Here is a 64,607-nt window from a genome sequence, read left to right on the forward strand (position 1 = left end):
ACTTCAGAAGATGTTAACTTGTGCTTCCAGCACTGAGAGAAAAAAACTGCATACTATACATACTGAGGGAAGTTCTCTGTTCTTCTCTCAAATGGAGAGAAAAGAGGGATTTCACGTCTGCCACTGTGCTGATGTGTTTGTCCTGCTGTGTGAAAACAAGTCCCTGTGAAACCACTTAGAGTGAGATGGGCTTTGTCTGATGTGCCGCTGAGAGGCAGTGTCTAACCTGGACACAAGCAGGTAGTGAGATTAACACAGTACAATCCCTACCTGACAATGCCTCCTCAACAGTGGTTGGATTAGGCCCATTGTACTGATGGGTCTATCCATTCATGCAGGTGGATGAAGATATTAATCTGGAACATGTATAGAATTTGAGGCTTTACGTGAGGGATTAGAGAATATGTTTGCGGAGATGAAGTCTCTTGTGTCATTTGACTGTAGACACACTGGAGAGGGACGTGAATTAATTTGTACCTCACGGGTATTGCACAACATATACATGAATCTGGCAGAGAGACTTACAGTATATGCTTGATATTATATTCTCTCTGTATCCCCAGGTTACTTGCATTGTGATGAAGACGTCCGGCTTCCACTGAATAAATATTCCATGTGAGTTACATCTCACGGCGAGAGTGGAGGTTTCACACACAACGAATATGTCACATCCAGTCTCCTCTCACTCCTCCACTTCCACACCACTGCACAAACAAACATGTTGACCTTGAAGAATTGTGTTCTGAACTTCATCAGGAGTCATCACTCTTCCTCCGTCTTGACAATGTCCTGTCAACGTGCGTGCCACCTTCTCCACCCAAGTACTTCTTCTTTCTTGACTTTTCCATTACCAAGGCTGCCAAGCAGAACCTCTGTAACTAGAAGACATACAGTATACTTCAAGAGAGAGGGAATGTCAGTGCATCTTCTTCTTTAATCTCTTCAATCAACAGCTTTAGTGATGGTTTCAGAATAGACTACTACTGTGCTTCGAGTATTTATTGTGCAACATGCTCTCCCTTGTCCAATGCTCTAGTTTTTAACATATAAATGGGGTTTCTTCCACACAGCAGTAAATATCCGTGCACCACTGTATTTTGTATTTTCATCGGTGTCTTCCAGCTTTGGAGATGTGGCATAGGTTAATTGACTAATCTCTGAAGAGTTTTTTTTTGTTTTTTTTTATCTCACTGAAGGAATATCTATTTGATATACAGTGCCATATGGCATGTGTGACATATGATATGTGAGAAAATGCATTGTAATGGGTCAGTGTGTTCAGTGAAGGATGCTTCAGATGAGATCTAAGAAGTGTATATTGACTGTACGTGTGTGATGTAATCTGTGTGCGTGTGTGTCAGCTAGCGAGCTGTGTGCTATTAAATCACCTCACCTGGTCATCAGATGAGTCTCGCTCCAGGTCTCGCACCAGACCCAGGTGAGAACCAGGTCCTGGAAGTTCCAGTCAGATGCTCAAAGGGCAGTAGTCTTGCTGCACCACTCGTGTTGCATGCTCTGTTTGTCTGTCTGTCTGTCTGTCTGTCTGTCTGTACCCAGCGTGGTGAACTTGATGTCCCACTCCTTACATTTTAATATAGGCCTAGTTCTTGTCATAGGCTGAAGATATCTGACAGTTAGTCAGGGTTCCTATAGTAGAGTAATTCAATCAGAAACATGGGGGATTTATTATTCCCTTTGAATTGGTGTCGTTGTTGTTGTTGTGACTCTCAGTTGAGAAGATCCATGCATCCGATCCCCATCATAGTAGCTCATCATGATGAGTAACATGGAATTGGAGTAGATACGAGTGGGAACATTTTATATTTTGTACAGTTGGGATACAACTGATTCAAACAGAAAATTATTTTCCTTTATTTCCTTAAAGGTCCTGGTCAGATCGGCGCTCTGGCTCGATGTCTCCATCCAGATCCAGGTCCAGGTCGCGTTCCTCCTGGAGATCCTGCTCCCGGTGAGAACTGCACTCTGCAGCTTGGAGGCCGTGGTCAGGTGGTTTCAGTGGGCCACTGGGTAATGTACCACAGGGCAGTGGTAAGGGCTGCTGGGAATTGTGGTGCAGTTACCATGTTTAAGTGCATTAGTTGCTGATTGCAGAGCAGAGGGAAAGAGTGTGTATGTGCATGCGTGCATGTTGAACCAATAGTGAGGGCCAGGGAACTGTGTCTCTCTCCCAATACCCCCAGGTCCCCTTCTCGCCACAGCTCCTGTTGGCACAATTCACACTCTCGCTCCAGTTCCCACAGCCGCTCCCACAACTAGAGCCACCACAGCGGGGAGATCAACAAGAAGGTAAACACACACATCCCCAAATAGCTGGGACACGGACAGAAGGCCAGTATGTGTGAGTTCTGTCGCCATTTGTCCCATTAGCATTATATTTATGCACTGATGGTGTGTGTGTGTGTGTGTGTGTGTGTGTGTGTGTGTGTGTGTGTGTGTGTGTGTGTGTGTGTGTGTGTGTGTGCAGGCTGCTGAGTCAGACAGACGGGGTAGCAGAGGGGACTCCTCCATCACTGAACCACCAAACACAGACCGCCCTGGGACCAGTCAGCCACCACCGGTGTGAGAGCTGCTTATCCGTGGGTTCAGTCATTCATCAAGAATGCAAATGAACACGCAGTAATATGTACACACGTGTATGTTCCTTTAAACTTTACTGTGTGGTCCTACAGCTTTCCTACAGATGCTCCATGGGAAAAGACGTTTGTCTAGAGCCCTAACAAACATGCATACACACACACACACATACATGCATACACATACAAACATACACACACATACATGCATACACATACAAACATACACACACATACATACATACACACACACACACATACATGCATACACATACAAACATACACACACATACATGCATACACATACAAACATACACACACATACATACATACACACACACACACATACATGCATACACATACAAACATACACACACACAAGCTTAATCCCACGTGTTGTGAATCAGAGCTCAGGGTCATTTCCCTAATCCCAAATCAACCCCCCTAGAAACTTGTAAGCTTCCATGTCTTAGAAAATTTGACCTACCATATCAGAGGGTAAAATGGAGTGGACCACCATATTGCTTATTATCATACCTATCCTTACTGTTGGTTTGTTATCATACCTATCCTTACTGTTGGTTTTGTTATCATACCTATCCTTACTGTTGGTTTTATTATCATACCTATCCTTACTGTTGGTTTTGTTATCATACCTATCCTTTCTGTTGGTTTGTTATCATACCTATCCTTACTGTTGGTTTGTTATCATACCTATCCTTTCTGTTGGTTTGTTATCATACCTATCCTTACTGTTGGTTTTTATTACCATACCTATCCTTACTGTTGGTTTATATTATCATACTTATCCTTACTGTTGGTTTTCACACAAGTAGGTGGGGAAGTGGGGGCTAGGGTTAGATTTGGGTGAACCCTGACCTTTCCCCTCCTGTGTCTTTAACAGGCTCTGCCATACCAACAGAACACTGGAACACTATGTAATGAGCGCACCTTCCACCGAGCCCAGAGGTGAGTCATGACAACCGGGATCCCCTTTGGACCTTTAGTGATGACACCTTAGTGTCTGTATCTGATCGTCCATTCACCCAGTTGTTGCTGATCTACCCAGTTTTTATAGGGCATACAGTATGTGGATTCTTTAATGACTGTATGCAGCCTCAAAGGTCCACTTTCAAAATGCTTACTTAGAAAAAACAACATTATTTGCCTGGAGTAACTTCCTGAGATCTATGGGTCGCTAGACCTACTCTTGCATCAAGGTCATGTTGCTGCTTTGCTGGAGGATGAAACTGGCTGCTTGACACAATTACATGTTTAGCTTGAGTTGCAGAAAGTTGCTGAATTAATTGAGTATGCTCTTAAGTTCTCTGGATGAATCGACAACAGCCTGGGCAAGTGGAAAGCCGTACATTATTTTGAGTGATAATACCTTTTAATAATCAAATCGTTTGATTGTCTCTTACTGTCATATTTATCCACACAGACCTCTACTGAACCTAACATGCACAAAGAAACCCACAGCGACACCCGAAGTTAGCAAAACAAACCCGGAAGCTGCCCAAAAACACAAAAAAATGACCTGGTCCAACGTCACAATGAAGCAAAATGAACCAGGAAACCATTGAAGGAAGCTGCTTCAACGTCCGAATCAGGAACAAGAAACCCGAGTAAAGAACCCGATCCCAATGTGACTGTGGAAAGGATGAAGGAAACGACAGCAGTGGACTTCCTCCCCCAATGGACGCCGTGAAGTCCAGATGTCCCATCACTTGTTTATGTCAAGTTGTAAATGCTGTGTCTGGAGCTGTAAATACAGATATTTGTGATCTCCATATGGATATCTGATTATACAGTATCTCATTTATTTTTCCATGTTTCTCAAGGTTGTCTCTGTCTAGTTTTTGATGTATTTGTTTCCTGGCCGTACGTGATCACCCTCTCTGTTGTGTTATTCACCCACCTTGTGTTCCTTTTTTGTCCCTCACATATTAATCTTTGACTAAATAAAGGCTGGTCTGTTAAGCAGATATAATCATAATCATAATAATAATAATGATATGCCATTTAGCAGCTGCTTTTATCCAAAGCGATTTATAGTACAGCAAGTGGAAACATTTTTTTTATATACAGTGTGAACCCAGTGGGAATCTGATTGCAGCTTCCACAACAGCCGTTTAGTGATGACTCAAATAAATTAGTCTTTTGGGGAAAGTGACTCAATACCCTTGTGCACTGCCCCCGTTTGAATTTAAAATAATACTTTTAGTCAAAGCATTCAAACTTTTGATGGAGCTCTATAAAGACCCATAGTACAGCTTTAGCCTCCTAACTTTTTCTAACAAACAAAGCCTTTGTTGTTTACAGAGCTCTACTCAATAACCAAGACAGTTCCTGTGTTGCTCTGAGAAAACATAACTCTGCCTACTCGTTCTCACTGAAAAATTCATAGAACTTCATCTTCTCCAAACAATACAAGTTTTTTGCTGTTAAATGTGTGAATCCTTATGCCTTGTTTAGATTCTCTCTGAGGTTGGGTGCTCATTTTGTATTATAAACTTCTGACGAACAGATTCCTTGCAGGCTTCCTCTCTCTCTCTCTCTCTCTTCTGAATACCAATGTACAGTACTGCAACAACTCAAACCGCAGAGGAATTCAAACAGGCAGTGTTGCAGCACGACGGCTCATCTAATGAATGTATACGCTGGTAATTTCACTTGGCTTATTTCACCGTCTCTGTTTACCCTCATTACCATTCATAGGCCGGTTTGAAGGTAATGATATTCCTACAGTCTCCTGGGGGGCAGAAGGGCTGGCAGAGGTGCAGTCAGCACTAACAGCTTCCCATGCTGACTCAAGCGCCAGGGCTAAACTCTTATAGGGTCCCTCTAAGAGCTTTCAAGGCTGTGACTCCTAGCACGTCAGCTGAAATGTGTAACACAAGACCTGGATGCCCCCTGAATACCAACAGCTCTGTCTTGGTCTCTCGGTCTGTCTGTCTGTCTGTCTGTCTGTCTGTCTGTCTGTCTCTCTCGTTCTCTCTCACCGCATCCTCATGAAAGCATAACACAACCTAGGACGTTCAGAAACTCACTCCCCCTCATCTGCTTTTGCTTTCACTTTGGTGCATGTCACTCAGTCTCGTCGAGTCAGAGTACGAGCCGAAGGTAACATCCAGTCGGGGTTAGCGATGGAGCTGATCTTCTCTGGCAGGATTGCTGGAGTGGGACAGATCGATGACAAAGGCTGTCAGAGCTGCTCAGTGTTCCTCACTGGTAGATTAGGTTTGAAAGACTCTTGTGTCATGTGGTTAATGAATGAAAGAAGGGCGCAGACCAGTCTGATCAGTTATCCTGACAGCCATCAATGTATCCATTGCAATGAATACTTTTTTGAGATTGTGAAGGGTGGGCAATGAAAAACACTTTTGTTCCATCCTCGGAACAGGTCCACTGCTCACCAAGACATGGCTGATGTCACCAGAGATTATGGGCTTTAGAGCCTTCCTATTTACATGTCTAAATGAAAAGCACAGACTGGCTTCATGTGCTGTTAGAATACCTAGGCTGGTGGAGGTAGAAATCGGAGGACAGGATCATTGTACGGAATGAAATATTGCTATTCCATGCATTACAATGAGCCCGTCCTCCAATTTCTACCTCCACCAGCCTCCACTGAGCTACAGTGTGTCTCAGTGTGTGAACACAATACCAGGTGCTCTGTACACTCTCAACGGGGGAGAGAATCAATCATTTTCATGTTTTCAAACCGCGTCTTTTTACAGGTGCAAATTTGGAACCTTAAGTAAGAGTGATCGTTTTTGCTGAAATAGCGCCCCTGAAGTGCCTTCAGCACAGGATGTGGAAAAAGTGGGTTGTGCAGTAACGCGATTATCTCTCCAGCTACCAACCACAGGTTCATCTTTAGCTTGGATGGCATCAGAAATATGTTGTTTGTACACAAAGGTAACACATTGCACAACTGTTGATCGAATTGCAGGCGCAATTAATTTCCCACCGCACCACAGGGAGTGTGCTGAAAAAGGGTAATGATAATTTGGGCTGCTGTACAGTACATTTCCCCTCCTCATTAAATTGAATGTTTATACAGTAGCGGAAAATGGATTTGATAAGCACTAGTAGTATTATCACACGTAAGGAAAATTCCATGGGACTCCCCACCGCTGTTGTAAGTTTGCTGCCTTGCTGCGAGGCAACACTGTGTTGAATTGAAAAATAATGAAAACACAGGGGAATACATTTGTGTGTGTGTGTGTGTGTGTGTGTGTGTGTGTGTGTGTGTGTGTGTGTGTGTGTGTGTGTGTGCGTGTGTATCTATCTTATTGCCGTACTTGTTTTCCCTGTCTCACTCACTGTACCTGATCCATGCCTCTTCCTCATCCACGTTACCCCTTACCCTTTCCATCTCAGTCTCTCACCTGCACCCCCGCACACCCTTGGTAGTTTGATATGCTAATGTGACTGCATCTCCTACTGTACTTCATTGATCAGTTATTCTGTTTATTCACTATTCTGTTATTGAATGGCTCAGCTTGTGTTTTGTCTGTGTAAGGCAGGTGGCTGGTGGAGGTCGCAATCGGAGGACGGGCTCATTGTAATCTATGTAACGGAATGAGGAATTCCATGCATTACAATAAGCCTGTCCTCCGATTTCTACCGCCACCGGCCTCCATCATTATAATGGTTTCTACCTCTATCATTGTAATGCATGGAATGGAATGAGTAATGATATCAAACAAAGGTGTAAGGATAATGAAAAGAATCGCTACAGTATTACTCTGTCCCGATGGTCATACCTGTTGTATCCTTTGTTCTCTTTAACCTACCAGGGAAGCCTTGCATTGGCTAGAACAATAGCAGGGAAATTAATTTCCATGCCTCGTAATCACTGCTCTAGACTCATCATTCTACCTGCGAGGAATTCTTAGTAGTTCACAAAAGATCTACACGACACGCATACCATCTTTAAGAACATGACTGCCTTGCAGACACCCATTGAGACCAGGGGGGGGGATTCATCTTGCCCACTCACAATTCTTCACTTGTCCAGCTGGAAGGTGTGCAACCATTCAACCCACTCATGAATCCATGTCACATGCTGTACTCTTGTCAGTCCTGGGCTTTTCTCCGGCTTTCTCAAGGATGAACCCTGAAGATAAATGGTGAGCGGAGGGTATCATCATTCAGGGCTAAGTCTCTGTCTGTACCACAATGAAACTCTCATAGGGTGCTACATCAACCTTGATCCTCTCCTAAGAAGCACAACATACGTTATTTGGTTCCTATTTCTAATAATGCACATGTTAGCCATTTAGTCAACTGAGCTATTGTGCTTCAATTCTATTCTGGGTCTTAAAATAAAAATGTCTGTAAGATGATCCTTTTTAAATCTCTGTTGTGATAACTATGACAACTGTAGCCCTTTCTGCGTGGTATCCATGTTGTAAACATGGGCCTTCTTGGTTCTAGCTAGGTCAGTCACTCAGGGCCATGGGGAAATACAGTATGTACTGTACTGTACTGTAGTCAATGCTCATTCAACTACAATTAAATGAATCCAGTCACTCTGGGGTTTCCTGCCTTTATCTCTGTGTTCACAGTAGAATCCCCCTGTGGTTCATTGTGGAGGGGAGGAACATTTCGCTGCAGGCTTTTTCTCATAGAAAATTACTCATCAATAATTAACACCAACCATGATGATTCATTATACCAAACGTGTTCCACTGTGAGATGCTGAAAGACACTTACCATAACGTCATAATCCAGAATAATTATTCTTCACAGAAGCGTGAAATGGATTCGATTGATTTCTCCCCACATGATATTTAATCTCTGTTCCTCTGAGAGTTTTGATACAATCAAATTAAGGAGAGCAGGCACCAGTGTACAGTATTGCATTAACTGAAATTACTAAGTAATTCCTTCAATTATTATTTGGGTGAAAGGAGCATTCTATAGGTACAGCTCAGTGGAGGCTGGTGGAGGTAGAAATTGCAAGACGGGCTCATTGTAATGCAACTGTAAGGAACTGAATATGGAATGGCATGCTCCCCTGGTACAGCTCTTTGGAGAGTAGCACTACAGTGTAGTGCTTACCATCATCCTATTTAGTCTCACAGGTGACTTATTGTCTGCAGGAACTGGCGCCACCTTGTGGAAAAAACATTCTTTTTGAATATAAAATGGAATTTCGAAGTGTCCCTGTCTTAAAAATGATTTACGTCACTGACAGACTTATGACCATTCCCCACCCAGCCTGTCAGTCACTGTAATGGCCTCTGAGTTTTGTTATTGATGAAATGGTTAACCTGAAGCTGGCTGTCGTCAGTCTGTCCATCTCCTCCCCTCTGTCGGCGTACAGTCAATGTGAAATATGATTTCATGTCCTACAGTACACCCCCAAGGCACACCAACTGTCATTTTGTGAGCAGAGACCAGTTGGACACTGAGCAAGCAGCAAATGTACCATAAGGAGGCCCCTACTGTCATCATCTGGTGGAAACGGTTCTTCGTCTGTTAAACAAGAGAACCCATCAGAAACCTGCAATTAGGGCATATTTCCATGGGCTTCCACAAGAACATGGTAGCGTTCAAGTAGTCATTAGTGCGCTGCTCAGCGTGGTACCTGCTGTTAAACCTGTCAGCAGGAGCGGCAGCCCCACACCTCAGGGCTAGTGTGCAGCACGACTGGAGACTGTACGTCTCCCATGGCTGTAAGTTTAAGCAAATTGATACCTATGAGACCGGCCAGCTTCATTCAGTCATCGTATATACGTCTACCATGGCTTAGAGGCAGGGTTGTTATTTAACAGTTTGTGATATATGGTGTCGACAGTACTCCATGTCCCCTTGTTCACTGGACTTTTAGCAGGGTTGTATCTCTACAGTCCAGTGTTAAAAAAAAAGGCAGAGGACATTCCCTCAAAATCTAAGATTCTGCTGTATTTACTGCCCTTTGTCAGTACTGCATGTGTTGGTGAATATAACAATCTTTATATGGCTCAGTTTCAGTCATCTGAAAGCAGATATCTCAAATGAGATTATGCCTCTTATTTTGACTGTTTGGATACGCCTAAAATGACCTTACCTCAGCATAAGTCCACTTGTCAGTGGATTTAAAGTAAAGCAGATGAAAAATCTTTTATCTCTAAAATGTTACACTTATTCCAGTCAAGAATTATTCTTTTACTGTTTCATGTATTATTTTTACTTCACAGTGTTGATTTATATTTTCAGAAGAACCCGCCTGGCTTGTTTCAAAACTTTTTTTATTTGGAAGGGTTTTTTGAGGTTTACAGTTACAGAAAAGCTATGAAAACAACATTAAATACTCTCAAGAGGGAATACTGTATGTTCACAAAACAAAGCAAAATGGACAATGTACAACACTGGAAAATTGACAGACACAAATTGATAGACACAAATTTCAGATTAAACCATCTTCAAATATGATACTACCCCTTAAACTATAACACATGTCTACACAGAGGATCTCTTCTACAGACATAGTGTTTAATGCACATTTCATATCGTATTCTATGGGACCATAAAACCTACAGGGACTTGTTGTGTTCCCCACACACAGAGAACAGACAGTAAATGGTACACCTTCAGGCATTTTAACTGAGCGAATCAGATTCACTATCGCAGGTATGGATCTTCTTCTAGATCAGATCCCCAGAGACCATGGGAGCTATTTTGGACTGAGGGAGGATGCTGTGTGTGTGTGTGTGTGTGTGTGTGTGTGTGTGTGTGTGTGTGTGTGTGTGTGTGTGTGTGTGTGTGTGTGTGTGTGTGTGTGTGTGTGTGTGTGTGTACAACACATTTACTTGTTACCCTTTCCTCCAATCATGTAGTTGATATTGTGTGATGTTAGGAGTGTTTACTTCTTGTACTGGCCCATGTATCCCCTGAGGAAGTCTTCGAATTGTGGGACGGGGGCGGCGGCCGCCTGTTCAGGCACCTCCTCCTTGGCCGGCTCATCGGCCGCCTTCTCCTCTGCAGCGGGGGCGGCGTCAGCGCGACGTAGCCGGCAGTTGTAGTCGTATTCGGGGTCACAATGGGGGTCGGGCAGGATCACTCCGTTGTTGGAGGGCTTGGGAGCCGCGGGGGCAGCGAACTTGCCACAGTTGGGGTCAAAGGGGTGGCAGAAGGGCACGGCGGCGACGGCGGCGGCATGGCTGGCCTCCACAGGGGTGCACCCCTCGTCGTAGTGCACGTAGCAGTCATACCCGTCCTTCGTTTTGCCTGGGACGCCCAGGCGTGGGCGGACCTGGAACTGGGGCAGGAGTGGGGCGGGCTTCCTGAGGGCAGCGGCCACTCTCAGCAGGCAGAAGGGGTCGTAGCGTGGGTCGCAGTGGGCCATTGGGCCTGGGGCTGCTGGGGCGGGGGCTGGTGCAGCTGGCTCGTCCTTGGGGGTGTACTGTAGGACAGGCTTGGTGAGGCTGGACAGCTTGGTGGCGCTGAGGGGGTTGCAGCCCTCGTCGAAGAGGGGGTTGCAGTTCTGCTCCTTGGGGGGCCCCTCTGGGCCATTGGCCTGGGCAGCAGGGGCAACTACGCTACTCACGCACAGGGGGTCAGTGGCAGGGTTGCAGCTGGGGTACAGGTGGAAGTATCCGGAGGGGGCCTTCTTCACCATTTGGGGCTTGCAGTAGGGGTCTTTGGTTGGGTCGCAGCCCAGGGCGGTGTACGAAGGGACATGGCCGAGGGTGGGCATGTAGCCATAGGCAGCGCGGAGGTGGTACTGCAGACACTCGGTGTCAGTGGGGTTGCAAATACGCAGCAGCTCAGCCTTCTGCTCGTCACTCAGGAAGGGCTCCAGGACTGGGGCATAGTAGTAGAAGCCTGTGGGGGACTTCATCATGGGCATGGGGAGGATGGGGGTCAGGATGGGGGCTGGGGCCTTGACTGGGGCTGGGGCTGGGGCTGGCTTGGCAGCCTTGGGGAGAACGGGGAAGAGGCAGTAGGGGTCATAGTAAGGGTTGCACATCCTCACAGTGGCAGCCTTGACAGAGGCAGGCATCACTACCTTGGCCTTGGGCTTGCTGGTGGACTCTGCAATGCACTCTGGGTCGTCAGAGTTGGCGCAGTTCTTGTAGATCTCGCTCAGGTGGGTGAGGTAGTGGCTGAAGGTGGGCCCCTCTTCGGATCTGTGTTTGTTCTGCAGGTAGGCCAGGTACATACGGTCCAGATCCTCAATCTGGGGGAGGGAGACAGAAACACATTATTATCAACAAACTGAAGTGAAGGATATCGGTAACAATACATGGAAATGATTATCCATGGCTGAAAACATGTTAACAACCCTCATTGGATGAGGATTGGGTTCCACTCACTCCCTCCTGGTTGCCAGAGTCCATGAAGAATTTGTACCATCCCCAGAAGTCAGGGAGACGCCTGAACTGGGGAAGATTCCTCCTGTTGCGAACCAGCGTAGCATCAGCATCACTGGATACTGCGGATTCTGAAAGAAATAAGAGAGAGAATAAAATATATTGTCGTGTGTGTGTGTGTGTGTGTGTGTGTGTGTGTGTGTGTGTGTGTGTGTGTGTGTGTGTGTGTGTGTGTGTGTGTGTGCACTGTACAGTATGTATGTATGTATGTATGTACAATATGTATGTATGCATCAATGTGCATATTTTATGTTTAAGACAAATGCTGTCCCAGTAAGTAAATTTGCTCTCATGTATACAAAGGTTTTGCCATAACAAACGAGTAGATATGTTCCCATTCCATGTTCCCCTAGTTGTCCCGACACCCACTCACCCTCCTCCTTCTCATGGTGCCCCACGGGACCGGCCCCCAGAAACTCTGTAAAAATAGAAGCAGGAACATGAATGGACAAGAACCAGATGTTGTGCTCCCCAAATGAGGGAAAATGCTGACCTGCTAATAAGCCCCTGGGAGTACATGGCAGGCGCTGGCCTCGGTTGTAATAACCCAGGTAGCATCCTGCAGATTAGCCCCTAAACCCCACTTTGTTGCTGCCCTTTGAACAGAATTGTGTGGGTGGGGGGGGGGTGGGGGCTGTATATTTGCTACTGGGGGCCCACTGAAAGAAGAGAACCCGTAAAACTACAAAGAGCATGGGCAGCGTGCCCAAAGCGCCCCTATAACCCCCCCCCCCCCCCCCCCCCTCCAACACACCCTACAGGAGGCATTGTAAAATAAAATGGAGGGGGGGACATGTTGTGTGTACATCGCCTCTCCATAAGTACCGTATCACCAGGGGTCTCCTTCAGAAGTTTATGGCTCAAAGGAAAACGCACAGTCAGCTGGTTATGGTGAGACCAGACGCCAAGACAGAGCAAAGGTGCCTCACCTCTGCCAATAAGTAAATGTGAGGCGTCTCGGTGACTGACATGAATATGGTGTTTTTTTATGGCCTCGTTGTGGAAAGGTTATGACATACTATGAGCCCCTCCAGCTGACAGGTAAATATAATGGGTTTTATGTAATAGCCTATCATTTTAGTGACGTTGTGATCTTCTAACTAGTATCATCCATTTATATGTCGTGTCATCCATAAATTGTGTTCTATGAAAATTGAGCAAAACATTACAGTATGATGAATAGCTGCTGTACAGCTACTGTATAATGATATGTTATGGTTTGTAGTCTGCCAAGCAGAAGAGTGGGAGAGTCTTACCTGGTAATAACACAACTGCTAGCATGATTCCAGTGTAGATCAAGGAAAACGTTAGTCTCCCTGCCCGTGCCATTTTCACTTTTGTCTTTTTCCTGAAAATAAAGTTAAAGTATTTAATCTTTGTAGGATCAAAAAAGATCCTAGCGAGATACTGAGGGAGTTAAATTGACCTTGTAAAAATAACACTGGTGCTTTCCTTTCAGCACCCGGCTAATTAGCAAGTCTCTGTTCTTGAGATCTCTGCTTCCCAAGTCAGTTTATAAACTTTGCAGTAAAAGACATATATACAAGGCCAAGTCGTAGCAAGACAAGATACTTCAAATGAATATATAAACTTGGTTAAAGAAATTGCAGAAATGCAGTATGCTGTATAGTTTGAGATTAAAGGGGTAGATTCTCCCTCTCCCTTTGATTGAGGGATAGATTCAGTTGATTTTCCAGCAATTTTAGATATTGGAAGTTGAATTCTCCATGTAGTTATTGACTTGGGATTAGAATAAATCTGTCTTTCTCAATAATTCAATTTTAGCCATTATAAGGTGAATTTCATTACTTACCAGTCGACGTAATGAAGTTCTGACCTCCACAAGAGTGTAGGGACACCTTACAGAGCCAGTGGCTCTCTGCCTTTAGTTCTGGGGGGGGTTAGGGTTGTAGTTGCCTGAGCTGCGTTCACCCTGCCTTTCTGCTCTCCTGTATGGGACAGAGGTGCATGGCAACATTTTTAAAGAGCCCCTTGATCATTAAAAACAAAAGGCATGTCATACGGCTGGAGCGTGCTGTTTCACGCACCGGGATTGGCTCCTGTACTGCCGGCTGACCGACCAATAGGGGTCCTGTAGAACTGAACGGCAAGACTGCTGGGTATAATAACATTAACAGGGTGCCATTTATCTGTGTACCTTATGTTCAACACATATTTGGAATTTAGGATCAGGAAGTGAGGTTGCAATGGCATTGCTCCCAATATCGAACCTACACTATCTACTGATGATAGAATCGATAGGCCATGATGGATTTTGGAACTCCAACAAAGCAGCAAGCCCCTCTCTCTCACACAAGAATGCATTCAGTAGCTGTGTGTAAATATAGCTTTTAACTGTGTGTTGTTCCTCATAGAACAGCCAGAGTCAAACTATATCATGTAAACAGCTAGAGCCCTCAGCCACACTGTAAAGGACATGTCTACATTGTTATATCTTGGACTGTAGTTGCTCAAGCATTTTATCAAGCAGTTTATAGAGACAGCCACAGTCTTTAGGAAGTGGTGGTTCTCTTGTGTGAGCTCACTAATGAAGAGCGCTGCTACTGTTGCTGTCCAAGCTGAGGATATTACAACCAGACTGCCAACTCACTAACCTCCCTTGTTCTGACACCGGGAAATATGCCACGTATATCTGGCTCAGATCCACAGTAAATGGATTATGTTTGATTCTGTTTACTGATGAATATTACCTCAGTAAGTGGCAGTATATCAATCCATTGAGGTGAATTGAGTGCATCTTCGTTTTGGCTTCAAATCAACAAATTGCCCATGTGAAAAGAGAAACCATTATTTGGTTCCAAATCTTCCTCATTGGGGCGTTCTCTATGGTAAATGAATCCTGTTGTCAGTATGGCTAGTCACGCTCCCTTAAATCAAGGTATATGTCCCATGATTGCTCCTGCAGTCCATATTATTTCAGATTCACTGGGGGTGTCAAAAATGAACCCTAACCCATTTTTACAGAATATCTCATTGGCCCAAAGTAATAACTTAATAATGGCCATCAAATGTGTCTCACTCCTTTAGGCTCATGGAAAAACCATGGCAAGTGAAGTGTTTGTGCCCATAAAGCTGTTTTATACTTGTGCAAAAACGCTCATTAAAAAAACCAGACCCCTGTTGTAAACATGATGATACCCCACAACTGCCTCCATGTAAGCAGTTTTTCTGTTGTGTTCTCTTGCATGTTCTTATGATCCACTCAGGGGACGCTGGTGGAGGCAGAAATCGGAGGACAGGCTCATTGTAATGCATGGAATCCTCTTTGCTACCATTCCTCATTCCATTCGATGCATTACAATTAGTATTGCCTTCGATTTTTTTTCTTTCTACACAAAACCAACAGGAGCAAAATTGTCAGAATACATGTACTAGTGTAGCCATGAAAACGTATAAAACTCCCTGATTGTAGAGGAAAAGTATCAACTGTAAAGGTCACGAGAGAGATGATGGATTGGATTTATGACTAAAACTGTGGTCTCCTGGTTCCAACAGCAACAGTGAATTGTGTCGTGAGCAATGCACCATAGTGGGTGTTCATGGTCATAACACTAACTGCATCATATTCTGTCCTAAATTCTAAAAAGGCATCAAATGCATTGACAATCCTCTAATCTAAAATCAATACAGATGTATCAAACCACGTTGTGTTTCAGACATTTATTTGTCATTACAGTACAAATTATTTGAAAAAGTATTTACATCATTTGTGATCCATGTTTAGGGGTGTGATTCCCTTTACAACATACTGTGTCCTGTTCTGATCTCTAGAATTAACCAAATCCAAGGACAAGTTTTTCAATATACATACAAATAAATATATAATAATAAATATATATTAAAAATCTATAATAATATTTAATGTTTAAGCAACCAGGAGACCCTATGTCATGGGATATAAATCTACTAATATGTGCATCATGGACGGATGTATCACACTATGTACTGTGAAGTCTGTGCACATCAGACTTTTATTTGTGTCATTACAAATGATTATTTGCAGACCGCCATTCATCATTCACCAGCTGTAGGACGCTTAGGGGCGACTGCCTAAGAGGCTTTGGGATCATACATGTAATTATGTTCCAACCGCCCTGCGAACAGGTGTTCTCTACCGCAATGAAACCTACAATCCAGTTTGGAAGCAGTTAAAGACATGAACATGATAGAAACTCATAATCTTAGCATACGATATATGGCGGAATTCTTGGGATTTGAAGAATTTCGCAAACATCTGGAGACAGTGGCGTCTTTTTATGATTTTTTTTTTTAAAACCTAGAACTAGCACTCCTATGAATGGAAATTGTATGTCATTAGTCCTTAAATGGCTAGTTTGCTATCGTCCAAAATAGGAAGGAAAGAAAATGGTGATGACATGTTGTTTTGTGAATTCATTCATCATCTTATTTACAAACAAGGAGGTGCTAATCTGTCTCACTGGATATCACCATCATCAAAAAGATTTCTTCCATTCCAATCCTTTTGAAGCAAATTATAAGTTATAAAACACAGAATGACATACATATGGTCGTATTTCAAATATTTGCAAGTCAGGCATTTTCCCATAAAATATTCAGTGAGTGCACTGAGTCAGAGAGGTGCTCAGAGGTAAAACCTAGAGGATTTAGAAATGCACTTTTCTGTGTCTGTGTGCTCTTCTTGTGTGTCTGTGGACAGTTGTGAGGTCAGAGGTCAGAAATCAAAATCACCATTGAGGCCCCCCCATCTGCTGAAGGCGGTCATGTTGTGTCCAATAAGATCCCAGTCCATCTACGGTATGCAGACTGCATGGACATGTCTGTTCCGAGTCTTTGTGCTTTACACATCTATTTCTGTGCAAGTAAACACCTTTAAAAAACGTACTTATGAGACAGAAAAAGACAAACAAACACTGCAAGACAGAAAACAATACTTTAGGCAAAATGAAAGCCTTTACCGAGCATAACACTTATGCATTACTTATTATCACACTTTAAGAAAGGCACTTAAAAGTGACAAAATTGCCTCTGTCATGTGGTTCACGTTTACTGGGAGGCAAACTTTCAGGACATATTTTTTTTCTTTTAGGAGCCAGATTTTAAACGCCATGTGTCTTTATTTTCATGCGTCTCCTTTGATCTCTATTGAGAAAGCTGTATCCACTTATGTAAATTCTGCAATCCAGTAGCCTATCTATTTTCTGTTGATGGATTTGTGAATGTATGTACAACTTATCATAATAAAGGTATGGCAAATTAAAAGAACGGGGTGAATAATCCTATTTTTCAAAACTTGTACAGCAATTTAATTAGCTATTTGTCTTGCTGCTCAATAAAATGTTCCACATTCAGTATTGTGAAGCCGTTCAATGAGATACAGTAATGTAGGGTAGTAACTATCCCAATAAAGAGAAAAAAATACCCTGTCTCCTAAAAGGGGCCTTATGCATAACAAACCGAGGTGCTCCTGCAGAGGAGGTCTGCATTGAATCTGTGTGGCATATGGTGAAAAGTCATGGCTGTTTGATGTTGCTTCGCCTCAGGACAATCACACTACATTATAAAACTCACTTTGTAAAAAAAAAAAAAAAAAAAGAAAGAAAAGAAGGAAAGGTCTAGGCCTGTAAATACACTTCCTGCTGCTCCGGGAGCAACAGAGTTCTGAGGCACAAGCGGTAGAAGGCATGCACTAATAGATTCAATCTGCCGCTACTGTACAACTTTACTCCACATTTAAGTAGACAGAATGGGGGTCAACTCTGTTCCAGGTTCACCTCAATCCACTCAAGTCAATTAAAATGACCCACAAAAAAAATGGTCCTTGAATTGCAATTTGACTTACTATATTTTCAAATGTACCATTATAGACCGTTGTCAATCTAAACAACTAGACCAATCTCAAACTATATACCATGCTGTCTCTTTAGTACCTTTTACATAAACAGTAGCCTACCGGTATGTGTAGACAAGATTACAAATTATGAGCAAATATAGCGCAATGAAAGGAAAAATCTCTGCTAGTGTCAAGTGATCTATTGTTTTGGGAACATTCTGTTCAGAGTGTATGGAGAAAGGGGACACAGAGTACAGGCAGCTGTCATTAGTGCTTTGAACGAACACCCCCATTGCCTATCTCATATATGCCTCAATATTGTACACGGTGAGTGGTCACAGTGAGGTTAAAAGAATTCTCGTTGAACCATCAGTAGTCCTGTGCTTCCCCCCGCCTGTCAGAAGATAAAGTGCAACAGAAAGTGAACAGTAGGCTACTAGGGGGCTGACTCAAGAACAACAGCCCCTCAGCTAGCTCCCTTCTTTGCTGTGTGTAAATGCCTTCAACTGAGCACATTCAAATACGATTGTACCACTTGAGGGTATTTAGCTTAAAATATGATATAGCTTGCTAACTATTCTGGAGGATCGATTGCATTTAGCAAACCTCATCAAGATCTACGTAAGGCCCAGCTCCTTTAGGAAACCTCTCATCAACTGCTGGCTTCATGGCGGTTGAATTCAATTGATCTTTAAGTGGCATATGTTATTAAAAGGTATATTTCAGCGCTTTGACTTTCGGCTTGCTAGCTAAATACCTTCGCCAATGTAGTGTCTCACAAAAATAATTCCGATTAGAAACCTGGCAAGTGTAGACAGCCCAGAGTTCCGATGCAGAGAGGAGTTGACCATATTTTCAACTCGCAATGAAATAGGCTTTTGAATAAGTATTTTCTGACAATTAAATAGGCTATTGTTCATCATTGTCCACAGAATAACAATTTCAGGATCAGAATTGTGAACATAGAGATAAAAACAGAATCTAAACCTAATCATATTCTTTATTGGATCTTAACTGAACCCTTGAAATGTGGTGTTTGTACGAGTTTACGTTATAATTATGCTTCACTGGACCTGTATTGGCATATGTTTATTGTTATGCTAAACGTTATCCAATTGGTGAATTATCTCGTTTATGTTTGCAATATCAATAAATTGAACACTGAAATATAGCCCATAGCCAATGTTTTCTAGAGACCACATGGTGGCAGTAGACACTGATCTATAAACAGCATCAGTCACAGAAGGAAGCTTGACATCCATCCTAAACTCATGATATCTCTCTGTGTGAAGTCACATGAAGTTTCAAGATCAATCAAGCTCACATGATATTGATTTCCGTCCATCATGTCATCATTGTAGTTTATTGACTCTAATGAGGAGCCTTATGTTTTCAGTTTGTGGCATAAACATTTGAATTAGGTCATAACAATTAAATACAGTAATATTATTACAAATATTAAACTGTAACTGGAAAACACTGTTATGACTAAAAAAGAAAAAAACAATGACAAAATATTACTGTACAGTATTTTCTTCATAAGATATTCCTCATAATAATTATCTGAATATCATTGAAGCACTTGTTTGTCTTGTTATCTGAATTAAAGCAAATATTCCCTGTCAACAGCCTAATACGTCATCTTGTTCTCCATGTCTTGTACAGAAATGTCCTCAAAGGGTCTTGTCACAGCCTTGCTGTCTGCTTGCAATCATCCTGGTGACGTCAATGTTGTTGTTGGTGAAGATCTCTCTGGCTTTGTCGATTGTGGCTGCTGGCAGCGTTCGTGTGCGGCCCAGGATCCAGGCAAATTCCACATGGAACAGCCTCAGGACGTCAGTACATGAGTATACCAACGCAGAGTTCTCATAGTCAGTGGCCACGATCCAGTATGGTGAGTAAGGCAGGACTGTTTCACACACACAAACACACACACACACACACACACACACACACACACACACACACACACACACACAAAGACAAGACGCACACAAACACATAAAACAAAACACAGATCACATGAAGTTTATTCCACAGATTATAACTTAATTCCTGCCGTGACTGTTTCAAACTGCAGAAAATGTAATTACGAGTTTAAAATAAACTAAAATAAACAAAGTTGCACTGAGATGGTCTTTGATTATTCACTGCATGTAGGTCAACAGGTATTTCTCATGGGATCTCCAGACTCCCACCCACACACACACACACACACACACACACACACACACACACACACACACACACACACACACACAACAGATCAACAGATCCTCAATACTCACCGTAAGAGTAGCTGATTCCCAGCTTGGCTGGATTCTTCAGATCCTCTGTGACTCCAGTCCCCTCGATGGTTCTCACCTCCCCTTTTCTTTTGTAGTCCAAAGGGAAACATTTATTATCAATGTCAAAGGATTCCTTTCAGAAATGACCTGCAAATACTCCATGATAATAGCATATGACAGATGGATTAAAGTACAGTACGTGTAATCAAGTGATGGAACTCACAGTATCTCAGAGCTGACCACCCGAATGGTCAAATCAGCCTTCATGGAGAAATTGGTTTCAATGCATCTTCCCTTCTCAAACTCAGCTGGCAGTTTGGCAATTTCAAACCATCTTCCCATGAACTAGGATAACATACAGAGAGAAACAGGAGATCAAATTAGTATACAGTGGGTATCAGTGGAGGCTGGTGGAGGTAGAATTCGGAGGACAGGCTCATTGTAATACATGGAACTGAACGAGCAAAGGTATCAGACACACATGTCTGATACCATTCCTCATTCCCTTCCATGCATTGGAATGAGCCCATCCTCCGATTTCTACCTCCACTGCTGGGTATCACATACTACATACTATGCCTATCATATAGGGTACAAACTAAATGGACAAAGTTGATGTTTCAAAGGCTCTGACTGTCTGGCCATCCATGATTGACAGGTACAGTGAGTGCAGTATTCTCTGTGTTCAGCCAGGCAGTTGTGTAGTACCATCTTCATGACAAAGGCAGGCTGGACCGCTGGTTCCGGGCACGGGCCCCAGTGGGGCACCTGGGCACTGATGAGGGGTAGGAGTAGGGGCAGAACTAGGGCAAGAGATGACGTCATGGTCACAGGGCCTGATGTCACCTGAGAATGATTAGAACAGGATATTAGGTTTAATTACTAACCGTCATAAAGACTTTCTCTTAAAGAAGCTCTTTACTGAAGAGAAAGGACATATTATAGGGAAATTAACTGACAGGACAACGGGTGCATAGTAATGATAGTATGATAGTTAGTCATAGTTTGGCCTATTTCATAGTCGTTCCAAAAAAACTGATATGGTGGATATTAAAAGACAAATAAAAATCCTTAGTTCATCAAATGCAAGCAGTGTCTCCGATACAATATCTTATCTCACAAGAAAATGTCTTAAAATGTCTGAAAATCAATCTTAAAATTCCAAACAAAAATCGTAACTCACGCCATCCCTCGGTCACATAAAAAATTATTCTTCAATAAAAAGAATGTTCCTCTAAAAAAGTAATCAATACTATTGTGTTTCAGCGATACACACAAACGAACAGGTGTCCTAAAATAAACCCTTTGGTCTTTTTGATAAGATGCTATTTATAACTGCATACATTTATGTAATGATCATGACCTTTGTTAAACTCTCGTTGCTGACATCTGCCCCTTACACGACGAAGATCATATACCCAACATCAACAAATATATATTCTTGCTATCACACTAAACCATATTGAACAGTATATCTGAAACCACCAAACGACCTGAAGTTGTGGAGTTGTTCGATTGTTCTACTTTCAACAAATGACGACAAATGATAGTGTTTTACACATAAACATATTTATATTCATATCCAAACATATCCTACTGTTTCAGCAAAAAGCGTCTCTTACCTCCGTGTGCTGCTGGTATAGATATGACCAACCCCTGGACACTGTGTGTTTATAAGAGACGTTATCTCTCCCAGGTCACCACACACTGGAGCCCTGTCTCATCAATGAGCGTCTTTGTTGGGCCCAGGGCTTATTTCTGACAGAAAGCAAACGATTAGCAAATTAGAGTCATGGGGGACATACCAGGATAAATGTTATAAAACAATCTGGCCATCCCCCACACTCAGATGGACAGCCCTCTCTGGGATGTTTTCCCTGGGATGTGTGGGGACTTCCAGGCCTTCTAAGGACCTGAAGATGCCCTTATTTCTTATCTCCTGAAGATACACCGATGTTGTGATAACTGTCTGAAGTCTTTTGTTGTGGTGGGGTTATGGCCTACTACTATCATTATTTCAGGGTCACATTTCTGATAAAACACTCTTTGCAGCTCAGCTATACAGTATTCAGGTGTGAGTCAGAATTATATACATATTATATCTATTTCAAACAAACACACAGGTCTTGGTATGCATAATAACAAAGTTATTGAGTTAACTATCTAACTAACTAACATGTCTGCAGATTTAAAAAAAAAAAAATATATAAATAAATAAATAAATAGGGCAATTAGTCATACAGTTATCAATTATCATCTCCACCAATTATAACTCAACATGTATTACTGAAAAACACCCCAAATGCAGTTTGATGCCCCTACCTGTGATGGCTCAGCTCACCCTGGTTAGAGAGTGCAAGACGTACACTATACATTAACATATATCAGAGAAACACATGTACAGATCTTTAATGACCATATACAATATCTTTGCCGACAAGAATCAGAAATAAACTTCACTGGTCCTGACCTCAACTGACGCTGCTTCCCATGTCATAACTAACAGAGCACTTTACATTGTCACTATAAGGTAGTTTGGTCTTAAGTATCAGCTGAACGTCAACCTATCAACCTGCAGAGCCATCTGTAGATTTGTAAACAAGACCTGCCGATAATAGAAGTGACTGTCTGATTAGTGGCATTAGTAGTGACTATCTCACTGGTGGAATTGATAGTGACATAGGTACCAGTAGTAGTAGAGTAGAGTAGAGAAGTGTGCCCTATACAGTTGTCCATTCTTGAATACAGTGGACAGTTGTCCATTCTAGAATACAGTGGACAGTTGTCCATTCTGTCCTCTGTACATTATGATGGCATGCTGTGCTCTTAAAGGCTTTGTACACATTTCCTCCCAATACCTAATATGGAACACATGTCTTGTAGACGTTGTCATGGGTCACCGATTCAGGAGACATTGCATTATGGGAGAATAGGTAGGTTGTGGAAACAAGGTTACCTTTAGTTTCCGTTTGTGAATATGACAAGGGCTAAATCCAAATAGCATTAGAAGGCGAAGGGGCCCTGGGTTTAGCATGTCTGCCAAGTTTAACTCCCTGATTCTATTACGGTGGGCTCTGGAGCTGCAGATAAAGGAACATTAGCCCCAGCAGCGTGACAGACCATCTCAGACAGGCAAAAACCTCAATGGAAAACCTGTAAATACTATTGAGTTAAGTGAATGCAGAATGCCGCCCCAGAATTAATACTTCACATCTGTCAGTTAATCCTCTGGTTGATTCATACACCTAACCCATTCCTGGAGCTCCCTATGTTTATTTGGGGAATTTTTTACCAAAAGCCTGCTGTTCCAATGGATTTGTGAAAGGTATAGAATGACTACAATACTTCAAGGTGTGCTCTTTATACACATTGTAAGTTTAATATCCAAAAAGATAAACAACTACTGCCACTGCAAGAGATGTGCTGACAAAGTAGAATAGGTGAGTGTTCTTTTTCCTTCCTGTCAGCATCACTACAACTCACAGAGTCTCATAGATGACAGAAATCACAATAAAATCAATGCAATGACATTTAATTGTGAAAGCTGTTGGGTTGGAGAAGGATGCACTATTTTAGTCCTGGGCCAGAGATGGGTTTTGCAGTTGAATCGGTGTGTGAGATGAGTTGTGATAGGTGGGTGAGTTTTGTGTGTATGTGTTTACATTATAGCTAGGTGAGGGGGGTTTCGGATATATGTTATATTATGTATTATAGATGTGTGAGGCATGGTTTCTGGGTTGCGTATGTGTGAGGTGGGTGGGTGTGGGTTTGGTAACAAGAAGGACTGCAGCTTTGTCTACAGGAACTAGAGCTGTGCATCCCAGGAAGAAAACTGTTCACAGGGTCTTGCTCAAGAAGCGTTTGAATGGGTTCCTTGGGCATTTGAACATTGCTGAGAAGACCCTAACAAATAGGTTCTTTGGTTTCTCATCAGGCTGAGAGATAGGGGCCTCTTCAAGAGACTGGAGACATGCACGCTGCTTAAAATGATGCTCCTGATGATAGGGAATGTAATGTCAGGCACCCCATCCAGAATGGGACTTCCACGGAGTGTTCCAGACATGTCCTCCAATTCCCATTTTGACCTAACCCTAACTCTAGCAGAAGTACTTCCCTACTCTGTCAATATACTTGGAAAGGAGCAACACGTTCCTCTGAAATTATATTAATAGTAATACACTGTATGCACAAGTCAAATACTATATACATAAGCTACATAGTCCCATGAACAGCTGACAGTTGTTTTAACATTGGGTCATAGAGATAATATCATGTAAAAAAGAAGTACAGTGCATGTATGTGACACAGGTGTCTGCGGTTACATGGATGTTTAGTTGGGAAAGCTTACACAATTATGATTGACAGCATTGCACAACAGCCTAACATACACATGCCACTACGTAAGGGGCCACATCCTAGAGGGCAGCACCTGTGCACACACACTGGGGGTCTGTTGTATAAACACTTTTTTTGACCTCAGTGACCCCAACCCCACCTACATGTCATATTCACCACTATTTACCATACACTATGTTTAATTAATTCGCCCCATTAGTGTAATGAAAGTTATTGTAATTTCATCAAAGTTAATTTATTAATGTTAAAATGCTGTCCATCGTGACTGTTGAAAACGCTAGTAAAAGACTCCAAACCTTGAATAATGAAGACGTTTGGCAGTACATTTCATAAAGTCATTATGTACAGTGCTCTTTATTTTGGAGGTCTAATCAATTTAAGACCAATGTCCAATAAGTAGCTGTAATGATAACAATGACACCTGGTACACAGTATGCTGTCGGGTGCTTCATTTATTAAAATCTCAAAGTTATACAATTCAAGCTGTATGATAACATATCTGTCATAAGGTGGGTCAGCCAATATTCTGTTTACCCACTTGAACAGGTGACAATCTCTCCCCCATTCTCTCACCCATTCTCCCTTATACAATAATGCTTGTATCTCTGAGATAGTCTTAAATGTAAACATGGAGGAGGGGTTTCGTTGCGTACCTGAAGAGGAATAGCTCATTGGATCTATAAATACTCACCTAAAACTCTGAACTTCACTAACACCAGGTTACTCTCCTGATTAAGTACAGGTAAGGGGGTTTATGCAACCTTTTCTTTCTCTCTGTGTGATGCTCTGTGTATTATGACTTTAATGATGCTGTGAATACGTTTGTGGTTCAGTAGTTAGGCCTATTGGATAGCCTTCTTCAAATGTAAAACTCAGTTGCTTATACTGTAGTCTTATATGTTCATGTGTTCGTGTGTTTCTCTTCCTCTTACCCTAAAGGTGAGAAAATGCAGGTCCTACAGGTGCTTTCACTGACCCTGCTGTCTGTTTTGGCAGCCAGTGCTCAGACCTTTGTCCCAGGAAGATGCCCCAATCCTCCCGTCCAGGCCAACTTTGACCTCGCCAGGGTGACTGCCGCCATCTTATAAAGCTGCTACTCCTATCGCTGGGACAATGCTAATGTATGTGAGGTTTTCACCAGGCCATAACGTTGTCATAGTAACCTCTATGTTGTCTTCACAGTATTTGGGCAGGTGGTACGAGATCGAGAAGATCCCCTCCTTCTTTCAGAAGGGCGAGTGCAGCCAGGCCACCTACACCCTAAGGAGCGCTGGAGTCGTCAATGTTCTGAACGCTGAGCTGCTGTACGTACAACAGCACCTCAACTTGTTGTTTGAATGCCTCCAAAAGCTTCATTTGTTAAAGGTGCTACAGTATCTAATACCTACTGTATCTGTATTCCTTCCCTTCATCTAGTGATGATGGGACTATAAACTCCATCACTGGCACTGCCAGGATCGTGGACCCCTCCGAGCCTGCCAAGCTGGAAGTGAGCTTCTTCGAGGGTAAGGTCCTAAAGTATATGAATGATAATCATAACGCGTTACATTTGCCATAACATGCTTGTGAGGTAGACCTAAAGGATTTATTTGGTTGTCTACAGTACTACCTTCGTCTCTTTGTTTATTACAAGACTTAGAAGGGAACATCCATCAAGATTGCAACCTACCCGTGCTCAGAGAGAAGGCATCAGGGGCCTTTACTCAACTGTGTCCTCCTCTCTTCCAGGTACTCGTCCTGGTCCTTACTGGGTGCTGTCCACCGACTATGACAACCATGTTCTGGTCTACGGCTGCACCAACTACCTGGGTCTGTTCCACACAGACCTGGCCTGGATCATGAGCAGGGAGCGTACTCTGGCCAAAGACACCGTGGAAGAGCTGCGCGGCATCCTCACCTCCCATGGCGTCCAGGTGGACAGACTGGCCGTCACCGACCAGAGCATCTGCATCTCCATGCCAGGCTAACTCCATCATGGTTGATGTATGATCTTGTGCGCTTGTGCTGTTCATGTTATACTTCTGTATTGATCATGTCAAGGCAATAAAGCTGTAGAAAATAAACTCTTTTGGTAAGATTATACTTTCTTCGATGCATTGTATGGTATAATGTTCCAAGTTTCAGTTGTTTTGTTTTTTTCAGTAATTGAGCACAGTTACAAATTATTAATTCGGAATGACATGAAATGTGATTTCAAAGCTTTTCAAAACAGCAGCTCCAGCCTGTCTAAGGCAATGCTCCATATCCACATCCACACCTATATCAATTAATGTACAGTATATTTTCACAGCCTTCTGAAAGCTAAGTGCACCCTTTCAACCACTAGAGGGCTCTCCCTCTGCTACACTATGAACAATAGACCCAGCTCTTCAACCTCCATGGATGATGGTTTAGGTCCACTATTGTCAAAGTGGGATACGCGTACCCCCGGGGGTACATGGATCGATCTAGGGGGTACGCGAAATAAATCTGTGATTTACCTTCCCAAACAGTCCTGTTGAATAGCCGACTGCAGTCTCAGTACCAAAAATAAATGAATGCATCCTATCCAACAGAATAATATTATCACAATGTCTAATATGTAAGGGATAATGTTCATAGAATATCAATTAGGCTACAAAATAACCGACAGGGGGTACATGACTGATAAAAGTTTGGGAACCACTGGTTTAGGTAAACTAAAAGCTATAGATACTATACTTCAAGTCAACATTTTCTGGCGGTTTTGCAATATTTCTGACTATTGCCCAATCAACTGATATTAGTAGTCTATCATTGATATCATGATGAATTGTCAGTAAGTTGCACAAATAAGTCTAGTGTTTTATTATCATTTTGCGCATATGAGAGATATTACGCACCCATGAGGATTGAGAATTATAATTGAGCCCTGTTTTATCTAACACAACAAACACTGCTAATTTCATTCTGTGTGTTTAATCTTCTTAGGAGCCATCTGTTGGGGGAACTAGTGAGAATATCATGGATTTTTACATTATCGGAAGTTCTGTCAAAGCCACATGAATACATACACAACCACAGGATTAGGCTTGGTTTAACACAAGTGCACAAGCTGTTCGTTTTTTTATCAACAATCTGTATGAAGATCAGTAGTTTTTATACTGTTGTGAAAGAAACATTCGTAATGCTGTTTAAATTGATTCTGTTCTGTTTACCTTTGGTGTATTAGGCAAGTACATTGCCATAATTGGACAGTTACATTAGGCCCCGTCCTGCTGCTGTGTCTCAGTGTGATTAGCCTTCACAACTACCCACGGAATCTATAGCTAGAGGAGTTTTTAAGGTTAAACCAGCTTTGATCCCTCTGCCTCACTTTGACTCCATAATACTGGGTGCAAACAAGCCGGACAGAAATCCCTTCTGAAAAGCTTACATCTAGGAGATTCTTAAATTAGCGGTTTAAATGTCTTAATACTCTGTTCATTTAATTCCTAAGTCCTTTATTAGTGATTTCCTCTTTTTTTGTCGGTTGAAGGGAGCACTCCCTTCACAACATGGTTGCCTGGGCTGTCGGCCAGACAGACAGATATATGAAGGCCGATTGTCTGAGACACAAACAGAGTGCATGTATCCCTCTACCTGTCTAATCTCTGATAACAGTGAATCTGCATTCAGAACTGAATTTAACTTTAGGTGAAATACTTGAAATGCATTGAAGTTTAGGTCAAATACTGAATACAGTATATACAGTATATATTCAATATATACTGTATATAATAGCCTGCATATGTATTTTTTTTTTTAAAGAGCAGAGATCCAGAACATACAATTGCATGTGTGAAGAATAAAGAACTAAATGAAATATGAAATTAGATGAGAGTTATAGTGCTTGACCAGGCTCAGTATCTGTGTTTGTGTGTAATCATATTTGTAAGTATTTGGGTATTAAGGTTAATATTAAGTATTAAGTATAAGTATAAGTATTAAGGTTAAGACAACCTCTATGTGTGTTTTTATTGTAATATCTTGAGGAATACTTGAGGAGTTGTGTGTGTGCATGTACATGCATGTGTAAGAGTGCAAACGTAGGTGTGTGTGTGTGTGTGTGTGTGTGTGTGTGTGTGTGTGTGTGTGTGTGTGTGTGTGTGTGTGTGTGTATCCATGGTCAGAGTAGGTGTGGTTATGGTGTCCAGAGCAGCACTGTAATGACCCCTGAGCCTACTTAGCCCTGCGGGAACCTGCCTGCCTGCTTCCCAGCCCACCCCAGACTGGACAGAGACACACCCTATATGTCTGCTATTTAGCAAAACCACCCCTGCACCACCCAATTGTGCACACCTAGCTGTAGACTAATACCCTTTATCCTCTGAGCATTAAAGAAATGTAATTCAAGGAACTGCATGCCATGCTGTAAGTCAGTGGTGAGCACAAACTGTCAGCTTAAGGCGTCTGAGAGGATGATCCTGGCAACACATTTAGGAGGATTTTTAACAAATCACCAGCAAGCGCAGTTCTGTAGAGTCGAGGAGCTCCGGGGAGTCCAAGTGTAGTAGTAGTGCTCGAACTAAACACCTGACGGAAATAAAACAAACATGTTTTTTTATTGCTTCGACTTGACCAGCTGCTCCATGGTCTGCGGCCTCTATGCTAGTGGTGGTGGAGCGGTTAAGGCCTTCTTTTTGAAAAGGAAGCTATCAGAAAAGGAAGCTAAGCATTTAGGTGTCTTAACCGCGGCCTTAGGTGCTAACAAGGGATTAGTGAGGTAAATGTTGAAAGAGGTTTAGCCTCCACGCTTAGGCCTGTGGCTACTCCTGCGATAATTACACTTCAGTGCTGGGTCCCGCGCGCAGTTGGACGGGAGATCACAGTGATGTCAGGAAAGGGAGGGCTTAACCCAGGAGATAAAGCCAGCTAATGGAGATGAAATGAATCTGTATTTAAAGGTCTTTTTTAGTTAAGGCAGTTAACTGGCAGTTAGCAAAGGGGTGTGGTTGTGTGGCTGTCAGTGTCAATACTTAGTGTCTGGCAAAGTGTTTCAGGACCCACAGCTGAGAGCACCTGACGCAGTGGTGGAACCAAAGGTTCTCTCCCATTTTTGATTTGCCTTTTTATTCTGCTAAGCATCTAATTGCGTCTACTCAACTGGGGCGACCCAGTCAGAAGCTCTTCTCATTGGCAGAAATCTGAAGGTGAGTCAACCTCTCCTCTCCTCTCCTCTCCTCTTCTTTCCCCTTCTGTTATTCCTCAATCTCTCTATTCCTCTCCGTGGTTCATTCATTCTTCATGCTAAGAACCATTCTGTAGCATACTGGGCTAAAATGATCAACAAAAAAGGCATTACATTTACTCACGTACAGTAAAAACCCATAAGAGGACAAATGCCTATATTTTACACATATTACTCTATATATTTAAAATAGGATTCATTAGACAATGCACATTTTAAATGCAACTTTCAAATTGTATTCTACTGTATCATAACTGCATTAATTTAAGTTTGTTATCACAAAATGTAAGATTCAGAGAAGTTTGTGTTATATTGTAAAAACAACTTTGTTTGTTTGTGTTCTACTTTAAAATTCTTTAGTCTTTAATTCATAGTTTGCCTCCAAATGGTGACTCAAATGTGACTCAAATGTGACTCAAATGTGACTCAAATGTGTCTAAGTGAGGAGTTCCTAGAACGTTATACCAAAATCCTCCATGTTCATGCTTAGCAGCGTTCATAGTCTAAGAATATGTATGGACAGTATTAGCGTGTCATGTAGGGGATTACAAGGGCTAGACAATGCTTCTGTCCTGTCTGATATGACCTCCTCAAATGCAAGGCTTCATGTAAGTCGTCAGCAATTTTCCCTTAATTCATTCCCATAATGAGATTAACTAGGCAGCCGCAAATCCACACAGTTCAAGCCTTGGACTACTGCATGGCTTCCGTTTGTTGTTGTGGAAACATGCCAGATTGGAGACTTCCCCACCGTTTAAAACCACCATGATTTAAAGGGACATTTCATTCAAAATTGTTCATCCTGTAAATGTACTGTAATCTTGAGTGTGCTTGATACTTGGAATGAGACTGTAAGATTATCCACTGTTTGAAAAGAGGCCTGGTTTAGAATTGGCAAAGAATCAGCAAGTCAAGAGTTTACCATTTTGGCCATAGGTGGACTACTTTTAAGGCAAGAAAAAACTTAGTACAGGTATAATAAACATTTAGTGAACAATCCTTTTAAATCTCACAATGCAGTCATTTTACTGGCAGATATGTGAACATACATACTGTGCTGTACTTAATGTACAGAGATTAATATCACGCAATCAAAAAATATGTGTATGCACAAAGGAAACAGGCAAAGGAATGAAATACATGTTAATGAAAGGAAGAGGATGTGCTTGATTTGATGCTAGCCCTGTCCTGCAGTTGGATGTTGCAATAGGCCTCGTAGACCTCTGCTCCTCGTGGTTCAAGTTCATGCAAGCCCTACTCTTCCTGTATAGGATTAATTACTGAGTACAAGTTGTTTTTCCAGCTGAACACTTGCTCAACCACTACTGTCCTGTGACTTTTCGGAAAAGTGGTTTACGATCGTTTACTGCTTGGTTTGAAAGTACAGTACCTTGTTTTTTGTTGGGGATACTTTGATTTGATCACTAATTGGGTGAGTTTTGATTACAAATACATCCTTATACATCCAGAGAGAAAACAAGTGACACATTACTAGATATCATTCCAACATACTGTACTTGGTCACTGTACTGTATGTACAGAGTAGACATAGAAAGGTCTAAATAAATGAAGTGTAAAACTGTGAAACAAACGTTCCTGACATATGTCAGGGCACTTAAGTAGTGTAATCTATACAAATAGACAAAGTTGCTGTTAAGTAAAGACATCCATGAGTTGATACATTCTGAATTGTCCCTAGTCTTTTTTTTAATTCTGTATTTTCTTAATGCCCCTGTGAAATTGCTGAGCGCAGTAGAGGAGAAGGTTTTGTGTTGTGACATTGGTGGCAGGGTGCATGCATGTGCCACATATTTCCACATAAACCGATTGCATACCAGATTTATCCCCAAGGTGTTTTTAGGACATCTCGGGGGCTAAAGGGGGCTAATAGGCTTAGCACTTAGGGTGTATTGTCCAGGATGCTTACAGGCAAGGTTTGCTGAGGGTAAAACTCTAAACGCCCGGATTACCTCCAACACATCCCTTTAAAGTGCTGTATAGCCAGGACTTAGCTAATAGGATCCTGGGGGAGGCAGGGGCCCTGGAGGTGGTTGTGTTGGGGGGTTGGCGGGCTTGTCCGGGCCAGCAGGCTAGGCGCACAGGCGGGTCAGCAGATGTTCCTGGCAGACTGCTGGACTAACATGGGGATTACACGCCTCAGATTAGATGGGTTTCTGAGGGAACTTTAGGGACTGTGGGCCAGGCCAGGCCAAATCTTATGGCCCATATGAGAGGGGGGAGGGGTGGTGTGTGCTAATGCGCCAAGTGCATGCTCAGGAGTGTGTGGTTGTATCACACCTACTTACACACATACTAACACACACACACACACACACACACACACACACACACACACATACACATACACATACACAAACACATACACACACACACACACACACACACACATACTAACACACAAACACACACAACCACACACATACTAACACACACACAAACACACACACACACACACATACTAACACACACACACACACACACACACACACAGACTGGATAATGATATTATGAGATATTGCAATATCTTATCCTAAGAGATTTCATAATGTTACAATCCCCTAATGTTTGTTAGTAGTCTGTGCAGCAATTAATTTCCCCTCAGTGTGAGAATAGACTGCGTACTGACCCTAGATTATTAGTCTCAGATTATTGTCCCGTCCTGTGTAATATTCGGTAATGGGATTTCTCCTGTGTAAGAGGCTAAGAGGAGTGTCTAAGTCAACTGTCTGTGTAATGACAGGCTGCTGTAATGACAGTCAGCCAATGACAATGTCTGCTAACGGTCTCATTGACAAGTCCTGGGTATGTGTTGCCACTAATGGAATTAATTAACTGGGGTAGCCCTGGTGGGTCCAGGGGTAATTACAGTATATCCAACACCAACAAAGCTCCCAGAACCTGGTTCCTGTGGGTTCTTGTGGGTTCTTATGGGTTTTCTCCCATGTCCACCACTATGTAAAGCTCATTGTGAATGTGTGTTGTGTTTTGGCATAAGTTACACCAACTCTGGTTATGTGGAACTATTATATAGATACAAAGATAATATTTGTGAGGCACACAATATTTGATAGTCCCTACGGGGACTCTCTCTCTCTCTCTCTCTCTCTCTCTCTCTCTCTCTCTCTCCCTCTCTCTCTCTCTCTCTCTGTTCTGGAGTGCAGTCACAGTGATCCTCTGCGTCTTTGGCCCATCTGCTCTGCCAACACGTTTCACTAACATAACCTTTGCCACGTTGCCACCTCTGCCAATAGGTTTTAATCACTGAAAAGACACTTCAATGTCACTCTCTCTCAGTTCCGAGAGACTATCCATAACATGTTTAGCACACGAATTAGTTACAGAGATCATGTTACGTGTCAAACAAGGTCATCACCAGCATGGTGATGCCTACAATCCTTGGTACAATGCTTGTAGAGGAGATATCATTTACCCATACCACATACCATTTACCCATAGGCTAGTATTACCTGGGGTTTGCCCAACTAGATTTTTTTGATGACTAACCGGGCTAATGTGATCTCGATTGAAACAAGCTTCACTCGTAAGTTGGTTACACTTGCTGGCACAAGGGTTTAAATGCATGTGGCCCCCAGATGGTCTCCAAACATGGTCTTGTTTCATCTGAACATACACCTACCCTATCGTAAATTCATTACCTATCACCCAAAACAACAGGTAGGTTCGGACTGCACCAAAGACAAAAGATAAAAGCCTGCATCCTTCTCTGAAATAGTTAGTTATGCCTTCCGACTGCGTCCGAGAAGGGTTTGAGTCCGGAATCGATTCTGTTGAATAAAAACCTAAATATTTGACTGCCTAAAACTAGAACGTCTCTCCTCCTTTTTCTGGACCCCAACACATGAATGTACTGTAGGCATTCATTATCAAAAAGGGCCCTTTGAATGCATAGGCCAAGGGCGCCTTCTAGTGGTGATACATGGAAACAACAAGCCACCCTGAGAGAAGAAAAAAAAAAAAAAAGAAACAGGGCAGCCTTGTCCTGGGAGGATTAACCATAAGACATGCAGAACATGTCAAGTCCGTCACTGTCTGTCAGATAAGTGAAAGTCATGCACCCTCGTCCCTAATCACTCCTCACTAATCGTTCATACACACTCACTCTCTCGTCCCACAGACAAGCAGTCTTTTGGAGGACACAGGCTGTGTCATGACCCCACGGGAGCAGTTAAGGAAGATGACAGCGATGGGGGAACAGGGGGCGATGGATGAGAAACACTGGTACCGCCTGGTCAACGGGATGTCTGCTGGAGGTAAGAGGAATCGACAGACATGCAGACATGTACATGACTCAACCGAGAACATTCATATCTGGGGGAGGCTGGTGGAGGTAGAAATCGGAGGACACACAAATACCATTTCTCATTCCGGTCAATGCATTACAATAAGCCTGTCCTCCGATGTCTACCTCCACCAGCCTCCACTGATTCATATGATAGTCTTTAGTGTTATTTTATTCTGGACTAGCCTAGGGGAACCACAGATGGGCTCATCACTTAAACAAATGATTCAGCTCATGATTCAGGAGTTGATTTAGCTGAAATCAGGTGTGTTAGTGAGTGACTGGTTGGACCCGTATGTGACATTTATGCAGTGCCCTTTGGAAAAGACTGTAACGGCTTTGTCATGTGCTGTACACTTATGGTGCTGTGATGTGCTGTATGTTCACGGTGCTGTGTTGTCATCCAGAGCTCAGACAGAGGCAGGAGTTGATGATGAGGAACCAGATGGCAATGGCTCCTCAGATCCTGGCCCAGGGGCAGCAGAGGCTGCAGGGAGTCCCCACACAGTTTGAGCCCCGCTTCATAGAGAGGTCAGTTCATTACAAGTACTTCACTTGTAATGAGCAAAGCAGGAACTTTTTTTGGATTTACATACATCTGGTTAATCAGATGGGGAAGCAAGAGAGCTAATTTCCATAAAACCTCTTTGCTTTGACGGAGCTCACAGTCCTCTTCTCTTTCCCCAGAGAGTTGGGCCCCCCTAATGAGATGGTATCTTCCGAAGCCAGGCAGATGCACATGGGTGGCCACTTGGGCCCGCCCATGCCCCAACACGCCAACGTCATGCCTGGGAGGGGATTCCCTGGAGCAGGTGAGCTGAGTGAGCACGTACACATGGACTCAAACCTTATCATGGACCAAAAACATGAGGACATATTTAATGTAGAGATAAGTTCCTGTTCTGACATATCTGTCTGTCTGTCTGTCCGTCTTTCTCTCTCTCTCTCTCTCTCTCTCTTTCTCTCTCTCTCTCACTCTCTGTGCCAGCAGGTTACAGCTTTCTGCCTTCAGAGCCCATGGAAACAGTTGCTCGGCGACAAGAGCTGATTCACAAGCAAAATATGGCCAGGTATAGCCTAAGTCTAAGATGTATCTTTAGCATGTCAAAGGCATGTCAAAGACATACACCACACAGCTCTGAAAATAGCATGCTTTTAAAAAATGATAACTTGAAACTATCTGTAACCTACAACGATAGGTTTGTTGAATTATTGCACTCCATTATAATGGGCAGATATGATTTGATCATATACTGAAGAGCCAATGTGATGTAAATGTATCTAAAAGGTGTGTATTTGCTCTCTCTAAGGATGGAGATGAATGCCATCCTGCACCAGAAGGAGCTGGAGAACGCCCATCAGAAGGGGCTCATGGGAATGGAGATGATGTACCAGCCCAACGCCATGGCGTTCAGAGGCCGCCAACGTCTCCAAGACGGCCACGAGGTCTTTGCCCACCGCACCACCCTGGAGGATCTCCAGGCCAACAGCCTCCTCATGTCTGCCAGCCCCTACCCACCAATCAGCACGCTGCACAGGGAGAGGGGCCGCAGGGCCGGCAGGAGGGCAGCCAATCACAAGAGCGCAGAGAGCCACATGTCCGGACCAAAAGGCCAATCAGAGGACAAGAGCGTGGAGCAGAGTCCAGGGGGTGCCTCAGGGGAGGAGAAGGAGACAGAGGGGAAAGGAGACATGGGAGGGGAGGCGGCCAACAGCAAACCACATCAAACCAAAATGGACACAGAGCTTTCGACAGGAAGCAGGAAGAACTATAAACAGGTGGAGCAGGACCTGCGCAAGGCCTGTATCAACAACCAGGATGGCTGCTCTGATGGAAACAACTGCAACAGCGGTGCCTGTGACAAAGACATGCCCAACCAATGCTCCGCTTTCCAGGAGAAGTTCATGTATCCCTCCGCCGGCGGGCCTCTAACAGGCATGCCTTACATGTTCCCAGTCCAAGGAAATGGACTACTTCCACCTGGTGAGTTTTTTATATATATATTATTATATTATATATATATATTATTATATTATATAGTTCAAGGGTTGTGCTGCCTTGCAGTGCCTTCATCACTATATCATTCAGTATCCATATTCTTTGATGTGTAACGTAACACAATGTGAAATATGTATTCCCCTCACCTTGAGAGAGTCCCGTCCCCGCCATGTATTTGTTAACACTTGTTATCTTTTGTTTTGATCAGGGCCACCCAATCTGTTTCTCAATGGAGAAGATTCATCTCTTGAAGACCTGAGGAAGTGGACCGTGGATGACGTATATAACTTCATCAACAACATACCCAGTTGCTCTGAATTTGCTCAGGTTTGGTGCATGGAATTTTTTTTTTACATTCTGAATTCCTCCCTCCATCCCTCCTCCTCCTCCTGATGTGTTTTGATTGGCTCTTCACTGCAGACATTCAAAGACCACATGATTGATGGGGAGACACTGCCCCTCCTGACAGAGGAACATCTACTGGACACCCTGGGTCTGAAGCTGGGGCCTGCCCTCAAGATACGATCACAGGTAAAACTCAAGACACTGTTTGTCTCACGCTCCAGGGGAGGCTGGTGGAGGTGGAAATCAGAGGACGGGCTAATTGTAATGCATGGAATGGAATGAGGAATGGTGTGTTTGATACCATTCCTATTCCATTCCATACTTTACAATCAGCCCGTCCACCTGAGTGCTGCCAAAAGGCATAGATACCCATTCATCCAAGTTTCCAACTCATGGTTTATAACGCATGTCTGTTCTCTTTGTCCCACAAGGTGTCCAGGCGACTAGGTAACATGTTCTACATGATGAACCTGCCTCTCGCCGCTGCGGCCGCCCTGCAGGCTGCTCCTGAGAAGGCAGGAGACCGGTCGTCCGACGTCGGCTCCCCTGTCAACTGCAACAGTGTTGAGATGATGGGGAGTCCTTGTACCAGAGAAACAGAGATCCTGAAACCCACAGAGCAGCTCCCAGAGACAGAGAACCACTCCCCCCCTTCTGCTAGCAGTGAGACTGCCTGAGCAGCAATGAGGAGGTGACATCACAACGGCCAGTGTCTCAGCCCTAAGAGCTGTTTTATGCTGCTAACTGTCTCCAAGGTGCTCAGTTTTCTAGTGTGTCCTACAGTGTTTAAACTGCTATGGATATGATTTTTTGTATAAATTGTACTTAGTTCCAATTCAGTTGTTTGGTACCTTTTTTCACCATGTTTTGAAATAAAGTTAACGATATGATCCCATAGGATCCCAATATGATCTCCCTATTAGGAGTGGTTATCCACAAGTGTGTTTTGAAATAAGAACTTGTTCTCTGGACAAATTAAACAGTGTTATATAAATTGTATGAATTGTGTTTTGCAATATTTTGTAACATTGCTTTCAAAAGAATATTTTATATGCCATGTCTAATTAATATGAATCCGTAATTTAAAGATCACAATGTATCAAATACACATGATGTCACTTACTTTTTGATAAGTTTCACGCAGCAACATATTTGTTTACAGTTGTTTTTTTATATATATATATATATAACTCATTCATTTCATTGACACATGTATTTGGAATGGAATAAATGAGCTCACAGATCTGCTGAGATGAATGGTATATTACATATATGACATATCACACGCAACTGAACAAGATAACATTATTATGCGGGTATGTCTTCTATTGATAAGAGGACCTTTTAGCTTGTGTATCTAAAAAACCTCAGCCAGTTGATCCTCTCGCGATACTATCCACACAACGTGCACACGTCAGACGAAGAGTGAGCTGGAGGATCATGGCGGAGCGCAGGAGGCATAAGAAACGGATTCAGGTAACATAATTCACACCACCTGGGATGAGAGATGCTTGCTTAGGTTTTTTTTAAACCGAGCAAAAATGATATTCTCTTGTGTGGAGACTTCAATATTCTCAAGCTATAGCCACTGGCTAGATTTCTCCGGGCATCATTGCTGTGCGAATCGATGCAAGCCAGTTGACAGGCGAAAGCAGCTAGCGAGGAGCGGAGCTGGGCTAGCCAAGCTAATCGTCTGAAATATTTTTTTTTTTTTTGCAGGAAGTCATTTTCAAGCCAGTTGTCCATCCATAACATAAATAATCTACTGATCAACCTGAATTGTAGCTACTGCAAAAATCAATCGATGTAAGCGAGATATATTAAGGAGGTGGATAACAGTAGCTGGCCAGGTTTAATTTGATAACTCGCTAGCCACCGACTTTGGCATCCTCTGCAAGAAACCAGAGCTAGTTGGCTAGCTTACATAGAACTAGCAAAGCCCCCAGCCAGACTCACATACCAGACAGGTAATTAGTCACCTAGCCTCGTCTACGTTTTAGTTCAGACGTAATAAAGTGGGTGATATATAACTGGCTAGATGGCACGTCAGCCGGTGTTCAGTGAGCGCCGGCATGTTTGTTGATGTGTTGCTGGTTTGGAAATGATATTTGTCTACACACAATGTTGACCTCCAGGCAACCAATATTTGTAAACACCATTCCGTTTCCGTGAGTCATGAGTCGATTAAACGTGAAACGTGGTTGATATCTCACTGTTAACCATCTACTTAACACTATTTACTGGATAGGGCTGTTATTAAATGTATTCGTGGACCGAACACAACAGCTTGAATTCATTGATTGATATACGTCGTTAAATCGATTGCATAATAAGGCAGGCCCATATCTCTTTTCTGGAAACAAGCAGCCTCTCTACCCTTATCTGTTTCCCAGAGAGGCACAGACAGAGGCACGTTATTATGCAACAGTTGGAATTATTTTTTTCTCCCCTTCTTGGCAAGCTCTCTCCTTGTCATCATGAATCTGTCTAGGCTATCATTGTTACAGAGTTGTGCTGCCATAACAGGGGGTGATTATTTAAATTGGACAATTCTACCAGCTGTTTGTATTGTTTTTCTCTGGTTCCACGCTACATTGTAGATGTGCATATTCACATGTGTGATCAGTTGGTTCTTGTTATCCATGGCTAGCCTAGCAGGCAGACTGGTTCCTGGCCAAGACCCCGGGCCGGGTATCTCAGCTCAGTGTGGGCCTGGACACAATGGGCCTTAGGCTCTGGTGTTGGCCTCTGCTTGTCTTACGGAGTCGCAGGGCTAAGTCACTCCTCATATAATCATCTCAGGTAGAGTAGAGACAGGGGGGGGTTTCTGTAAGAGGGTCTCATGTAGCTGCGGGTTGGGACTGATACCCATACCTTTTAACAAAGCCCCGTTTCAAGGCCCTTCATCATGTTGCATGTGTGGAGCCAGCTGGGCTGGAGACAGCAGCATTGGATCTCATTGTGCTGATGCTCTCATTCCCCGAGTTGGCATGCACACCAGCGCCTCCGGCTGCAGAGACTGTGAGAAACAGACCCGCTAGAATTTGTCTGCTTTTGCTCTGATCGGTGAGGGGAGTTCGCTAAGTGTATGCATATTTGAGACCTCTTATTAAAAGGGGTTTCGTTTCCCTATGAAAAGCACTCTTGGATAGTCTTGCAGTTCATCAGTCCATTTAGTTGAATAACCGCTAGACTACCTCACAAATCGTGTGGCATAAACCTGACACCTGTGTAGCATGCGTTGGTCGTCTACATCAATAAACGCGGCACGTCACCTTTTTCTGTATGTGGCCGAAGTCACATTGCCTTTTTAGGCTGGATTAATGTCTGTGGATTGTCTACGGGAGGCGACCCGTGACCTGGGCTAACCGGCTGGTTGACTGATCCACAGTCTGTCTGGTTGTCTGTGCCCCTCTGTAGGAGGTCAGTGAGCCCACCAAGGAGGAGAAGGCGGTGGCCAAGTACCTCCGCTTCAACTGCCCCACCAAGTCCACCAACATGATGGGCCATCGGGTGGACTACTTCATTGGTCAGTGCTCCGTTTTAGACCTTCTGTCATTCTTGTTTCTCGGTTACACGTGGCGCTTGTGATCATTATTATGACGGACAGAGCTGGTCTTGATGTTGCATGTGTGATGAAGTCCAGACTTAATAGTCGGGGGGGGGGGAAAAAAACGTCACTTTGATCTTGCCCCACTCCATCTCCTATGACTCATCTCCCAATGTTTACATTTGCCCACCTGTGACTTTAGCCCCCTGCTGTTCTGTTCTGTTCTGTCAACAGTTTCTGTAAATGTTGTTTGCTCAGAAGTGTGTGTGTGTGTGTGTGTGTGTGTGTGTGTGTGTGTGTGTGTGTGTGTGTGTGTGTGTGTGTGTGCGCGCGCGCGCGTGTGTGCGCGTGTGTGCGCGCGTCGGGAAATTATCTCTTGAACACTCACACTCATGATATCCCAATAGGTTTGCAGTTGGCATGGCCTCATGGCCTCATGGCCTCATCTCTAGTTTGTGTCAATATGTGGGTGTGTTTTTCTGTTAGCCTCCAAGGCTGTGGACTCTCTGCTGGACTCCAAGTGGGCCAAGGCCAAGAAGGGAGAGGATGCCCTGTTTACAACCAGGGAGTCTGTGGTGGATTACTGCAACAGGTGGGTTCACTGCCACCCCCCTACTAGGCCTCAGAGATTCTAGATGAATCGGAAACGATCACAAAGTTTCTTCTCATTGCTTTTCTCAAAGTTGAAATTTGAATGTCATTTGCTTGCACCGAAGTAGTCAAACTGCCTCTGTATAGGAGGTGTTCATGGCCTATGTTGGCCTAAGGCACGTGACCAATCATAGTTGTTGTGTTGAACTGAACTTGAATTCTGCCGTGCTGTCCCCCGTCCCCTCCAGACTCCTGAAGAAGCAGTTCTTCCACCGGGCTCTGAAGGTGATGAAGAAGAAACCGGAGAAGGAGATCAAGAAGGAGAAGGAGAAGGAGAAGGAGAAGGAGAAGGAAAAAGAGAAGGCCAAAAGCGACAGCAGCAAAGAGGAGGAGAAGAAGGGGAAGAAGGAGAAAGAGAAGAAGAAGGATTCCGAGGCTGTAGACACAAAGAAGGAGAAAGAGAAGAGTGTAGGTCACATGACTAGTCGTCGTCCCCTCACTGTTTACAAAGCTATAGGCAGTAGTTGTCAATTGACACAGTATTGGTGGGGGGGGGGGGGGGGTTCTCTTCTGGAGAATGCATTAGCATTGGTGGGGGCTGTCTCTTGTTTAAGTTGTGTTCTGACAGAAGGCCGTAAGGTGCTATGCTGAAGCTTGTTCTGCTATGAGGCGACGTTAAGTTTAGTTAATCCAGGATCCCCATTAGTTGTTGTTCATGAAGCAGCTACTCTTCTTGGGGGGGGGGGGGGGGGGGGGTCCACACACAACATGAAACACACAACAAAGTACAGAACGTTGTTATAGACAAGAATAACACAAAGGCAATGCTACATTAAATAAAACATAAAAGAGAGACATACGCCTTTGGTGTTGTCGTTGAAAGACCTCAACCACTGAAAAAAACGTTCCATTTCCCTAAAAGACTGTTTGGATCTCTGTGTTCAGGATGACAGCCCCGGAACGCCGAAGAAGAAGAAGGATGTGAAGAAGAAGTTCAAACTGGAGCCTCATGAAGACCAACTCTTCCTGGACGGGAATGAGGTGAGTGGACAGACAGGAACAGGGACTGATTAACGGTAGTCAGCGGGATTGAATTCCGAGGACTGGTCGATCTGAAAACAATATTGAAAATGGAATGAGGGGGGCGTTCAGTGGCGTAGCACACTAAGGAGCATACCATATCATCGCAAGGTCCCTGGTTCGATTCCGGCCGTCGACATATCCTGCATGTCATCCCTCCTCTCTCTCTCTCACCCATCCTTCCTGTCAATCTCTACTGTCTCTATCCCAATAAAGCAGAAATGCCCTAAAACATATCATTAAAAAATAAAATGGAATGAGAAGTGAGAAATGCAATCATGACATTTTCTCCTTTCTGCAGGTTTTCGTGTGGATCTATGACCCGGTACACTTTAAAACCTTTGCCATGGGACTTATACTGGGTGAGTGTTATGATTAGTTTTATTGTAATTGTAATTGTGTGACTTGTTCAAGTTAACAAGAAACAACTTGAATAGTAATAACAGCTTTCTATAATCCTAAGCATTTATTTCTATAGCACCTTTCCGACATAAGAATGCAGCTCGACGTGTCGTAACCGATAGCAACCGATTGCCGTTCCCGCAAAAAAAATGCCTGGAATGGGTAACTGAGCATGTCGCTGAAGGCGCAACAACGCGTCCCATTGTTCTAACCCAGGTGTGTTTGTTGTGTCTGCAGTGATTGCGGTGATTGCAGCGACTCTCTTCCCTCTGTGGCCGGCGGAGATGCGAGTGGGCGTGTATTACCTGAGCGTGGCAGCGGGCTGCTTTGTCGCTAGTATACTGCTGCTAGCCGTTGGTAAGTGGCCTGAAGAAGAGGTCCGGTGTTCCCTTCTGCAGTGTTCCCTTCTCCTACAGGATGAACATGGCAGTCACACACGGATGTTTTTGTGGTTTTTTTTTTGCATGTTGTGTTTTCTATCGCTGTAGGGAGACTTCGTCCTGCATGTGACCTCTGTTTAATTGTAGCAAAGCCGTAGGTTGACACTGACACTATCCTCATCCCTCTCTGTCTCGTTCTCTCTCTGTCTCTCTCTCTGTCTCTCTCTCTCTCTCTCTCTCTGTCTCTCTCCCTGTCTCTCTCTCTCTGTCTCTCTCTCTCTCTCTCTCTCTCTCTTTTTCTTTCTCCTCAGCTCGCTGTATCCTGTTCATGATCATCTGGGTGGTGACTGGAGGGCGTCACCACTTCTGGTTCCTGCCCAACCTCACGGCCGACGTGGGCTTCATCGACTCGTTCCGACCGCTCTACACACACGAGTACAAGGGCCCGCGCTCCAAGAAGGCCTCGGACAGGGCCGACGGCAAGGCCAGCGACGACGCCGCCGCCGCCAAGGCCCAGAAGTCAGACAGCGAGGAGAAATCCGACAGCGAGAAGAAGGACGTAGACGGGGAGGAGGAGGATGAAGAGGAGGAGGAGGAGGAGAAGGAGGGGGGGGCGGCGGCGGCGGAGGGGACAGAAGGCGAAGGGACGGTGGCGGAACGTCACTCGGACACAGACAGTGACCGGCGAGAGGACGAGGGATCGCAACACAGCAACGGCAACGACTTTGAGATGATCACCAGAGAGGAGCTGGAGCAACACACGGAAGAGGAAGAGGAGGAGGAGGGGGAGGGGGAGGAAGAGAGAGAAGAAGGGGGTGAGGAGGAAGAGGAGGGAGACAGTGAGGAAAAACCCTTGCCTGTTAAAACATAAACATTTCACCATAATCTCCCTCCACCCCTATGCTCCAAGGACCTGCTACAGTACTTCTTACCATGTTGAGGAGAGGCTCCCATTTCTGTGTCGGTTAAGATCTTCCACTAAGAATATACAGATACCAGTTCTGGATATCACAGACTGAAAAGAAAACGGCTATGACAATGGAAAATTCAAGAAAAGGCCTTATTGTGCTTCTGAATTCCCCTCTTTAAAAGAAAAATGCAACGTACTAACAGACCATGTTTAGCGTAGGAAGTTGTCACCCCTAAGGCTCATTCATGTCTATTAGATAACCTGCCCGCCCCCCCTCCTTTTTTTTTTTTGGTACTTGATTTATGAAATTGTTAACCCTTATCATGCCACTTTAAAACGTCTCATCAACTCAAAATATGTTTTGTATTATGTCCATTTTAACAACAATGTTTCTTTTGGATGTTTTGTGTTTGAGGCAAACGTCCCAATTCAGTCTCTATACAGATGAGGGAATGGAGCTTCTTTATCCATGTTTTGTCAGTCAGGATAGGGAAGTACTGGCATTTTGCCCCCTCACTCACTCCCTCCCTCCCTCCCTCCCTCCCAAATCATTAGTTAGTTAGTCTATTAGTCTTTTGAAATCTCTCCGTTATTGGTACAATCAAGGTAATGGCTGTGGTGAGACCCGCCCCCGTCCTTTGGTCACAGTGCCCCGCCCCCTTCCTGGACCAAGGGGGCTCTGTGTCGTAGCCATGGCAACAGCTGCCAGACAGGTGCACGGTTCGTCTCTCGTTGAAAGCCAGTGAGCCAGTCTGCTGCCTGTCTCAGGCAGTCATGTAACAAACTTAACAACTGACCAACCGCCGCTTTCAGTGCCACTGAAACTGAACTTTAATAATCTGGATGGACCAAAATCCATAGTTTACCCTACCTAAGATCTCAGTTTACCGGTGGTTATATGCATAGATATGGCTTGAGATGACAAATGAACAGCAGTTAGAGCTTCTGGCTCTCCAAGGTACTACTTTTCATTGAGAAATGATGGTTTGTATGGTTGCTGATGATCATACTGCGATTCTGTATACACAAGAGTAGAGGTTTAGTTGGACAGTCATGTCTATCCAGAGCCAATGAGAGCAGTGGGACTCATTTTAAGAGTAAAACTGGTATGATTTTGAGAAATGTTATTTTCTTTTCAGGAAGAGAACTTAATTTCTGTCAAGCAACGTGCAAATAGTGAAGACGGCAAATGGGCGGTAACTGTTTTAAGTTTGCATTCACCAAATAGAATCAGACATAAAGTGAAATGTAAGGACTAGTGCCAAACACAAGTGTAATGCTATAACACATGCTATAAACACATGCTATACTGTTTCCATACGGGGACACACAGTATGAGCAAGGAATTTTGGTACATTTGTTCATTTTTTTTGTAATGGGTAGTGTCAAATTCCAAAAAAAAACGTTTTCCACCTTTTAAGGGTGGCGAGCGATAGCCTAGTATCTAAATAAAAGGCTTTGGGTCTTAACAAAAACATGCTGTGGTGTAGATTCTGAATCCCTCCTTTCTTTTAATAGTATAAGAGCAGACAATATGCCCTTAATACTAGTGCAAGCTGTCATATCTGAGGATGGTAGGCTTGTTCAGATGATTGAGCTCCAGTGACCATCCTTGTGTTCCGTTGCCCTCATCGTGGGACCCGTTCTGAGCAGGACGGAGTCCCCCAGTCAATGACGAGTGACTTCACATCCATTTGAAACCGGTGGGGGCCGAGGTCCAATACACTTCTTTAGTGGGTTTGCATTCTTCTGGGACTGTGGACCAATCCTGTCCATTTGTAGGTTCGCAATTGTTTCGGCTAGACTTGTTTTAGATGCTCTTTTTACTCATAGTGAGGACGATATTTAAATAATAAAGACAAATGTATCATTTATATATGAATTCTATTGATATATCAAATATATAATGCATACTTACAGTCCAAGAAAATATGAACCAACTTGTTCGACTTGAACAGTATCCTTTTTTTTTGGTATAAAGAGTTCAGATTTTGTTTCTTTCCTTTTCAATGTAATGTTTTTCCATTCTACATGTTTCTACTTGCGTAGAAAAAAAGTTTTGTCAAGAGTGCACTCTGTCTTGATTGGCGACTTCTAAACATCTGGGATTTGGGAAATGTGTGGATATGCTATACTGTAAAGACAACTACCTATTTCTGTTCCATTTTATAACGCTGTATTCAATTTGATGTATATGAAGAATACTGCTATATAGCTAGTTTGTTCACTTAGCTGCTTACTGTAAGTTACACCGTGTGTGTGTGTGTGTGTGTGTGTGTGTGTGTGTGTTTCTGTAAGAATAGTGAATAATTAACTTCTTGTTGAGAAACTCACTGGCTTGCATAACATTATTACTGCCGTTTCACACAGAATGGTCTGGGTGGCAAGTTCTCCCTGTGGTAGAATGGCAAAAGATCAGAAATCGTTGTGAAAACTTGATGATTGTTTAAATATCCCACATATACACACGCCCAAAAAAGACTGACCCAATCTTGTCGTCTAAAGAGTCACTCCGTCTCCCAATGCTCTTTCTTTTGTTTCTTACAAGAGCTTGTTGATCTCAGTAGGTTCATAGGCCTCCAGCTTGTTCATAGTGTCTTTCCCCAGCTCTCCAAATCCCCTCTGAAGCCTGTGTAGCTCTTCTACAAGACGTGTGAACTTACTTCCAACTGCACACCATGTAGCTTTGTTTTTGTTTTACTAGTATCATTGTTTTCTTACCCAAGCAATGCATTTATGTTTCTTGTTTCCTGTTGTCTTTTTGGAGAGACTTTGCCAGTGTGCCAGTAGCTGTATTATTATGAATATTGGCAGAAAACTATTTCATGAAATCTCAAATTGTTCTTGAGTGTCGCACAGTATCAGTCTGTTGTATATTGTAGTATTACTCTATGCTGCTTCTCACCACACATTTCTGGAAGAAAATGGAAAAAGAATAAACCTTCATGTTTTATCTGGTCAAAAATGTCTTCAACCATTTTAGTTGTCCATATTTGGATCAATATCATTTTGAGGACTGTCTCTTGCAATATTGGAACATAATTTAATTAATTGGATGTCTGGAAGTATATCTGTATCTTATCATTGCAATAAAAATATAGAAAGCACTTCGAGTGTATTTGCCTTTGTTATATGAATTGTTGTGATGAAAAGGAATGAAATATGTCCAGACTTTGACAATTGAACTGTGATCAGTATTGTCTATATATATATAATCATGTCTCATGATGATATTCCAACATGTTACCACCAATAGCATGACAAGCATATGATATGGGCCAGTACATTATACAGTATAATATATATACAGTAGCCAGGCATATATGTGGTCATCTCAGACTTAACCTAATATGTTTTATACCAGATTCTGCTTGGTGTAAGATTGCCCTCTAGTGGTAGGCTCACATTACAACAGAAAAAGGTTTTTTTTTTCCCCCTTTTTATGAGGAAACCTGCCACGTAGTACCACCGTAGTACCACTCCTAATAGAGGCCAGGTTCAAGGACCCATTCATACTCTAGAGGTCCTTCACAGGCATACAGAACAGATTTAGATGATGCAGACATACACACAAACCTTTATTTCAACACGAAATCACCCCTTTATGTAACGTGTGTTTACAACAGAACATTACAACACATTATTTTGAAATGCTTGTGACCATGAAACAATGGTTACCCAGAGAAACCCTATTTCCTCCACCCTCTTACTTCCTCAAATAGACTTCTCAGGAGAGGCTGGCAGAGGCAGACATCGGAGGACGGGCTCATTGTAATGCATGCACGTTTGATACCATTCCCCATGCCTTTTCATGAATTTCAATAGGCCCGTCCTTCTACCTCTGCTAGCCTCATATGATATAGGATACCAAACAACATACAGATGGGTTAAGCACACATACATATACTTTGAAGCTATAGGACAGTATATACCTGAAGAGTTAATGTGGTAATTAAAGCATTCGAAATGACCAAACCAAAAAAGAGAGAGACAATGAGAGAAAATGTCTGTCTTTGGTTGATCCAACATATGAGAATATGTAAAGTGTCATTAAAATAAGGTTTTGAATCCCAACGACCAGAATATATAAATATTACATAAAACATCAGGTAAAAGAAGTCTATCATGTCTAGAATTCTAAATTATGTACAAATAATTTACACACTTTGAAATGTCTTAACTTACAAATATCAGGACCAGTCCGTTGCAGTATCATGTAAGCCGGAGATCCGTTATTCTGACATGATGTCTCAAACGCCAGGCAGTTCATGCCAGCTAAGTTAACCTTACTGTGTAAGAACAGAGCAGCTTCTTCTTCATGTATTCCACAGACAATAAGCGACTGGAAGTATGATGCCAAAGTAATACTTAATAAATAGCTTTCGGATTTTCCTTCCTAGGTGGCTCAGTCCAAAGTGGTATGTTTCAATTTTCCATCATAAGAATTGATAAAAACAGTATGTTGAGTGACAAGATATGTCATTTCCCCGCCAAAATGCAGGGACATTTTGGGCTTTACCAGAGTGGCTATTGCCCATAATTTACTGATACAAACAAAGACTGTTAAACTAGTAGTAGTAAAAGTAAAACTAGTAGTAATGTACCGGTGTGAGAAGCATGCACCATCCTTTCAGCTGTGGTCTGTACAGGTCAACTGAAGGGACAAACTGAATTTTGTCTTGAAATGCTTGGAATGTAATTGTTTGATATGCACACAAAAGAGGAGAGAGAGTTCTGATTAAAAATACTAATGTGTGTGTGAGGATTACAACTATACTAATATGTGCAAACTAAACAACAGGGGCCCCATAAAGATGAAATTGGGCATCATAACCTATGAGATGAGGATTTAATACTGATTTGGCTCTCCACCTCCCTGCCAGGACTCCTCTATCCACCTCCCTGCCAGGACTCCTCTATCCACCTCCCTGCCAGGACTCCTCTATCCACCTCCCTGCCAGGACTCCTCTATCCACCTCCCTGCCAGGACTCCTCTATCCACCTCCCTGCCAGGACTCCTCTATCCACCTCCCTGCCAGGACTCCTCTATCTACCTCCCTGCCAGGACTCCTCTATCCACCCCCCTGTCAGGACTCCTCTATCCACCTCCCTGCCAGGACTCCTCTATCCACCTCCCTGCCAGGACTCCTCTATCCACCTCCCTGCCACGACTCCTCTATCCACAAGGTCTGGATATGTGTGTCTGTGTGTGTGTGTGTGTGTGTGTGTGTGTGTGTGTGTGTGTGTGTGAGTGTGTGTGTGTGTGTGTGTGTGTGTGTGTGTGTGTGTGTGTGAGTGTGGTCAGTTCTCAGTGTCTGAGGAGTCAGAGTCGTCTGCCAGCCTTGCCTGCTTCTTGCGTACGTTCCAGTGCAGGCACTGGGCCAGGCTCTCGAACCAGTCATACACCAGGTCATGACAACAGATAGAGGGCACTGGGTAGCAGGACGTGGTGATCTTGATACTGCAGGGACGGAGGAGGAGAGGGGGAGAGGGGGAGAGGGAGAGAGGGCGAGAGAGGTAGAGGAGGAGAGGAGGAGAGGGGGAGAGGGAGAGAGGGGGAGAAAGGTAGAGGAGGAGAGGAGGAGAGGGGGAGAGGGAGAGAGGGCGAGAGAGGTAGAGGAGGAGAGGAGGAGAGGAGAGTGGATTGAATTCTAGTGAATTGACAGATAAACAACTATCATGTTTCATGTTGGCAGCCGTCGAACCCAGCTTCTCGTTTAGCACTTGGACATGGTGCGTGTAATATCAGGAGGCTCCTATCAGCGTACTATGACTAGCAGATAGGAAATGCGAGTGGTGGCAACTGTGAGTGTGTGAAACAGAAACGTACCAATCTCCATGTTGAATCTCTTGTCTCTTCCTGCCATCAAAGGACACCCAGGCGGTGTTGCGGGCGTCGGGCGACAGGGTTATCTGGAGGGAGGAGGACCAGGGCGCAGACATTGAACAGGGTGAGACACAGAGGCTACGCTAAGTCGACATGAGACATCAGGCTTCCTAGAGCCTCTATTACACTATCTACAGGAGTAACCTTGTCAACCCCTCTCCTTTATCTTCCTCCTTCCTTCCTTCCTTCCATCTATCCCTGCCTCCTTCCTTCCTTCCTTCCTTCCCTCCATCCCTGCCTCCTTCCTTCCTTCCTTCCCTCCCTCCCTCCCTCCTTCCTTCCTTCCTTCCTTCTCTCCCTCCCTCCCTCCTTCCTTCCTTCTCTCCCTCCCTCCCTGTGTAACTTGGTACCTTCTTATCAGGTCTCTCGTGTAAAAACCAAAAAGAAAATATTTATTTCTTCCCATCTCACTCACTCACTCACTCACTCACCATGAGCTCCACTCCAGCGGGCACCACTATGGGTCTGAAGGAGAGGGAGTGGGGGCAGATGGGGGTGACCATGATGGCGGGCACGTTGGGGTGGATCATGGAGGCTCCGGCTGCGGCGGCGTACGCCGTGCTGCCCGTGGGCGTGGACACTATCACCCCGTCCCCCTGCACGGAGGTGATGAGGCGGCCATCCAGGTACAGGTCCACGTTGGACAGGTAGGAGGAGGGCCCGCGGTCCACCACAACCTCATTCAACACCTGCACACACAGGAGGACAGACCAGACCTCAGCGGACCTCAACGGAGATGTCAGTTCCGCCTCTGGCTAGTTTTAACTGCATCACATTCGGTTCAGACGGTTCATGGAAACACATATTTGTATTTTCCAGTGAGCCCTTTGTGCATTTGCCTGCGTTTCTATAAAGGGTTAAGATTAACAAATATTCAACATAAAAAAAAACTGATTTATGATGGGTCATTATCTAAGACCCAACCGCCACGCAACGGTCTCTTTGAAACGGGCTTTAAAGTCCTCAGTTCCTGATAGTTGCCGTGGACACCCCCCCCCCCCTCCCCCACACCCCAATCTAGGTCTTTGTTCACTGTTTGTTCTCGTTCTCCTTTTTATCGTGACGAAGTGGAACGCTCAAATCAACAAGCATATCTAGCTGCCCCGCCGTTATCCTTCCGTCTGTTTGAGGAACACTCAACAGCACTAACAGAAGAGGAAATCAGCGGTGAAAAAACGAGGCCTCTGTGCGCTGCAGCGGCAGCTGCTGCCTCCCTCCCTCCCTCCTCAGTGGTGACTGAGGCACTGTGGCATGTTTTTCTGGGAAGGTGTCAGACTGAACGCGTCATCGGAGCGTCTCACTCGGTCCCTCTCTGAGTCTATTCCAAGTGATGCCGCCGCCGTCGCCACGGCAACTGCCTCAACAGAGCTGCTAAACATCATGACGTTGTCTTATTTTTCAACCCATTGACGCCCCGGGTTTATTGTGACTGTCTCCGTGGCGACGGGGACGGGGGTGGGGACGGGGGACGGGGGTGTGTGACGCTCGCTCGCTCGCAGACGGCTTGTTTGGGAGGGAGGGGAAATGTCTGGATTGTCCACAGCGTACATCACCATTAGGAGCCTTTCACAGCCAGACCTCACAGGCACAGCACTCCTATATGACATCATGGGGGTGTGTGTCTCTTCTGATGGACTAGGCTTCCTCTCAGACACTGCTGCTGTGGGAAGCCTGGGTGATTTGGAAGCAGGGCTTGACTCTCTGACATCGTCCACCCGACTGCATGTATACAGCTCAGACCATCTCTGTATCGGTGTTTAATAACGATATGACGCAGGGTAACTTGTCAAATGTATGTAGACTTGGAAGCCTTGTTCCAGATCTGAACTTGTTCCAGATCTGAATACTACGTATATGTGCTTTAGTCACATTTGCACTGTAGAGGGGAAACTTGCAATGTAAGCATTTGATTGTATAGTTTACACCCTGGATACAACCTGTATGACCAATAAACATAGACTAGATCAATAAGAGTCGGCAGTTCACCTTTCAACTGTCACGGGAAACAAACAAAAGAGCTTGTGAGAACATGGCAATAAACAGTATAGTATATGTTAACTGTCTTCCTTCAACTGATAATAAACTTCTGGATTTCACAAACCTGTGTTAGACAGTGACATTTACCCCACTCCAGCCCAGCCCAGCCCTCCCAGCCCGGCCCGGCCCGGCCCGGCCCAGCCCAGCCCAGCCCAGTCCAGTCCCTGGTCTCACCTGGAGCTGTAAGGTGACCTTCCCAGCCTCACTGTTCATGTGTCCATGAGACAGCAGGCCGTTCTGCTCCTCCTGCTGCTGCTGTTGTAGTTCCCCTCCCTGCTGCTGCTGCTGCTGCTGCTGCTGGTCTGTCCTCTGGAGCATGTCCTTCACAACCTTCACCTTCAGACGGCTCCGCAGCGTGATGGCTGCATTGCCTGTCACACACACACACGCACGCGCACGCACACACACACACATCAATTCATGTACTAGTAGATATACCACTGCAGTGGGAAATGTATAAACCAATGGGCTTGTATGGAAAGATGCAATTTAACCTTTGACCTGAGGGGGCGCTTGTGAGTCAAAAACAATGAGAAAGCAGACACCTCCCCACATGAGCAAAAGCCGAGGAACGTAGATCATTTGTTTACATTGCGACGCCATGAGAGAAATTACAACGGTATTTCAGAAAACTCATAGTTTACCTTCAAATACTTTAGCCACCTCCGTCTTGTAAGATTCAAACTTGAACGGCGTCAGAAAACCCAGAGATCCAAGGTGGAATGCCATAACAGGGGGAACACTGCCCTGTGAGAGAGAGAGAGAGAGAGAGAGAGAGAGAGAGAGAGAGAGAGAGAGAGAGAGAGAGAGAGAGAGAGAGAAAAAAAAGACTGATGGAAATACTAATAAAAAAAAACATCTGGTTTAATTCCCAGACCATTACTCAACACCAAGGGTCATGCCTGAGGTTGAGGTCATCCTGTTCTCTTCCAAGTCAGACGACAACAAACCCAAACCATTGCATCAGTCCAAACCTCAGATTCTTGGTTGATGGTGATGGTGACCCCAAAACCAGCAGTCACACACACCCTCCAAGCAAAGCACCAAAATGTCAGATTTCCCTGAGCCGCTGGGAGTACCTCCTTTCAAAAAATCCCTTCAACATTCACAAGAGGAGTGACTTCACGAGGCTGTTAGTCAGGCCCATGCATAGAGGGAACATCAGTAGAACTCTAGTCCTAAGTGCAGGAGGTACCTGGAAGAGGGAGGAGGCGTAGAGAAGTGTCCCGTCCCCTCCCAGACAGATGATCAGGTCTATGCACTCAGAGATGTCATCATAGCCTGTAGGAGCACAGCAACAGCAGTTTGTGGGACGAGGTCTGGATATGTGTGTGTGTCTGTGTGTGTTTGTGCGTGTGTGTGTATGTGTGTGTGTGTGTGTGTGTGTGTGTGTGTGTGTGTGTGTGTGTGTGTGTAAATCGTGAGGAAAAACGTTTACAGTAATCATTTCTGTTGAATGTTCTGCACATGTTTCAACGTATTACGAGCGTCCTCATTTCTAAGAGTGCGAGAGTGCTGTCGCTTCCTGCTTGCAGCACAGAGAAGTAACTTGTCTGTGTGAAAAGGTCAAAATGCCAGTATTAGAATGTTTTTTTATATCTATCTAGACAACGATGTGTTAGTACGGATAAGGACAAATGACACATGACAGCGTATTCTATTTGTATAGTATACGTGTTGCTGTATGGTGAAGTCCCCCAGAACTTAGAATTACATCACTGTGCATCTCGCTTCTCAAAGAGCTCTTAGTAAACTGGGGAAACTCTACTTCATCACATGGTGTATACCCTTAGTGGTTCATTCTTGTGAGCTTAGCAAGTCACAGTATCTTTAGGTAATAGTCAGTAGACTTCCCACTACAACAGTGTCTCACCTTCTCTGAAGGTGCAGAGTTGATTGCGTATGGTGCCGAAGGCCTCGTCCTTTGAAAGCGTGACGTCTTCCACTACCCTCCTCTCAACATACACCATCATCTGCTTCTCCTGGACAGAAGAGAAAAACACATTGACAACAGGCCCATTTATATGTCATATAATCCTGCCAAAGGGTCAGGGTTAGGGTATTTCCAATTCACCCGTTTTTCCTTTCTATGCAAATCAAATGACATGGGTATGGAGGTATGGAGCGTCATGCAAATGACTTGGGTTGTGCCTTAGGACCAACACATGTTGGAGAGTATTTCAAGGTGGTGCTTTGAGACGGCCCAGTTAAAGTGAACACAGCTGAGTTTGTTTAGCTATCTAGCCAGAAGATTCAGACACCACCCAAGATTGTTACTTTCACCGAGTTAAATATTGAATATCATCAGGCGACAGTGGCAAGGTCACAAATGGTACAAAGTGCATGCAGTCATTTTAGTGCCAAACGATCAGAACATGTGGTTGGCAAGACGGGATTTCTCGGAAATGCCCTGATACAGTATTTACTGTTGCCTCTAAACAAGACAACATGAATTAGATGTCCTACTGCAGCCTCCACAACAAGGAACAATAATAACATTTCACTCTAAAATTGGCTTTGTTCCTAACCATGATTGATGACATCTCTCTCTCAGACACAGACAGACACGCAGACAGACACACACAGACACACACAGACACACACAGACACACACACAGACAGACACACACACAGACACACACACACACACACACATCAATAGCAGTATAATTATAGTACCTCAATTAGGAACCTGCAAAGTTCTTTGAAGGGCTCCACCAGGCTCTGGTCGCGTATCTTCCTGATGACCAGCACGTTGACCGGGGGCTTGTTCCAGGTGAGCCGCTGGCTGGACGGGTCCTGGATGTGCCTGAAGACAACCAACAACCTCATTACTCCCAAGGCTCACAACATCAGGCACGGAACACAACACACACAAAAACACTCTAGCCTTTCAGACTAGCTAATCAGGCGTGTTATAGAGCTGAATCTTCACACATTTTTTTATATTCCCACTCTTATCTTCCTTGTTTTAAGAATTGTAGAAATTCCTTTTCACCATGTCAACAATGTCCGATGACTGCACCGAAAATTATCCCTCATACTCGGTACCACGTCAACTCAAACAGTCATTGATTAACATGAAAGGTATAATACATGTTGTCAAAGTTTGCTTTGAACAAGGTCCAAATTCCAAATGTAGTCTGATCTGAGCACAGGTTGGTCGTCTTTACCGTTTGGCTCTCTCCTGCATTAAGAGGTGGATGACAGGCATGGTGTTCAGAGGGAGGATGTAGAATCTTGTCTCTGTTGATGTGTGTGTTCAGTCCCAGTCCAAGGCACCAACACTATGAGACCCTCTTATACAACGACCAGATTACATGACGTATCCTAGTCCGTAACTTTGATGACTGTGACAATGATGACGACAACTATTGTATTGGATCAGGCTGTATTGTTGTGCTTATAATCATATCTCTGAATGTTGAGTATGGAATGTTTTTTGTATTTGTATGTCCTGTTGTATTTATTGTACTGTTTTTACGTGTGGGGTGGCTATCCCAGTTTCTCTCTTGGGGGATGAGTAAAGTTCTAATTGTCTAATCTCAAAGTACCGGCCCACAGAACCCTGATAGCCAATCACAGCCTGTGCTTTCCCTGATCTTCTTATCTTATCTCTTGCCACAGAGTAACATAAGCTTCAGTGCCAAATGTTGTAACTCAAATAACAAATACAGAGAAAAACTGATTATTTTGGTTTTTAACAAGTCCCTTTCAGTGCATACTGTCCTACAGTATACTGTTACGTTCAGTTAGTTTCACACAGACGCTTACATGACTGAGGTTGGGTTAGGAAGAATACAGGCTTTGGGTCCGAAGTGAGTGGCTGGATATGGTCCATGAAGGAAGTGGGCCCTCCTGGAAAAGGAAGACATGAAGACAGACAGACAGACAGTTAGACAAAGTTCCTTCCTCACACGTCTACGGCTGTGACTGGGCTTATGGCATTACCCGCTACCTGCATTTATCCAACCTCTTTGGAGAACTTTCCGCTGTCTCAGCCGCAGAGCCCGAGGGTGAGGGTGAGGGTGAGAGTGAGGGTTCCGAGTGCTCATGTTGGCCTGGCAACCTCCGTCGCTCCGTCTCACGGAGCAGCTGTTCATGATCATCAGGCCGTCGTTGTGCCCTCCTTCCTTCCCGCCGTCGCCTAGGTGACTTCCCTGGGCGCTCCCTGTGCTTGCAGGGTCTCATTGACTCCAGCACCTGCCCAGTGTGTTCAGAGGGGTTCGTGTTTCTCTCTGGCACTGCAGTGGGACATGGCCCCTGAGTCTCCTGTTTGCCCTCCATCCTGTACAGGAACCACAACCAAACACCAAATCAAGAGAAGTGCAATTTGTAGTGGTACTGTAGCTGTTGTTGAATGGACTTACTACATTTAAAGTACACTAGGTGAAGCCATCACGTTGTCTATTGCCAGGGTCACCAATAGGGAAAGTGTGTGTATGAGGCATGATCATTCAAAATGGATGACCCTATGCTAGTAGTTTACAGTGACGGTGTCTTATTTTGGTAGGAAGAAATGAATGTACTCCAGGTACTGTCGCATGCTGTTACTTGCAATACACAAACCATTTCAAGACAATTTGACATCAAGTCATTTCGCTATTTATTTCCTTGAAGTGATACTTTTCAGAACCACAACCTACAACCTGTTGCCCACTTCAGAGTTAAAGCATAATAGAAGCACATCATTTCAAGATAAGAAAACCGATTTTTACATCCTGTATCCCGTATTTTGTAATTGGTTAACTACATTGTTACCTAACTGTCAACATGACTGGTCAACTGACCAACAACAGTGACTGGATATACAGTCCAGGCCTCCATCCCCCCCACCAAAACCTCCCCTCTCTAAGCACAACTACAAGCTCCCAGTGACCTTGGCAAACAGTCGCATGATGATCCTAGCTAGGCAGATGTGCAAAGAAAGCAAACCTTCATGAAACTGAGCGACTTTGTTGATTTAGTGAAACGTCAAGCGGGGTAGACTAGACACATTTAGTTAGCCAGGTAGCTATCAAGCTAAAGCTAATTAGCCAGCAAGCTACTTGATCTGATTACTACCGGCTAAAGGAGCCTTTCCTTTCTTACGACATCAAGCAGCACTCTGTAACGTTAGCTCATCTGGGTTGGTAACGGGTTCGACTCAACAGTACTAAAGGACAAACAGTTATGATGAGAACTGTTTGTAGATGCTTGAAAAGCATTGCCAGTGATCGCTATGAAAGAATGTATTAAATATCAGCTGACGGACAGAAGGACAACATTGCGTGCGCAGTGGAAGGGAATTGACCAATCCGAAATGACTGTTTCCGATGGTCTGTTCAAGGGCGTCAATGGCGCCACAGCGCGCTACGCACCATTCCAGCCCATTCCAGCTAGTTTCCCAGACATAGTTTTAAGCCTAAACATATACTAAAATGCGTTTTAAATGGAGATTCACGATTGAACTTGGTTTTTTAGTCCAGGGCTAAGCTTAAAGGGATGTTCCACTTCTTAAAAAAAAAAAATAATAATAATAATCCTGGTTTGGCCCTGACCTTGGGTGTAGTTGATTATCCCAGAAAGTGTTAGATATTTTTGCTTCCTCAGTGAGTAGTCATATTGTGGCTACTCACATACATTCTGAGAATGTGTCCAGAACACATAATGCATTATTTTGATACAAAGTCATTTTGTAATGCTGTAATACACTTTAGAATTTTTTTTTTGTTCTCATGGTAACAAAACACTACAGTGGATCACGACGCAGCCAAGTGACTATTTAAGTGATTCTGTGATATTATTAGTTAGTTTTGAGTGTCTGCGAGGTATTTTTGACCTATTTCCAGAATTAATGGGGCCCTATGAGGGCCAAAATATGACTCAGTATCTAAGAAAACAAAATATGTATAAATTGTATAAATATTGTAGATTGTCAGTTAAATAAACATTCAAAAGTTATATCTATTGCCGAGCAGTACATACTGTATGAGACGCACATGGACTTTATAACCATGACATAAAGTGAAAGGGTACACTTGAACGGTAAACTGATCAGAGCAAAGGTTATTATGACACAGTTTAAACACTGATGTAGTAGGCATACCCCACAGCAAATTACACTGTAACAATGAACAACAATAATCCCCTATTTTCTATAGGGGATTATTACAAAAGTGTTGAGTGTGATAGGCCCTATTTTATTGAACGTTGTTTTAACCATGCATCAAAAGCTGTTCACTGTTTGTTGGAAATATATGTCAATATAAAATGTAACTAAGAAACACAGGCTCTAGATCCAAACACACTGAAGACTTGTGGGATTCCCAGTCCCTTAAGAGGTGCACCTCCATGCACAAGTGTGCACAATAAAGTATGTGACCTGATCTATTGGTCACCAACAATCCAAATAACTCATAGAACAGGCACATGGAGTGGAATCAGGAAAGGTATCACAATTCTTACCGCCACAAGCCTCCACTGCAACAGTTCCCCCAACTCCGCCCTGGCCTCTGTTAACAGGTGCAGGGAATGTTAACAGCCTCACCTTCCCTGACACACCTGTGTCACAGGAGCCTACAGCTTCAGATAGCTGCGGTAATTTGCTTCAGAAGAAGGTAATATTGCTTAGCTCAAATGCATGTTTACACTGTATCATTGTTAATTCTGTATTTGGGGCAAATATTAATGTTGTGAGAGTGTGTGTGGTACACCATTTGGTTGCCGATCTGAATGTATTGGAATAGAGACTTGTACCATGTACCATATTTATTCTGCTATCTACCTCATGCTACTGTTAATACATATATACTGCTAGACTGCATTACCCATACAGCTCATATGCTGCTACACTGTTCATACTGTAACTATTTATTCTGCTATAATGCTACTGTTACTCATATACTGCTATACTGCACTGCTATATTATACTGCACTACTACTGATCATATATTGCACTACCTGTAAATACTGTTCATTGCACTTTCTGCTATTTTGCACTTCTGGTTAGACGCTAACTGCATTTCGTTGTCTCTGTACTTGTACTCTGCACAATGACAATAAAGTTGAATCTAATCTAAAAAAAACAAAAAACATCATACTCACTGGTGTGCCATGCACCCTGACAAAATGTTGAGGGTCAGAATATCAACTGCTAGAGAGGAAAATGATTTTCAACATACATTATTCTGACACACTGGCACATTGAGAATCATTTAGTAGAGTAGGCTACTGTAAAGTTATACTACTGAATTTCCCCCTGGGATAAATAAAGTTTCTATTTATCTATCTACTGTAAAGTTATACTACTGTAAGTGTGCTTTTTAATGTAAGATTTCTCGAGTCAAGCAAGGGCGTTGTAAGCTGAAGTCGGTGTTAAATGCAAATATTTGGTTTAAAGTTGCTAGGTTACAGGTAACTCAACCTGTTTGGCACTTAGGGTACACACACACACATACATAGATACATACATAGATACATACATATATATAGGTCACATATAAGTCCTCTTTAAAAGAATCCTCTAAGGGGCTTAACATCTGACAATGTTGGACAATGACTGGGTGGAGGACTGTCAGTTAAACATGCTTAGACTCGCACAGAGGGAAGGACCGAACATCCTCAGTCACAGCTTCGCTCCAAATGGCTGCAGATTCATATTTGTTTAATTTCTGTTGACATTCTTCTCCATGCATTGTTGTGCGTTCACTTCAGGTGAATATCAGCCAGTATAACCACACAGCGACCCACACAGACCCGCATACAATTGTTCGGTTCGGTTCATAGGGATCTGAGTTCATTTGGAGCATTGACAAATGCATGAAGATTTCAGCTCTGAATTCACAAAATTGGCTGAAAGGGACAAAGTATGAAAATACCCTTGGTCACCAGTACATGAAGTTACAGTGCCTATAGAAAGTCTACACCCTCTTAGAGAATTTTCATTTGTTTGCCCCAGAGCCTGCAATTGAAATACATTAAAAGAAATATACACAGTTTTCAAAATGTTATTAAAAATGAAAACAGAAATGAAGACCTATTTGCAAACATCTACACAACCCTTACTGTAGCTCCCCTGAAATTAGCTCAAATGCAAAACATTTTACAAAACAAAAATTACAAAAATAACTCAATAAGTTGGATTGAGTCCATTTGACTGCAATGATAATTGTTCAAACATTTTTCATGTAAATGTTTTTCTTGTCTTTGCAGGGTCCCTCATTTGAATAGGAATCAATTACACACTGTGTTGGGGGGGGAGGCTAAGTCAAACTCCACCCTATTACCTAGACCAATGTATGTAACAGAGATAATAATCTACATACTCAGCAAAAATGTATTGCAATTTGAAAATCACCCATTTACTATCCCAACTCCCACAATGAGGGAGACCTGTCAATACAATATCTTTCCCAACATGTTTGTGACCTCTCTACAATGTGGCCTCCATCTCCTGCAGGCCATTGGAGAAGCGACAGTGTGGAAGCTCTCCAGAGACCCTCATCATGGAGGTCCACATCCCTTCTATCCTGCTGGGCCTGGGGGTGAAGTGTCTGCTCAACTGGGCCCTGGTGCTGATCCAGAGGAACCGCACCAGCCACCGCAGCTTCCTGGGCCTCTTTTGCATGTCCCTGGCCTTGGTGGACACACTCCTAACCCTCTCCCTGTCTGCCCTCCACCTCCAGGGGGATGTAACCCTCCTGGACCTACGCTTCACCAGGCATCATGTTTGCCTGCTGGTTCAAATTGCCTGTCATACCTACAACGTACTACACTGGCCTGTCCTGGTTGTGACTGGGCTGGACCACTACTTGACCCTGTCTCCCAGTTCTACGTCAGCGAACTGGGCCCAGAAGCTCCCCTACACAGTGGCTGTCAGTCTCCTATGGATGCTGGCCCTGGTTTATGTGTTCTTGGCTCCAGGGATCCATCCTGTGTTGGGGAACGAGCCTCACCACCTGCTGCGGAAATGCTGGGTGTTCAGCAGCAGCTCTCAGATCTCTCAAGTTGCCATGGTGCTCTTCCTGACTGTGGGTTGCGCAATGCTGTGGGTGCACACAGGGTTTGCTACGCCAAGCTCCAGGGGCACAAGACCGCTTTCCTGGATGTGTGTACATATGAGGCAGACTGATATTGAGTCCAGAAAGGATATTGTTCGCCAGGCGTTATGGATATTCCTCAACACATGGTCGTTCTTCCTGGTCTTTCTGGTCTTCTGTTTGGTGCTACCAGTTGGAATACCTGCCTACCTAGGGATGAACGTTCCATGGCTTTGTTTCCTAGACAGTTTCCTTAGTGGTGTTGTGTTGTGTATTAGATGTTCAGCCTCACAGCTTCAAAAGCTGGGCCCAGCTACAACAGACATCTTCTGTGACTGGAGCTTTAGCATAGCAACTAAACACACACCTATAGATGATCCTGTCTAACACCTCGGGACAGTTGGATGGAATGTGATTAGTTGGCCTACAGAATTCTTGTGTCAAGTTCACACGGGAGAGAAGTGAGACACTGTCATTCAGAAGAAAGGAAACTGACACCACTCGTTTGACACTACAGAACTTTACTTGAATTTGATCCAAGTTCATTGTCTATACAGGGTATATTTACAAGATCTGAAATCTGGGAGAAAAAAAAAAAAAAAAAACACTAGATAAAACTGAGGTATTAGCTAAAAGCATGTACAGGTATGTCATTTACTAGTAAATATCAATTATGATAAACGGTTAGAGATGCAGTGTCGTCTGCTTTAAAAAACATTTTTTTTATCACAACATGAGGTAGGAGAACAGTGTCTCGATTCATGCAAGAACAAACGTCTCATCACACTGTAGTATTGGCAACATTGTATGCAATGGTCATACACAGACACTGCGTTTCATGTTTCAGAATAGCATTGGAGAAAATAAAAAGGTTTTAATTGTTTAACAAAGCCATAAATATTTTTTTAAATTTTTTTTAAATCTTCATACTATGATGTGTAAGGTGTACTAGTATAAATTGAAAACATGGCGTGCCCATTCCAAGTAACCAGTCATTCATAAATCAGGTGAGAAATCATAAGCTGTAGCCTAGCATACGGTTCCCACACTGGCAAGTTATAATGCAGCTTGCACGTACATACCCAACTACAAAAGCACAAAATAAAAAGATTGATCGATGAACAGATCAAAAATCCAGCTTGTTATTGTTGATGAGTGTCACCTCTACAATAAGACTACTTTCTTCATATAAGTCTGGTGAACAAACCATGGGTATGCAAATGATGTATGCAAATACTAGGTAAAGCTGTGCTCCTCAGGGTCGACTAGGACAAAACCAATTTTTCAAGTGAGTTTGGGCAAAATTGCACACCTATACAAAATCTGTACAAAGCATATCTGTTTAAGTTGTCATAGCACGGCAAATGCAAGAGGGCCCAGCACGCGATGTTATAGATATTTTTCCTGTATTTTTAGTCCATTGTATCATATCATTATGGCTACGTAGATATAGAGCGCCCTCCTGTGTATAAAATGCAATGTACACAGAAAATGAAAAAATACAGAAATACATTTTAGAAACCCCCAAAAAACTATTGTTAAAAACAAAACTTTTGTTGACTGCTTGAGAGGTAACCATGGTAATAATAAACCTAATACTGATTATCATGTGATGTAAACACATCCAAAACAAAACATTCCATTACAAGGATCTTCCCCAAAAGTAGAGGTCTCAAATATGAAGAACAGAATGACTAGAACACAACCACAGAGCTACATGAGAACACGTCTCTCCCTTTGTATAGCTACTGTGCTTCAGTTACTGGCAAGTGGATGGCAAACACACAAACACAAACACGCACACTTACACACTTCTCTCATCTTTGCCAAATCAAACGAGGCTACATTTGTGTGGTATGGTTAGGTAGTTTGACTTTTTCGTTACGTCTAGCCAGCTCATTGACCCAGAAGGATATTTCAATACCAAACTTGCTCAGATTTCCCTCTGTGTGCATCATGCTAGTCATCACAACAGCTTGTGCGTTGGGTGGGGGAAACAACATCTTTTACCATAAACACATCAACCGAGTGGCCCAGTGACAAGTAAGAAATCATTCGGCAAACATAAACCAGATGGGTAAAGGACGATACATGCAGATTTTTTCCTCTTCTTTTGAATTGTTGTCAGGGTTTTTTATAACAAATGTTCGGTGCATTTTTCAATTGCTTGGAAGTGGGCATTATTAAGACAGAAAGGGTGAGAGCTATACATTTTCACACACATCGACAGTCTATCAAGATGGAAATCCACAAAAAAACAAATGAAGCAGTCAGTTAGTCCTGGGGAAGTACTGTAACAACGCAATTTAATTCTTTCCTATTCCGTGTTTGTTCTGGGTCAGGTCTAATAACACCATGCATTTAATCTCCCAACATCAATTTAAACCCTTCAACAGGGTAAACGAACAACGACACAAGTCAATTCTGAATTCTTCAAAGATTACTCTCAACAAAAAACATTTAGGCCTTTTTGGAGCCTCTGATCTGTTCTGGTCCAATTTATATAACCTTTTGAAGATTATTCGTAAGAACATAGTTAATATATTAATGACTACTGTATATACAAAGTGAATATAAATCTTTAGTTAATACATTAAATATCTTTTTTTTTTTTTTATAATTTCAAGAAAAGTTTTTAGATGGAACAACCGTAGAGCATACATTTGCAGTATGGACTGGGGGGGGGGGTTACTGCGTGTGAAATTCACACAGAACATGGTGTTATTCTTTTTTCCTCTTCATGAACATAACTGCATTGTAGCATTTGGGACTGATAATAACAAATAAGAAGTGTACTAGTCTGTGCGGCCGGGCATTGTGGTCTGTTATTGTAAAGGGAGCTCCTTAGAAATCTGCATTGAAAGGTTGAGCACAGTGGAATGTCTATCAATTTGCATTTATAGCAGATGCATAAAAAGCTTCAGAGTTAAGCCAAGGCCAATCCCCTCTTTTTAAACAATTATTTACACACTCTCAGGGAACTGCTCAGTGGCTATACAAGACTTTTGCCTGGCAACTACACAAAAACCCCTCTACCTCTCTGGCTGTCTTTCTGCTCCCTCTCCTGGGCACCTACATAACAGGGCACAGCCCCCAGCTGATCTGGCAGTGGAGATGTGTTTGTGTGTGTGTGTGTGTGTGTGTGGGGGGGGGGGGGGGGGGGGGGGTCTTGGGAGAGACAGGGGTTGGTGGCGGTTGTATGGGTAGGGGGGGCGCAGGGGTAGAGGGGAGATCACCCTGGGGCAGGAGAGGCCCCAGACAACAGCAGCTGCCCCCATTCTACCGGGACAAAAGGGGCTCCCCTGTATCCCAGCGTCCGGGCCACCCAGCCAGAGAGAGAGGGCGTCAGCCCCCCGTGTTCTCCATCCATCCATCCACCGCTCCATCCCTCCCTCCCTCCCTCCCTCCCTCTCTCTGCCTGGTACTGTTTGTTAAGCAGAGCAGAATAGCTCAGAGCAGGGGCCTGGTTCCAAGGCCCAAACCGCCTGGACTAATTCCTTTCACCTGTGACCCACATTTTCATAACAAGATGACGTGTTCACAAAGAGAAACCAACCGCTACCAATGACGTAGAATAAAACAAAGCCAAGAGGAGGACAGACTGTAGCTTTGATCATCCACTGGGAAATCTGGTGCATTGTTCTGTCTGATTACTTGACCTGGACTCTGTGTGTGTGTGTGTGTGTGTGTGTGTGTCTCTGTGTGTGTGTGTGTGTGTGTATAAGCATGTTCCTCATACGTAGCATGTGGTAGCACAGCACTACCGCCCAGAGAGATTTTGATGGCTTCAAAACGAACCTCAACTCAACTTTAACTCCAAGAAGCGTTGGACTCTTTTCCCCCTGCAAAAGCAGCATGTTCAACAACCACCGCACCCTGCTCTGAGAGGAGGGGAGGCGGGACCGATACCGTAGAACACGTCTCATGGCTCAAGCCAAGTCTACAAGTAAACACAGTAATGTGTCCAGGCCAATGTGATTGTTTCTACCTAACCACAGTGTGAATGAGTTAGCTTTGTTATTCCCAGTAGAGGGCATTGGTGTGAGCCTCTAGCTGTATAAGGGGTGAGGGAGGGAGGTCCTTTGGGGCGGGGGGACAAGAGGTGGGGGGGTGAGTGTAATCAACACCAGGCTGCAGGTGCTGCAGCAGAGGAGGCAGAGGAGGGGGGGGGGGGGGGGGGTGGGGGGGGAACTAACATGAACCAAACCAGGGCCTGAACTGAGATCCTTTGCTAATGTTCATTATCATCTTCACGAGGTTACCTACAATGACTGCAAATGCTCTGTACAATAATGTTTTCATATACCTTTATGTTTTACTTTACACATTTAGAACTTTTTTAAACTTTTCTCTTTGCATTAATAAGTAAGAAAAACAAAACAAAAAAACAAACGTGAAATGAAAAATGTCTGTGCAGTTTCCTGCTGTTTCGCTGGTACTGGCTGTATGGCTGTA

The 64,607-nt window shown here is 43.7% G+C and overlaps 7 protein-coding genes across 9 annotated transcripts; 4 read left to right on the forward strand and 3 right to left on the reverse strand.

Moving 5' to 3' along the window:
* Nucleotides 1-10,455: 10,455 nt before the first annotated feature.
* Nucleotides 10,456-13,246, reverse strand: and2 (actinodin2; the record flags this gene model as incomplete). Its single annotated transcript, XM_083690442.1, has 4 exons — nt 10,456-11,772; nt 11,909-12,036; nt 12,339-12,383; nt 13,222-13,246. 4 exons carry the CDS (start codon nt 13,244-13,246, stop codon nt 10,456-10,458), a joined length of 1,515 nt encoding a protein of 504 aa, XP_083546568.1.
* Nucleotides 13,247-19,471: 6,225 nt separating this feature from the next.
* On the reverse strand, nt 19,472-21,773 carry apoda.1 (apolipoprotein Da, duplicate 1; the record flags this gene model as incomplete). The annotated part of the gene is made up of 5 exons (XM_083690624.1): nt 21,709-21,773; nt 20,795-20,932; nt 20,310-20,431; nt 20,087-20,172; nt 19,472-19,707 (listed from the first exon to the last, which is right to left on the reverse strand). Exons 2-5 carry the CDS (start codon nt 20,909-20,911, stop codon nt 19,472-19,474), a joined length of 561 nt encoding a protein of 186 aa, XP_083546750.1. The 5' UTR covers nt 20,912-20,932; nt 21,709-21,773.
* Nucleotides 21,774-25,389: 3,616 nt separating this feature from the next.
* Nucleotides 25,390-26,409, forward strand: apoda.2 (apolipoprotein Da, duplicate 2; the record flags this gene model as incomplete). Its single annotated transcript, XM_083690443.1, has 4 exons — nt 25,390-25,509; nt 25,625-25,746; nt 25,859-25,947; nt 26,171-26,409. The coding sequence occupies 4 exons, from the start codon at nt 25,390-25,392 to the stop codon at nt 26,407-26,409; spliced, it is 570 nt and encodes a 189-aa protein (XP_083546569.1).
* Nucleotides 26,410-30,969: 4,560 nt separating this feature from the next.
* Nucleotides 30,970-37,270, forward strand: samd7 (sterile alpha motif domain containing 7). 2 transcript variants are annotated; one of them, XM_083690613.1, is made up of 9 exons: nt 30,970-31,062; nt 33,787-33,922; nt 34,359-34,482; nt 34,639-34,763; nt 34,940-35,021; nt 35,262-35,935; nt 36,159-36,277; nt 36,371-36,481; nt 36,727-37,270. In XM_083690613.1, exons 2-9 carry the CDS (start codon nt 33,820-33,822, stop codon nt 36,970-36,972), a joined length of 1,584 nt encoding a protein of 527 aa, XP_083546739.1. In that variant the 5' UTR covers nt 30,970-31,062; nt 33,787-33,819; the 3' UTR covers nt 36,973-37,270. The 2 variants fall into 2 exon arrangements, with proteins under 2 accessions (XP_083546739.1, XP_083546740.1); XM_083690614.1 differs by having other exon boundaries at nt 34,943-35,021.
* Nucleotides 37,271-37,711: 441 nt separating this feature from the next.
* On the forward strand, nt 37,712-46,308 carry sec62 (SEC62 homolog, preprotein translocation factor). Its single transcript, XM_083690623.1, has 8 exons — nt 37,712-37,771; nt 39,716-39,824; nt 40,332-40,437; nt 40,685-40,904; nt 41,382-41,477; nt 41,818-41,878; nt 42,156-42,275; nt 42,610-46,308. The coding sequence occupies exons 1-8, from the start codon at nt 37,736-37,738 to the stop codon at nt 43,167-43,169; spliced, it is 1,308 nt and encodes a 435-aa protein (XP_083546749.1). The 5' UTR covers nt 37,712-37,735; the 3' UTR covers nt 43,170-46,308.
* Nucleotides 46,309-46,781: 473 nt separating this feature from the next.
* Nucleotides 46,782-56,344, reverse strand: nadkb (NAD kinase b). Of its 2 annotated transcripts, none has more exons than XM_083690616.1 (11): nt 56,068-56,344; nt 55,106-55,420; nt 54,907-54,990; nt 53,812-53,941; nt 53,006-53,114; nt 52,328-52,413; nt 51,777-51,879; nt 51,307-51,503; nt 49,527-49,784; nt 49,039-49,121; nt 46,782-48,669 (listed from the first exon to the last, which is right to left on the reverse strand). In XM_083690616.1, the coding sequence occupies exons 2-11, from the start codon at nt 55,417-55,419 to the stop codon at nt 48,510-48,512; spliced, it is 1,524 nt and encodes a 507-aa protein (XP_083546742.1). In that variant the 5' UTR covers nt 55,420; nt 56,068-56,344; the 3' UTR covers nt 46,782-48,509. The 2 variants fall into 2 exon arrangements, with proteins under 2 accessions (XP_083546742.1, XP_083546741.1); XM_083690615.1 differs by having other exon boundaries at nt 55,091-55,420.
* A 1,350-nt stretch (nt 56,345-57,694) lies between these two features.
* Nucleotides 57,695-60,549, forward strand: gpr160 (G protein-coupled receptor 160). Its single transcript, XM_083690621.1, has 3 exons — nt 57,695-57,731; nt 59,326-59,409; nt 59,573-60,549. Coding segments are annotated over exons 2-3 (969 nt in total). The 5' UTR covers nt 57,695-57,731; nt 59,326-59,407; the 3' UTR covers nt 60,540-60,549.
* The last annotated feature ends 4,058 nt before the right edge of the window (nt 60,550-64,607 follow it).

This window comes from Argentina silus, assembly GCF_951799395.1.
Source record: "Argentina silus genome assembly, chromosome: 18".
Lineage (NCBI taxonomy): Eukaryota > Metazoa > Chordata > Actinopteri > Argentiniformes > Argentinidae > Argentina > Argentina silus.

Coding starts and splice junctions, on each gene's coding strand:
- samd7 (XM_083690613.1), top strand. CDS start 33,820: ATGACCCCACGGGAGCAGTTAAGGAAGATGACAGCGATGGGGGAACAG. Junction 34,483..34,638: donor GAGCCCCGCTTCATAGAGAG/GTCAGTTCATTA, acceptor CTCTTTCCCCAG/AGAGTTGGGCCCCCCTAATG. Junction 35,936..36,158: donor AAATGGACTACTTCCACCTG/GTGAGTTTTTTA, acceptor TGTTTTGATCAG/GGCCACCCAATCTGTTTCTC.
- sec62 (XM_083690623.1), top strand. CDS start 37,736: ATGGCGGAGCGCAGGAGGCATAAGAAACGGATTCAG. Junction 40,438..40,684: donor GTGGTGGATTACTGCAACAG/GTGGGTTCACTG, acceptor CGTCCCCTCCAG/ACTCCTGAAGAAGCAGTTCT. Junction 41,478..41,817: donor TCTTCCTGGACGGGAATGAG/GTGAGTGGACAG, acceptor TCCTTTCTGCAG/GTTTTCGTGTGGATCTATGA.
- nadkb (XM_083690615.1), bottom strand. CDS start 55,419: ATGGAGGGCAAACAGGAGACTCAGGGGCCATGTCCCACTGCAGTGCCA. Junction 53,115..53,811: donor TTTGCAGGTTCCTAATTGAG/GTACTATAATTA, acceptor TCTTCTGTCCAG/GAGAAGCAGATGATGGTGTA. Junction 51,504..51,776: donor GGTGGCTAAAGTATTTGAAG/GTAAACTATGAG, acceptor TGTGTGTGACAG/GCAATGCAGCCATCACGCTG.